Source organism: Ochotona curzoniae, unplaced genomic scaffold (genome assembly GCF_017591425.1).
Source record: "Ochotona curzoniae isolate NIBS_2020 unplaced genomic scaffold, NIBS_Ocur_1.0 contig_3622, whole genome shotgun sequence".
Lineage (NCBI taxonomy): Eukaryota > Metazoa > Chordata > Mammalia > Lagomorpha > Ochotonidae > Ochotona > Ochotona curzoniae.
The window spans coordinates 20,380,590-20,449,395 of NW_024465926.1; the positions used below are offsets into that span (position 1 = coordinate 20,380,590).

Sequence of the window (68,806 nt, forward strand, 5' to 3'; positions counted from 1 at the left end):
AAGCAAGTGAGGAAGGCGGTGCTGGGGAAGGAGAGTAGTCTCAGTTTATGAAGAAGGAAAGGAGATGAGGAGGTGCTTGACCTAGTGGTTAAGATACCTGTGTCCCATCTGCAAATGTTTGGTTTTCCATCCAGCTTTAGCTCTTGACTCTAGCTTCCTGCTTTACAGACACCTGGGAGGCAGTGGTCTCCAGTAACTTGGTTCCTACCACCTCAGCTCCCAGCTCCAACCCCTCAGCCTGTGGCTATTTCAGATGCTTTGGGAGAGAACCAACAGGTTGGGGGCCTCTGTCTCCCTCTCCCAAAATTTTTTTAAAATTTATTTTTATTGGAAATGCAGAGTTACAGAAAGAAGAGACAGAGAGAATGATCTTCCATCCACTGGTTCACTCCCCAAATGGCTGCAACAGCTGGAGTTAAGCTTATGGGAAGCCAGGAGCCAAGAGCCTCCTCCAGGTCTCCCACATGGATGCAGGGTCCCAAGGCTTTTGGCCATCATCTGCTGCTTTTCCAGGCCACAAGCAGGGAGCTGGATGGGAAGCAGAACAGGCAAGACATGAACCAGCACCTATATGGGATGCTGGCACTTGAAGGGGAAGGATTTAATCACTAAGCCATTGTGCTGTGCACCTCCCTTTCCTAAATTAAAAAAAAATAAGTAAGTAAAAGGAAGAGGGGATTAGGGCTGGAGCTGGAACTTGTGAAGACATAAATTAGAAGTGTTTATTTACAGGGAAATCATGAGAAGTAGGACCAAACGGCTGCAGGGGATGGAGTGTGGCAGGGAGGCTGGGTACCTGTATAGATAGACAGGCATTACCTGGGTGTGGGGGGCACAGGGCTGAGCTCTGGGCTTTGGTCCCAGGAGGGCATTACATAAAGACTTTGAGGAACTCCACCAGGCGCGGGTCCTTGTGTAGCTTCTCCTCCAGGGCCAGGTACTTCAGCGGGGCCAGTTCCTTGTGTCTGAAGTTGCAGGGAGGAAATAGCGGGGTGAGCGACCCCATACATCCCCACAGTGCCTCACCAGTTGCATCTCCCAACCTCCCAGGTTTGCCCTGTCCCTCACCGGCTGAGCCGCTGCTCCAGGATGCGGATGCGGAACATGGCCTGAGAGCAGTAACTCAAGTACAAGTCCTCGTCCTCAGGTGTCAAGGTCACCTGATTTTCCTGGTACCACTGCTGCTTCTTCTGCAGCTCCTGGGTCTCCTGTAGCCCAGGGAGAACAGAGAGGGAGAGTTGACCTCGGCCAGCGCTCAGCCAGGTGGCAGGCGGCAGGTGGCAAACCCACTGGTTCCTTGACAGCCCCCTGAGAGTTGATCCTCCTGTCTGCTCCCACAAAAGCCATAATGGCAGAGCAGAGACCCTCAAAGTGTCTTGGGTAGGTGCCCCTGGAGTCCTACTTAGAGGAATAGTATGCCTATGTGGTCAGGGCAAGGACTGAGACAGACGTGTGTCTCTAGACAGGTGGCTGATATTTTCGGAGCCTCCAATTTCTGGTCTGCAGAGCAAGGGTCATTGCACTCTCCCCTCCCACTGCCTGCAGAGCTCCTTGTGGAGATTAAATGATGTAATCACAGGGTGATATCGTCTGTGCCTGATCTACAAAAGTAAGTCAAGAACTAGGAGTTGCTGCAATGCATTGGCCACTCACGCACCACCTCCACTCAACCATCATTCTGCCTCTCCCTCCACCTGCCCATGCATCTGTCCACCCATCTGATGGTTAGCAGACCTTCCTTCCCTCCTTCCCTCCTTCCTTCCCTCCCTCCTTCCTTCCTGCCTGCCTGCCGTTTATCCTTCCTTCCATGTATCTCTCCATCCACAGAACAACAGGAAGAACAGCCCAACCATTTGGAGCACACACACCCTCCCCTGCTGCCAGCACTAACCACATATTCAAGACTGTCTGTGTGGGCAAACAGCCCTGAGACCATCTTCTGGACACGGTTCTCCCACAGGGACCCTGGCGTTACCTTCTCAAAGCGAGCCTGAATGAGGTTGGCCTTGTCGATGAGCCGCTGCTTGAAGTCATTGAGGCAGTCCTCCTTGAGGCGCACAGCCTGCCAGCGGGTCAGCTTCTCACCCGGAGGGAGCTGGGCCAGGAATGGGGCCAGGTAGTCGAGCTGGGTCTCCATTTGCCGCAAGTGTTCCTCATGCATTACCCGCTCCTGTAGTGGTGGGGGTCAGGGGGTACAGAGAGGCTGAGCTGGCTGTGCTCTGCATCAGCAGTGACAGGATGGCACAAGGCCAGGCCTCCAATCCACCTTCTAGTGCCTGGCACCCCTAGGACAGGCTTAAGAGGGGCCAGTGAGGGGGCTGTCTCTTGCACCCATGTTTATTTGTAATGGAAGCTTTTGCTTTTTATGTGAGCCTATGCTTCAATTTTCTTCTTTGTGGATTTAATTAGGATTCTTTACTTTAAAGGCTTTCTTATTTATGTGAAAGTGTGGCAGAGAAAGAGCAAAAGACACAGATTGAGCAAGGGAGGGAAGAGATCTTCCAGCCACAGGTTTTTACCCAGATGGCTGCAACAGCTGCGACTGGACCAGGCTGAAGCAGGAGCCTACGAACTCCATCCAGGGCTCTCACCCTGGGAACAAGTACGTGGGTCATTCTCTGCTGCTGCTTTGGGTACATAAGCAAGGGTGGGGGGCCTGACTCTGGAACAGCCAGGACTCAAACTAGTATGCTCCAATATGGGATGCCACTGACTTTGCAGGCACTGGCTTAACCCTCTACCTTGCTAGTGCAGGATCTCAGATAGGATCTTGTTTCCAAACACACAGCCTGGGGCCTGGTACTCCACAGCAGACACTTGCTCAGGAAATGGCAGGGAACATCCAATGTGAAATGGGAGATTTCTCAGTTGTCTCTTTCCCCTTGGGGCTGCCAAGATGGGAGCCAGTGAAGTTGGAGAGGCAGGGACTCCTCTCCCCTAGGTGCCTGAGGGCCACCATGGTACCCTGGCCTGTCACCAACCCCAAGCTGTTTTAGGAACCTTTTGCTTGGCTCAGGACAGGGATTCAGAATCTGTCCTCAAAAACTAAGTGGAGTATAGCTGAGCTCCACACGTTATGAGGTCTGAGGCCATAGTCCTCTCGCTGGGGGAATGGGCCCAGACCACAGCTCACTGGGAACCCCAGGGAGAGGTGGACACACAACTGTAGTTCCTTCCCAGTACACCGCAGGTGTGAGCCCGGCTGCAAGACCCTGACTTGGATCCTGGGCATTCTCTGGGACTTATCACAAAAATGGCCAGCTCAGGAGGCAGGTGTCTGGTGAGGTGGTTCAGTTTCTATTCAGGGCATCCACTCAGTCAGAATGCCTGGGTTTGAGTCCTGGTCCTTCTACTTGCCATCTAGCTTCCTGTTGATGCAAAACGTGGAGAGACCCAGATCAAATTCCAGGCTCCTGACTGCAGCCTGGACAAGCCCCAGCTGTTGCAGGAATTTGAGAGTGAACCAGCAAACAGAAGATCTCTCTGTCTCTCCTGCCTATCAAATGCATTTTTTTTAATTAAAGAGAAAAGAAAAGGAAAGAAAAGAAAAAAAAAAGCCAACTCAACAATCACAATGACCTGTCCTATTGACAGTTTCATCCCCTAGGAAGAGGAATCCCTGGCAGAGCCCCAGGGACACTCTAGGGGGAGGTGATGCCCAGGCAGGGAGCCAGGCTCACCATGGCCTCCCGGTACTCCTTGCTCTTCCCATTGCGTTTGGTGTCATAGATGGAGATGGTCAGCACGTGTGCCTCCTCCTCTTCCTCTCGAAGTTTCAGGATCTCCAGCACCTGCATGGGGAGGTAGAGGGGCGCAAGGAAGGCTCCGGGAGCCCTGCCGCCCGCCCACCTGCCCACATTCTGGGGAATGCGGGGAGGCACTCACCTCCATCTCCGACTCCCAGGCCTGGTGCCGGGACAGTTTCTCTTCGTTCTTGAGCTGCATCATGGTCTCATACTGGTACAGAAGCTTCTTGGTGTGCTCCATGGGCTCCACCTTGTGGAGAGGTGGAGAAGGACAACCACCATGAGAATCCAGCTGCAAGGTGGTGGGATCCACACCTGCCGCTTTCCAGCTGGATCCGAAGCAGAGTGGCTGGGACTTAACAGTGGCTCCAATATGGGATGCCGGTGTTTCAAGCAGGAATTTAACCCCCTGTGTCACAGATGGGAACTTTTGATTTTCCTAAGGTGGGAGGGAGAGGCATTTCCTGACTGGATTCGAGAGTGTTTCTCCTAGGACCCAGTGCAATGGCTCAGTAGCTAAATCCTTGCTTTGGATATGCTGGAATCCAAATGGGCACCAGTTCATGTCCTGGCTGCTCCACTTCCAATCTAGCTATCTGCTTGTAGCCTGGGAGAGCAGTGGAGGATGACCCACAGTATCCGTGTGGGAGACTAGGAGGAAAGGAAGTTCCTGGCTGCTATCTTCAGATCAGCTTAGCTCTGGCTATTGTGGCCACTTGGGAAGTGAACCAGTGGATGGAGGATCTTTGTCTCTCCTTTTATCTGTAAATCTGCCTTTCCAATAAAAAAAATAATTTTTTAATAATGTCTCTCCCCGAGTTGTGGGACAGGATGCAGTACAAGGGCCCTGCTCCTTCGCCTAGCTCCCCCTGCGCCGCTGCTACGCATCCTGGTCTCGCGCGCACCTCAAAGCTGATGCACATGTCAGGCGTCATGATGATCTTGTTGCCCTTGCTGTCCACCTCGGAGCGCCGCTGGAACTCGCGTGTGGAGGTGGTGATGTAGTCGTCACGGCAGTGGTAGCGCAGCTGGATGCGGTCCTCGCTAATGAGAAACACACGCTCTGCCACGTCCTCGTCAGCAGGCTTGGCAAGGTTGCGGGAGAAACGCTCCGTGATTTTCTGTGAGGCCAGGACATGGGCAGAGTGAGAGGCAGAGTGGGGCAGGCCCAAAGCTCACTCGGGGTCACTGGGGGTCAGGGGCCCAGCAAGGCACAACCCCCTGTGGTTTCTCAAGGCCAAGTAACGGCAGCCCTGCATGCTGGGTGCTGGGCCCCTTCTCCAGCTCCCTTGACAAGTCTCTGCTTGCTTACTGCAAGTAACAGGGAGGTCACCACCTGGCCAAGCAGCCTACTCTGTCCCTAGACATCCCTTTGTGCTAGGCAGAGCTGTTCTGGCAGGCAGCCGTTAAAGTTCCATCACTATGTCATCTGTCATGACACAGCAGTGGCATGCAGAGTTCAGTGAGTGAGAAGTGGATTCTAACCTGCAGGTCTACACCCACCTGTGACCCCAAACCCAGCAATCCACAGCAATACCCAGGATGCCCCTCGGACAGCATTTCACTTTTTTTTCTGCATGCCTTCCTGTATCTAATAAATGTCCAGTCATGGGCATTATACATGTGTGTGTGTGTGTGTGTGTGTGTGTGTGTGTGTGTGTGTGTGTGTGTATAAAACAGTAAGAAACTAATTAGTTATATATTAGTTATAATGTACTTATCACAATAAGGAATTAACACTGCCTTAGCCCAGTGGCTGAAAGCTCAAGTCATTCCCAACAGCCCCGGGATTGTGCATTTGGTAAAATGCGTGGCTCATCTCAGGCTGCTGGAATGTGCAGTCCCTGCCCACCCCAGGTACCTAGGCCCAGCGAGCTCTCACCACTATGGGCCGAGGGTTGGACTCGGAGCTGTTGGTGCCCAGTTTCTTGACCCTGGACCCGAAGTTGATGTGGCGGTAGGAGAGGAAGTCTGCGCGTCCTTGATAGTACTCCGTCATGGTCTTGGGGGTCTCCTCCCGCTTTACCAGGCCATCCACGCGGGCTGTCTCATAAAACTCCATGACGCGCTCCATCTCCGGGAGCATGGACTCATAGGAGTGCACTGGAGTGGGAACAGACGGCCGGGTGAGAACCATACCCGGGGCTTCGGCTGCTGATGTGGCAACTAAACCCCGGGCCGAGAGAGAGGCGGCTCCATAATACGGAGCACCTTTGGTTATACGGCTAATCCCCTCTCCTGGGCGTGGAGGAGGGGTCCAACTTCCTGTTATGATAAACAACACCCCAATGTGTGCATCTGCATTGGGCAAGTCTTTGCTCCTGTCCATTGTTGCTAGGAACCAACGCTTAGCAGCAGAGTCACTGGCATCTTGCTTAGGGATACGGGTTCTCGCCTCTCCCGGTCATATCCTTCCTTACCTTGCCACCCTTGTGGACTCTGGCCACACCCATGCTCTCCATGCTCCCATGTCCTTGTAGGGTGCATTGGTTGGTTTTACTGTTCAATATCCTCCCCCACCTCCCACTGTGTGCCCTCCTGTTTGGGATCTGGTTCAGTCTCAACCACAAAATGGGCACATGGACCTGGCATCAACTTCCCCTGAGCAGGCCATGTTTCCTTGAATAGCTGAGCTTCCTCTGACAGCCCACACACCTGGTTTGCTTAGTGGCTACCTGAGAACTTTGTCAATGCCCAGGTGCCAATGCCCTTCTGCCACCTACCAAACCACCTGCTCTCAGGACAGTGTAAGCTGAACCCCCAGCCCAACCCAGCCTGGCCCCAGGTACCACGCAGAGCCTGGGGGTGGCCCGGCTTGAAGTAGTCGGTGTGCAGGCCCGTGATCTTGTTGATATGCCTTAGCTCCAGCATGTCCTCCCGGTTCTGGTACCACTCCTTGATCTCCACAACCTCCATACCTGTGGGGGTGACACACGGCGGCTGCAGCCGGGACAGCTTCCCCACCTCCACCCATGACACCCAGCATCACAAGGGCCAACAGCAAACATGGAGGGAGAGGAGGAGGAAGAGGGGGAGGAGCCGGGGAAGGGATGTGCAGGGATGTGCGGAGGCTATACAGCAGGGCAGGTGCCCAGCTGTGCTGCTCCCCAGCAACCAGCGCTACACCTTACACTCCAGGTCCCGGTAGGTGGTGAGGCGGCTCACGAGGCCATTGCTGTTGAGGTACGGGGCCCACTTCTCCAGCTTGGCTCTCTTGTACTGGATCACCTTGTTCCCGTTTGGGCAGCGAGTCTCGAATGCTGTGGGTACAGAGAGAGCTGGGCTCAGCCAGACCCCACAGCTCCCACTGCACTGCCCATTGCACTGTCTGCGGGGCTCCGCCTCCAGGCCTCCAGCCCACTCTAGCGAGGCAGAGGTCAGCCATGAGGGCTGCCTGACCCCTGAAGTACCTCAGGCCGGACAGAAGCAGAGACCTACCCCAGACTGGTGTGAGCCTGACCTGAGGGCTCTGTGCCGCAGTCACACCACGTTGTGTCTCATTGCCAGGTCTTTGCCCCTACAGGTCTCTCTCCCAGAAACCTCATCCCTTTCTGCCCTCCCTGTGATGACCCACTACTCCCAGCAGCCTGTTATCCACCCATCATCCCCCAGTACCATCCCCCCAAGGTCAGACTGGATGCTACTGCCTTGCATTTCCATGACAACCACCCCAGCATGCCTCATCCTGGTGCTCCTTGAGGGACCTCAGCAGCCAGCAGACACAGATGTGGGACATGACAGGGCCTGCCCTCTGGTCCTGACACGCTCTGTACCCCCTGGGCACTGACTCCGACCTCTCCTGGACAGAGAGGTATAAAGGAAAACAAGAGGACATGCCCTCCCACACACGCACGCATCCCTGAGCCCTTGCTGTGTGCCAGCTCTGGGACCACATTGCTGAGGGTGTGCAGTGAGAGGGAGGGGTCTGGGTAGTATCTGTAGGGGTCCCTTGCTTCCTGGCCTTTGCTGGGAAGCTCCCCGGACGCCTAGGCACCAGCTCTGAATAGTGCAAGAGTACGCAAGGACCACAGACACCTTCTGGAGAGATCTCGATCTGCTCCACCCATGAGGGTGGCATGTCGAAGCTCTTGTCCTCTTCCTCCTTGCCCTGTGTGGGGAGAAGGGCCATGGGATGGAGAAGTCAGTGCCTTGGAGCTCAGCCCTGGCCACCCTGCCACAGGGAAGCCAAAGGTGGCATGAGTCACTTAGGATACAGAAGGATGGCAGAGCTCTGGTTAGCTCTCACCAGGGCCCTTTCCCTGAACCTGCCAATCTAAGACAACAGCACTTGTCCCCTACACCCTGGCCCTTAGTTAGGGAGAAGCTTCTGGAATCAGGTGAACCCAAGCACTGTCCTCTACCACCAAGGAAGGTCTCCTGTGCAAGTCCTCAAACACTCTGAAGTTTGAGTTTCCCTAACTATAAACTGGCCCTCTTGGAAGATGCAAGTGACATGCAGAGGGCGTGGAGCACAGCCTGGCTGGTGTGATGGTTATTTCTTTTCCTCTTGGAATCTCAGTCCCATCTGCTACATCTGAACAGATGGTCCTGAACAGAGGTGACCACAGCACTGCAGATGCGACTGTCTGCATTTGCAGCGTTTCTCCCCCACATGTGGTCCTGACACTTGCGCATCTGGCTGTCAATTCTGAGTCATCAGTAGGAAGCACCGTGAGACATTTGAGACATGCTGGCAGGGTAGAGGAGTGGTCAGAGGTCTTGGCTTTTCCTGGGGTGGGGGAGCACCCTGAATCCTGGCTCTTAGGGATACTCATCTGTCAATCTCTACAGGATCTTGAGCATGACAGGCTGTGCCAGGCAACTGAGGATGCCACCCTTGGCTCTCCGGGCACTGGCTGCGCCCGGTCTCATGGCCTGCAGGGGGTGCCAGTGTCCCAGGATTGACAGCAACCAACAGAGGTGTCCCTATTGTTTAGCACAGATGAGGAAAGAGCATTCCACGTGATTCTCTGAGCAAGTTGCGAGGTAGAATGAAGTCACCATTGGGAGCTCAGAGTCAGGTTCAAATCCCAGTTGTGCCCTTTAGGGCTGAGGCTTTTCCTGGGATAAGCATCCTAAGCATTCCCTACTCCTCCCACCCTATCACCAAACACCCCTCTACCCACCCTGGGGCAACGTGTGAGTCTTCCCATCTGTCAAATGAGCTGAGGACAGGCAGACCCCTCCTCACTGAGTGACCGGGAGATTTAAACAGGCCAGTTCACACTGGGCACCAAGAACTCAGGCCCCAGGCCCGCCAATGCCTCAAGGATGGGTTCCTAGTTCCCAGGGGGAAAGATCCTTCTGTTGACTTGCTCTGCTGGGCAGGACTTCTTCAAGGCAGTCCCAGATGATGAATAAACTTGTTGTTTCCCTGTGAACTTGACTCTCAGCCCCTCTCCCATTTTGTGTGCTGACATTGACCCTGTGGCTGCCATGGCCACACAGACATGACAAAGGCCTGTGGGTCCCTGCCCTCTGTGTGTAGTCTCCTGCACACCTGTCAGGAAGGCCCATGGGAACTCTGAGAAGGGAGGCTGGGGACGTGGGGGGCTGTGGTCCATGACCTTTAGAAGGCCACATGGGATGAACAAGGAAGGGCTGGTTATGTGTGGCTGCCCAGGAGGGACCTGAGGATTGGACTGGCCCTGGGGCTTGTGGTAAGGGCTTTTTAAGACCCCCATGAAGCAGGATCACCTTGAAATGAATATAAGGTCTGGGCTGCTCACTGTGGGGGGCTCAGTGTGTCCATCTGTGAAATGGGAGCATTGTCCAGGTCTGTCTGTTTGGAGGGATTTCTAATCAGCCTATTGGTTCCTGGTCTATCCCTCCATGCCCACACCCACGGGCAAGGCAGCGGTCAGAGTACCTTCAGGATAGGGGCAAGGCCTCCCCACGTACCCCCCTACCATGGACTGCCACCACTCACCAGATTTTCCACGTCATCGTCATCATTCACCACGGAATCCTCCTCATCGGTCAAGGACAGGTGAGGCTTGTCGGTGCCCAAGACCATGTACTCCCACCTCACCGGGTCTCCCAGGTCAAACACAAGGTCCTGAGGGGGGTGGGGGAGACAAATTGAGTGTACCCCTCGGCTGCCCCATCCCCACTTGCTCTGAGTGGGGATATAGGGATGAGGGCCTGGGACCAGGGGGCCAGAACGTCAGCTCCAGGCCCAATCCCCATTGCAGCAAGAAAACTGAGGCCCCAAGGGGCTGAATCGTCCTAGTCACCAAGTTTCCAATGAAGAAGTTCCCTACTACACCCCACAGGAAACAGGAGGGGAGAGCCTGACAGGTGGGCATGCATAGCAGCTGGCCTTGGAAGCAGGTGGAGAAGCCTCCGCCCCCTTCTCATCCAGCCTACCAGAGGCCAGGGTCCCAGGAGCAGTGGCTCCACCCCCAAGTAACCTGCAGCCCCAGCAGCGCCCCTGAGCAGGTCCCTCCATCAGATACACCCCAGATTACGTTGTCAGGGAGATGCAAGGCTAATAAGGATGTCCTGTGGCCCAGAGGGGCCCCAACCTGCTCTCACGGTTCTCCCCTAGTCCTGGAGTATGATTCTGATCTAGGAAGGGGGAGGGGGACGCAGTCTGACAAGCAGGAGAGAACTCTCAGAGTGGAAGCAGAGCTTGGGCTGGCTGCTGTTCAGTGCCGGGTAGCTGATCTCACAGAGGTTCTGCTTTCTGTCTTGTCCCACATCCGGTCTGGCTGGTAAGTACTAAGTTGTAGCTACATGTTATTCTTTGCACCTTTCATCTAAAGATGTATTGTATGGGGGGAGGGGGGAAGTAGGGATGGAAGTTAAGGTGTAATTGCAAGCTTGTATCTGAGCCTGAAAGAAGACCTGGCTTGTTCCCAATTCCAGCTCCCTGATCATGTGCGCCCTGGGAGGCAGCAGACAACCGCCCAAGTCCTGGGTTCTCTGCCACCCACGTGGGAGACCTATTCCCAGCTCCCACCTGCAGCTTGGCCCAGCTCTGGCTGCTGTGGGATTTGCGGGGAGTAAACCAGCAGATGGAAAATGTCTTTGTTTTCCCTTTAAATAAATAAAAACTAGAAGTCTTTAACAAAAACGGCAGCTGAATCTATAAGGGTTGTATCCAGAACAGGGGGTATCTGCACCAGTCACCACCTTCTCATCCCCTAATTGTGATTTGACTAGGAGGAGGCATTTCCTGCATGTTACCATAAAGGCAATGGCCACTTCAAGTCCCTAGGAGGGCAGTCAATAGCTGCTCCAATCTTGTTCTGTCACTAAACGTGACAGCCAGTGTCCTAATGTCTTCTTCCAGGCCCCTAATTGCTGGCGCAGGATAGTTCTTCAGGCCCTCCACCTTCATCTCACACCCTGTGGCTTCTATCTGTTCTGCCTGGCACAGGGGTGGGCTCTGCCAGGCATGGGAAACCTGCAGGCCGGAGGGAGAACACCAGTGCCAAAAGGGCTGTGGTCTCCAGGGGATGTGGCCACAGCAGACCCAAGCCTGGGCTCTGCGGAGGGCAGTCTCAGCTCCACCCTGACCCCCCAGGGCATGGGAATAATCGTTTCCCTTTCTGGAGCCTCAGTTTGTTCACCTGTAAAATGGTCAACATTTCTTGGACAGCCAGAAACTCTCTGATGCTCTACCCTGGGAGGTGGGTGAGGGGTGAGACCGACTAGAGTCATAAGGGAGAGTACGTCGGGGGTGGGGAAGGGGTCCCTTTTCCTGCAAGCAGAAGTTTCTGTATGGTCTACACAGGCTGTCCCAGAGCAGTCACTCATGCTTCCACCAGAGGGCGCAGTAGTTCCTGGCACAGGGTCATCAGGCAAAGTGGAGCTCAAAGGGTCACCATCTCCCATCAGGAAACCTTGCCTGGCTGGAAACATAATAAAAAAAAAAAAAAAGCATGGGGACTTGGAGCCCCAAGATCTGAGTTCAAATCCAGCTAGCTTCCTAGTTTCTCCTCTGTGAGAACACAGTGTCCTGTGCTTGCTGACAGTCTGCAGGGTTTGTTTGCTGTGCCGTGTACCCTGGCCCCCAGCTCAGGGGCTGGCACACAACAGGTGCGTCATGAAGAAGGCACTTGCCCTTGTGGACCGCATTTCCTGACTGTGAGATGACACAGCTGAAACAAGGGCGACTCAGCCGGCCCGCCTTGACTGCAGTTGCCTTCCAGCCATTTCCTTTACAGCAATTCACACGAAATGCCTCCTTCCTGGAAGCACTGTGCAACGTGCCAGTTAAATTGCATCTATTATGCTGATGGACCGTGTCTGTCGCACTGAAAATGCTGCATTTCTGTCTCCCTTTCGTGGCAGAGGTGTGCACAGGATGTCTATTCTCTCCTGAAGGAATCAGATTCTCAGAGGGCAGACAAGTCATTCTCTGCAGATAACATGATTATTTCTTTACAAAAGCCATCGACATTAGTGGACAATCTACGGCTAGAATAAGAAAGTAAATGTAGCAGGTGCTGTGGCATAGTGAGTTAAGGCTCTTTTTCCCCTCTCCCCTCTCTCTCTCACACACACACGGGATAGCTAGAAAAAGAATGAAAATGTCATTTGTGTCAAAGTGGGTGGGACTGGAAGAATCATGTTAAATGAAACAACCCAAGGACAAAAATATAAATATTCATTTTCTCACTCGTCTTTGTGAACAACAAAAAGCAGAACTCACAGAAAAGAACGGAAAGATATTTGATAACAGACACCAAAACACAATTACATCGGAGGAACTCCTCCCATCTGGGGTGCTCTATACTACACTGCAGTTTACAACAATCTATGAGATTCCTCAAAACAACTGGAAGACTCCACGTGTTCCCACGCTCAAGGAGATGGACATGCTAACAACCTTGATTTGGTCACTACATACAGTGTCATATTGTCACTCTGCACTCCATATACACATACAAGTACTATCTGCATGTCAGTAAAAAAAAAAAAAAGAAATATTTTGCCTATAATGTCATTAATACTGATGTTTAGATAATGGTACTTATTTTCACAAGTTCTCAGGCCTTATTTTATAAAAACCAAAGCAAGAGTTGTTGTACTTGTTTAACCTTCTTTGATATTCAGTCTTAATATCAGATTATCAGTCTAAATTGTAAATTCTAAATTATCAGCCATATTGTAGTACAGTGGGTTAAGCTGCCATAGAGGCGCTGGTGCAAGCCTGGCTGTTCCACTCGCCATCCAGCTCACTGCTCATGCACCTGGGGAAAGAGTGAAAAATGACTTAAGTACTTGGGTCCTAGCACTGCATGAATCTTGGCTTCTGGTGTCAGTCTGGCTGAGTCCTTGCGACCAATTGGTGAATGAACCAGTGGATGGAAGCTCAATGATTTCCCTCTTTCTATCTGCTCTCATTCTCTCTGTAACTCTGTCTTTCAAATCAATAAATGAATCTCTTCAAAAAGTTTAAGCTGTGACATAACTAAATTTAAAAAAAATAAAATCCTTATTCTTTTTTAAAAAGTGAAAAAGTAGGATAGCTAATACTTAATACTCAAGGAAAGAAAAATTAGGCAATGTTTAGGCGAAGAAGGCCAGATGGGTTAATTTGCAGCACCCATTGGCAAGTGCCAGAACCTGCTGTGAGTCATATCAGACTAGACCATGATACTCCCTGGCCAGCAGAAGATCCGGGTCTGGGAGAAGGCCTGGGAGAGGAACTGTGGGCCCTCTCCTGCCAGGTTGCAGCTCCATAAGATCTAGGGTTGAGGACAGCCTGGGCTGGCCAAGGCAGCAGAACCTGTCAGCACACATGGGGATTGAGTTTGGGGGCAGGGCAGGGCAGGCTGAGCTAAGCGGCAACACTCAATGAGCTTGCATGAGAGCTAGATGGGATGTGGGATAGGCTGGGTTAAGCTACAGCACATGTCACCACACACAAAAATCAAGGCTGGGGACAGGCCTAAGAGAGGGCATTGTTGGTGGTTGGTTGCTAGGCTGTGGTATGCATGAGGACTGGGTCTGTGGTGGGCTGAACTAAACCACAGTACCCATCAGTTTGCATGAGATGAGGCTGGGAGTGATACTGACCAGGCAGCTGCATCTACCAGTAGGTGCGTTGGCTGGTGCAGGTGACGGATAGAAGTTGACCCTGCATAAGCTGAGAATTATAAAGAATAGAGAAAACCCTGGTGCCAGCACCATGACATAGTGGGCTAAACCCCTGTCTCTAGCACCAGCACCTATATGGGTCCAATTTGGGTCCCAGCTGCTTCACTTCTGATCCAGCTCTCTGTTTCTGGCCTGGGAAAGCAGCAGAGGACGGCTCAAGTATTTGGGCACCTGCACCCACACGGGAGGCCTGAGAATGTGCCTGGTTTCTGCCTTTGGCTCAGCTTTGGATCAACTCAGCTCCAGCCACTGCAGCCATTTGGGAAGTGAACCAATGGATAGAAGATATTTCACTGTGTGTCTCTCCTCTCTGTAACTCTGCCTTCCAAATAAAAATAAGTAAATCTTTAAGAGAAACCCCCAAATTGTAGTTCAATATTTCAGTAACATTGTCAATAACTCTTAAAAACAGTAACTCTTAAAAAAAGAAAAAGAAGTTGTTGACCATAAATCAGCAAAACTGTGGGAGGCCAGAACACCAGCACTAATACCTTGCACTCCCAGAACACTCCCCTCAGCAACAGAACATGCACGCAGGCAATTCCAGGAAGCTCACCAAAACAGACCACACTCTGGACCTCCAAGCAAGCTGGTAACAAGTTTAAGATAATGGAAACCATATAATTATATTCTCTAATCACTGCAGAATTAAATGAGATATCAACATTAGGAAGATCTCTGGAAATCTTCCGAACATTTGAAAACTCAGTAAACACATTTCAAGATAGCCTGTGAATCAAAGGAGAAATTATAAGAGAAATTAGAGAGCATGTTGAATAGAAAGAAAATGAAGACAATATAATTGTGTGACCTGGCGCTACAGCAGTCCTTTTGGAGGAACTAAAGGCTTCTACTAAAGAGAGAGAGGTAGCATGCCACAAGCACTTCTGTCATTTTTTTTTTCACTCCCCCCAGTGCCTGCAACAGTGAGGGCTAGGCCAGGCTGACACCAGGAACCAGAACTGCATCCAAGTCTCCCACATAGGGCCGGGGACCCAAGACCTTGAGCCATCACATGCTGCCTCCCAGGGTGCTCACCAGCAGGTAGCTGGATTGGAAAGAGAGGCAGGCCCCAGTCTGAGATGAGGCACTTGGACATGAGATGAGGGTTCCCCAAGCAACAGCTTTAATCCACTGGGCCACAGCACTCCGCCTTCATTGACTGTATTTAAAACTGAAAGCATGGTGCAATGCCATTTATCAAAATAAAAAGGACTAAGTATTCAGTAACGGTGAGGCCACGGGCATACCGCTGGTGGCAGGGTTGACCAAGGCGGTGGTTTTGGCAAAGGGGCAGTATCCATTCCAACTGAATGTCATGCGTATCGTGAGGCCCGGCAATTCCACTGCTAAACACCCTCGCAAAAGCAAGGCGCATGTGTACACAAACATGTTTATGTAGTGCTGTTCAGAGCAGTCCAAACTGCAAACAATCTCAGTGTGCCACTGTGGGGTGGGACAGTGAGCTCTGAGGGATCCAGGTGATGGAAAACTATGAAAGCAAACAAGATCCAGGCATGAAAGAGTAGCCATTGTCTGACTCAAGGGCTAGGAAGTCCCCACACATGGGAAGGTCACTGATACAGATGAAAGTCAGGCTAGTGCTTAACTCTGGGGAATGGGACGGGCCAGGGGCTGGGTGGGCACCTGAGGGGCTGGTGCTGGCTTGTACAGGTGACTCAGTATGTGGCCGTTCAAGGCAGTGTACACTGAGGGTTGGGTACCTCCCTGTATGCTTTGAGTGAGTGTGCACATATGTGTACCACTGCCATCCACCCAAGTGAAAACATATAAGGGGGCTTCAGAAAGTTCCTAGAAAAGTAGAACTAGGAACAGCGTTTCTGGGGGACAGCGTTTAGTGCAGCAGTTAGCTGCCAGCATACACAGAGTGGCTGGTTCGAGTCTGCTGCTGACCCAGTTTCCAGCTAATGTGCACCCTGGGAGGCAGCAGCTGATGACCCAAGTACTTGGGCCCCCCTCTCCCATGGGGGAGACCCAGGAGGAGTTCCCGGCTGCTGCTGTTGCCCTGGATCAGCTGGGGAATGAACCAGGGATGGAAGATCTCTCTTGGCCTTTCGAATAAAAGTAATTTTTCTAAAAGGTGTTTCCCTTACTGCAAAAATGTTTGTGAAATCTGTACTTCGCTTTTTCATCATAAACATTTTTCACAAACCTTTTGAAATCACAGACATGCATTGGAGGGGAGGCAGTAACTGAAGGTGATGGGTCACTCTGGGGGTGTGAGTCACATTCTACATCCAGATGAGGTGTGGGCAACTGGGCATCACCAGCTCATACCAGTCCCCTGGGTTATTTGCTTAGGTTGATGGTACCCTCCGCATGGATGTTACACTTCAGCTCCAAGTTTTTAACAATGAACCAAACTAACAATCCAGACTTCCAAAGGACACATAAGTCAAAAGGGAGGCCATAGTCACAGCAGGATGGGGATTTATGGGCAGGTGCATGGACTGTGGGGACCCAGTGACAGAGAAATTAAAACAAACCTCGCCTGGCCTGGCCTGGCCTGGCATCTAGCTCCACCTAAGCTCTGGCCACAGTCCCTTGCTCCCATACCCCCTGCCATGGTCCCACCTGTGCCTGTCATGTCCCACTTCCCCCACCCCAGGCACCTTGCAGAAGTTCCAGCAGTCCTGCATGTTGATCCAGTAGTTTTTGTGGTTCCAGATGCTTTCGATGCCCAGGAAGTGCTCATCCTGGGTGCTGTAGCTGCAGCCCGTGAACGGGTCGATGAAGAAGCTCTCAGGGACCTCACGCTTGCCCGACAGCACCAGCACCCACGCATGCACCCGCAGGCCGTACAAGGGGTCAGGCTTCGCCTTCTCTGCCTCCTGTGTGGGAGAGGTGGGTATCTCCCATCAGATGGGCAGAGAAAAGAGGCCTGAGGACCTAGGGATCTCTACAGGGCTAGGGGCCGGAGGGAGAGTGGGGTCTGAACTGATGGCACTTCTGGTCTCCCACCACGGCCTCTAAGAGCCCATCTGGTGGATGGAAGCGTGAGACTGGATCTGCGGCTTGCAAACTGAAATCTGTGCAACTCCAGGTAGCTGAGATTTCCTGGCTTTAAAAGTTGTGCATCCAGGACTCACTTCAGCAACATATACTAAAAGTTGTGCACCTGGGTGAGGTTGCACCCAAGAAAAGTCGTTTTTCCTTTGGTGAAGCCAGAGAAAGGAGCTTTCAGGCTTCCGTTATTCACTCTCCTGAGAGTTCTGTGACAGGGTCAAGTTCATGATGGTAGCCCTAGGACCTGGCCCACAGGAGCAGCTCAGCAAATACTCCAGAGAGACAGGGGGGTGAGAGGAGGGAGGATGTTGGAAGGAGAGAAACAGGATGGATGGAAGAATGGATGAGAAAGTTTTGGCAGGATGAAGGTATGTGTGGGAGGGGGATGCTGGGAGGAGGATGTGCATCACAGGGGATGTTGGCAGGAGAGAGTGGGTGTGCCTGAGAGGAGGGGTGTTAGCAGGAGTTGTTTACATGGAAGGGGAAGTTGGCAGGAGAGCGAGGATGTGCGGTGGCAGGGAGGTCAGCTCGCAGGTATGCATCCAGTGAAAGAGTGTGAAGTGAGAGCACCCGGGCTGCCCCACACTGCAGGGAGTCTGCTCCCTGCTGAGCATCCATTGCAGAGGCCCCCAGGCTGGCCAGAGGTGAGAGGTTGGGACTGTGGAGGTGCAGCAATGCCTGCCTTCCCACCCCTAGCAGTTCTGCCTCCAGCAGAGTCCCCGCCCCTCAGCTTCCCCCACCTCCCCCACCCTGAGCCAGGGACCCACCAGGATGCGCTCCTCCTCCTCCCTCCGCAGCCTCTCCTCCTCCGCCATCCTCTCCTCCTGCCTCTTGATCTCCTGCTCCTGCTCAAAGCGGCTGCTCAGATCTCTGGGCGGCTTGACGGTGTACTTCTTAGGCGGCGGCTTTTCCTCCTTCTTGATCCTCTGTGGCCCAAGAGGGGAAAAAGGGTCAGCTCTGAGGGTGGGTGAGTGTGTGTGAGTGTGTGAGAGTGTGTGTGTGTGTGTGAGTGTGTGTGTGTGTGTGAGTGTGTGTGAGAGTGTGTGTGTGTGTGTGTGTGTAAGGTACCTGAAACATCTGTGGAAAGAGAACTCAAAGATGTATTCATGGGGCTGGTGTGGTAGCACAGCAAGCTAATCCTCCACCTTGTGGTGCCAGCATCCCATATGAGCACTGGTTCATGTTCCCCAGCTCCACTGCTGATCCAGCTCTCTGCTTATGGTCTGGGAAAGCAACAGAGGATGGCCCAACTTGTTGGGACCTTGCACTCATGTGGGAGACCCAGAAGAGCTCCTGGCTTTGAATCAGCTCAGCTCTGGCTGTTACAGCCACTTAGGGAGTGAATCAAAGGATGGAAGATCTTTCTCTGTCTCTCCTTCTTGCTCTGTAAAAATATGCCTTTCAAATAAAAATAAATCTCTAAAAAATGTTAAATTCATTTTGGTACAAAAATGTTTGAAATCCGGGTCTATAAAATCATACATGGAGCCCCCAGTGCAATGGCTCAACGGCTAAAGGTTTGTCTTGCAAGTGCTGGGATCCCATATGGACGTCGGTTCATGTCCAAACCACTCCACTTCCCATCTAGCTCCCTGCTTATGGCATGGGAAAGCAATGGAGGATGGCCTAAAGCCTTAGGATCCTGCACCCACATGGGAAACCTGGAAGAAGCCCCTGAATCCTGGATCCTGGCTTTGGATTGGCTCAACTCCAGCCATTATAGCCACTTGAGGAGTGAATCAGCAGATCAAAGCTCTTTCTATCTCTCTCCGTAAAATCTGTCTTTCCAATTACAATAATTTTTAAAAAATCATGCATGTTACATGAACATTTTTTTTAAAGATTTATTTATTTATTGGAAAGTCAGATACACAGAGAGGAGGAGAGACAGAGAGGAAGATCTTCTGTCCAATGAGTCACTCTCCAAGTGAGCACAACAGCTGGTGCTGTACCGATCTGGAGCCAGGAACTTCTTCCAGGTCTCCCACATGGGTGCAGGGTCCCAAAGCTTTGGGCCGTCCTCGACTGCTTTCCCAGGCCACAGGCAGGGAGCTGGATGGGAAGTGGAGCTGCCGGGATTAGAACCGGCGCCCATATGGAATCCCAGGGCGTTCAAGGTGAGGACTTTAGCCGCTAGGTCACGCTGCCAGGCCCAACATGAACATTTTTTTTAAAAAGACTTTTTTTTAATTGGAAAGTTAGATTTACAGGAGGAAAGAAAGATCTTCCATCCACTGGTTCACTCCTCAAGTGACTGCAATGGCTAGAGCTGAGACAATCCGGATCCAGGAACTTCCTCTCGTCCCCTCAGCAGGTACAGGGTCCCAAGGTTTTGGGCCATCCTCGATTGCCTTCCACAAGCAGGGAGCTGGATGGGAAGTCGAGCAGCTGGGATGTGAACTGGCACCCACAGGGGATCCTGTCACATGCAAGGCGAGGAGTTAGCCACTATGCTACCATACCAGGCCCACATGAACTTTTCTTTTTAAGGTTTATTTATTTTTATTTGAGAGCTACAGGGAGAAGGAGAGACAGAGACCTTCTATCCACGGTTCACTCCCCAAATGGCTACAACAGCTGGAGCTGAGCCAATACAAAGCCAGGCGCTTCTTATAGATCTCACATATGGGTACACGGTCCCATTGACGAGCTAACCTTTGCTGCTTTCCTAGGCCATAAGTAGGGAGCAGGATCAAAAACATTGCCACTAGGATATGAACAGATGCCCATATGGAATGCTTGTGCCACAAGTAAAGGCTTAGCTGGCTATACCACCATGTTGGACCCTACATGAACCTCATGTGCCTGGTTGCAAGAAGCCTTGCTGAACACCACAGAGGCCGTAGAAGTGGGCCTACCCCAGTCGGGAGGAACTGGACCATCGGGGCTTAGAGTCGGTCCCAGTGTCTGCCCTCACCAGCAGCACAGCTTTAGCCATCTCATTCTGCCTCACTGACTTATCTCCACACGCTCATCTGTGAAGCAACAGTGAGACGTCCCACTCACTGAGTCACTTCAAGGATGTGAAGGTGGTTTAGAAACCAGAAAGTTCTCTGTGAGTGTTGATATCATTTTCATTATTAAAACTTCGGGGGATTGGTGCTGCGGCACAGGCTAAGCTGCCGCTTGCAATGCCAGGATTCAAGTTCAAGGCCTCATTACTTCACTTCTGACATAGCTTCTAGTTAACGCACCTGGGAAAGTGGTTAGAGATGACCCGAGTGCCTGGACCCCTGCACCCACATGGAAGACCTGGATGGAGTTCTGGACTCCTGGCTTTGGCCTTGGCCCAGCCTTGGCCATGGCAGCCATTTGGGGGAGTGAGACAGTGTGTCTCTCCTTCTAACTTTGCTTTTAACATAAAGAAACCTTTGCAGCAAGAGCAAAACCAACTCCAATTGGGCTCAGAGACCTATGAAGCTATAGGCCAGCCAGGAGGGGACTTTTGCTCTGTCTTGGGCAGCAGGGCCTGAGCAAGCAAGGCTCTTCTGGTATCTCCACCCTCATCTTCAGTGCTCACCCAGGGAGCCCCAAGGTGCTTACTCAGGGGAAAGCCAGGAGCACCCAGACCCTGCTGCTGTATGCCTCAGTTTCCCCTGAGTTACTATTCCCGGGCTATAAGTCCTTGCTCAAAGTCCTGGAACTCATCAGCTCGTGAAAGGCACTGTCATTTGTCCCCATACAGGGAAGAAACGGGGACAGAGGTGTCACCAGAATGGTTCAGAATGAACTTCCAGATGCAGTGGGGTCACACCCACCAGCACCGGTGGCTGCAGCCTGGAGTGTGGCCATACCTGCCTCGGCTTGATGGTGAGCGGGCATACCTCCCGCGTGAGGTCCATCTGGCACAGGTCCTGCGAGCCGTAGCCGTTGACACAGTAGGCATCATAGCCAGAACCAATGAGCATGGAGCAGAGCAGTGTGCTGAAGTCGAAGCAGTTCCCCTGCTGCTGTCTGAGGACCGTGGTCGAGGAGTACAGGTGCGAGGGCTGTCCATGGCAGGTGCCCAGTCAGCAGGTGCCCGGTCAGCACCTGCCACCCTGCTTTCTTTGCCACCATCACAGCCCCCATCTGCTCAGGGCCAGGATCAAGGACCAGTAAGCAGGCTAGACTCACGCCCGTGGCCCTAGAGAGCAGGCCAAATACGAGGAGGGCCCCATGTGAAGCACAGGTACCTATCATATTAGGGGCTCACGGACTTCCTGAGTGGAGGAGCTACAGCCTGGGTCTGGCCAAGCCTCCTTCTTGCAGGCCCTACCTGGCTTGACATGAGCCCGCCTGTGAATGACACTCACCGGCTTGAGGGGGTCGGGCAGGGGCACCATAGTGAGGAAGTCGGAGACAAACTGGGCACAGCTGTCCCAGTTGTAGAGTTCAGAGTAGGGCATGAGCGTGGGCCGGATGGTGGTGCTCACGAACTTCTGCAAGGGAAGGCTTAGCCAGTGAGGCCCCTTGCAGCCCGGAGCTGCCAGAGCCCGTGAGCTGTGGGGCCCTGTGGGACCTGGAACAGGGGTGGGCACAGAGCAGCCCCCTTCCTAGCAAGAACATGGCACAGCTGAGGCAATGGCTGAAGGACCCCATCATTGGTTGGGAGGGGACTTAGGCTCTCACAACTCCAATGAGCTGCAGGGCCACAAGGGGCCAGAGAGTCAGGAGCTGAGCCAGAGGATCAGGGTTCCTGTCCCCTAGGCTTCCTGGCAGTGTTGGCCCCCTCCCAGAAGTTCTTGGCCAGGGTACACCTGATGTCCAGGGCCAGCTCTAAATCTGTGGGCCAGCCCTTTCAGAAAATAGCAAAAAAACAAAAGACAAACACAAATTACAATCAACCAACCAACCAACCAGACCAAAGCCCCAGGACTTGTTCCTCCCACCTGTGACCCAGAGCACCTGTGACTTCCCCCAAGTCTTTCTGGGACTCAGTTTCCCTATATGTAGCGGAGGCAACATGGGGCTCACCCAGATAACATGACACTGGTTCATGAGCTACAGAGCTGTGGATCCACAGCCTTCAGTACCCTTGGTAATTTTTAACATCTGTGTCAGCCACCAGCATTCCAAGCCCAGCTCTTCCTGCACAAACCCTGACCTCACTGTCCTCCCCTGACCTGGCAAGCCCAAGGCAGCCCAAGCCAGTTTCCTCACAGCGATCAGCACTGCCTCTCGTGGAGGTTGAGGAGGCTCATTTACTGGAGCCTGCCAGGGCTTCTGGATGGTTGAGTTGTGCCACTCCAGGTTCCCACACCTGGCAGAGCCTATCCCGTCTCCCCATCCCTACCCTATCCCCTCCATATCTCAGTCTTACAGGCACTCCACACTCGTTCAGCGGGTGCAAGAACAAGGGCACGCGGTCCGGACACAGGTGGCTGTACTGGCGAGAGAAGTTGTCTGCCACCTGCAGCAGGTGCTCCTCTCTGGGCGTGTTGGTTTTGTAGGAAATGGGCAGCTTGGAGATGTCAATGGTGTCCTTGGTCAAGGATCTGTCAGGGTACAACAGGGCAGGCTGTTGGTGCTCAGAGAAAGCTGTGCCTGGCATGCTGCGGACCCTTGAGTCACCTTGGCTGCTACTGCTTCGGCCCCTCCCTCATGGCATCCTTTTGACTACCCACTTGACAGGTATCAGCATGAACATCTGAGCCTTCAGAGTGGTTCAGCTGACTGAAGCACAGAGAGGTTGAGTAACTCTCCCAAGGTCCCACAGCAAAGGCAAAAAAAAAAAAAAAAAAAAAAAAAAAAAAAAGTGGAGACGTAGCCCCAGCAGGCTGAGAGCAGGGTTTTCCCTCAACAGCCTGGGCCCAACCCAGGGACTTGGTACTTCTTGTGCCCAGCCCTGGCCCACTCTCACCCCAGTTCACTCACGGCTGCTTTGTTGGGCTGGGGACTGGGATCTCTGAGAGCTTCCTCTCCAAGTCCCGGAGCATCTCCGGCGTGAATGTGGCGGTCTCTTTGTGCATCTCCATGGGCCTCACTGTCATCTTCTCTGGCCTGTCTGCCCGTTCTGCCCGCTCGGCCGCCTCCTCCCTCTCGGCCGCCTCCTCCTCCTCTACCTTCTCCCTCAGGACTTCCATTCTGGTACGCCCCTGGCTGCCTGGAGTAGGGGGTGTCTCTGCTGGGAGGGACAAAGGCTCTCAGAAAGAGGAAGAGCTCCAAATGGTTTCCATGGGTGGGTGGACTGCATCACAAAGCCCGGAAGTGAGTCCCTCTTCAATGTCCTTTCAGACCAGGAGAAGGTTCCTTTTGCTGCTAGCACCTGTCTAAGTTATATGACCTTCTCGTGCCTCAGTCCTTTTATCTACCCCATGACATCACCCAGAGCCCCAGGAGCAGCACCTGTTGTGGTACCCAGAGGGCCTCCCACCAGCACAGCCACCTTTCCACATTGCCAGGCCCTGCCCCACAGGAGTGTGTGTTATGGGGTGGGGAAGAGAGGCCTTGCACCTGATCTTAAAAATTCAGTTTCCAAAACCTCCTACAGGTGGCCAGTTGGCCTATGATGGAACCCAGTGCTGGCCAAGGAGGTGTACATGCAACATCCCAGGAGGCATGGCTGTCCTTTCCCCTTTTTCTGCTGGATTACAGACACAACACTGGGATGCAATGGCCTCGGCACGAACGGTACAGTCACTGTAGGTGGTGGCTGCTGACACAGGGGCCCAGGTCCCTGGGGATACCACAGACACCCACATGCCAACTCCAGACCTCCATGGATGCAAAAGCTCAGCCTCAACTGTAGGCTGCCCAACAAATGCCCTCCCAGCAGATCCCTGGCAACCCAGCTCTGCTTTCCCCATCACCCCATCTCAAATGCCTGCTTCCTTCACAGAGAACAAGGGCACAAGTCCAGCAAGGAGGAAATTGGACCCAACCAACATGATGCCTGGGGGAGACCAGGTGTCCCAGGTTTCTTATCACCCTGCAGAGTAGAGCCAGGCCTGAGTGCTGGGACCCAGGGAGGTATGTCACTGGCCTCCAGCCAGGTGAGGGACAAAACTTGGCTTGGCCACCTGCTCCTGCTGTGCTCCTGGGCCATGCCCTGCCCCTCTCTGGGCCTCAGTCACTCGTTCTTCCACAGGAAGAGAGAAACAGGTGTACTGGTCCAGCTATGATAGCCTGTGCTCCAGGCTCAGGACGTGCTGTATGGTCCTGTCGCTGGAAGCTCATGAGTCACAGTGGAGGCCCACCAATGAGGCCCACCCAGGACCCTGGTTCCTGAGGGACAAGCCTCCAGCCAAACAGCATGATTGGGTCATCAGTCCACTTGGCACAAAGAGGGCTAGAACCCTAACGGTTCAGTCAGCACCTTCTATGGGACAGACCCTGTGCTGTGGGGTCCTAACATGAGGAACCTCACCTATCCTCAAACAACTCTGTGTGGCAGATACTTGAACAAACCCACTTCACAGAAGAGGATACTGAGGTCTAGATAGATAAAGTGCCCCATATAAGGTCACAGCTAGCAGATCTGTGATTCAAACGCATAGACTCCTGGCTGTGTATGCTGTGTATATATATGTGTGTGTGTGTGTGTATGTATGTATGTTTTGTGTATATGATGGGTTAGGGCAGTCCAAGAAGGGGTGGTGGGAGATGAGGAAGTGATGTCAGAGCACACAGGGGTTACCTTAGAGCAGGGGGTGGAATGGGCCTGAGCCAAGGTCATGGGGCACCGCCTCACGGGAGCAAAGGGGGCCAGAACTGCAACATCTGACTCTCCCAGCTGTCTCTGCAGCCACCGCTGTTTCAGCGGGGCAGTGAGGACTCCCTAGGCCCTCCCCGATCCACAGACCCCCCCACCCCCCCACCCCCGTCACATCCCCTTTCTAGCAGCAAGCTCCTCTTCCCTGCTACACACACACACACACCCCAAAACTTCCCCAGAAAGATCAAGATTAGAGTGCCCCCACCCTGCCCAGGCAGAAAGAGCTCCCTCATCCCACAGCTCCTCCATCCCCCAATTCCAGCCCCTTTTTCCTTCCTCACCCCTCCAAGGACAGCCTGTGCTGTTAGCTGTCTCCAAGGTAACAGTGTGTGGAAGCTGTGGGCTGGGCCTGAGAGACGAGGCTTCTGGGAAATGTAGTCTTTGAGATGTCCCAGGTTCTCTGGGCCAGAGGTGTGTGTGGGTACAGCACGGTCTGCCCAGGTAGTTAAACTTACAGTTGTCAAACACAGCCTGCGAATCAATGGTTATGGAAGTAACAGAGGCTCGCCACTCATCACTTCCCAATGACTAGGCCCTTCCTTGAGGTGGTTTGAGCCTTCTGGGAGAGGCCGTCACTCAGAGTGGGAACCTGCGGCTTGGGGTGAGGGAGCCAAGACCTTCAGCACAGGAATCACATCTGGAGATGAGCCCCTCACCCCAACCCCAGTTCCCCGAGCTCACCTATAAAAACAGATCACATGGCTCAACCAAAGTGCCGTCCAAACTTGGGACTTGCTTCCTAGGAATGCACTGATCCTGCATGAGGCAAGGGAGGACTCCCAGTCTCTCATCGTTCAGTTGCTTTGCTGAGGTGGGGAAGTGAAGAGTCCCTCCTGCCAGGAACACCAGCCAGCCCCAGCCTACAGAGGGGCAGTGGCCCCAGCCTCCGGTGCAGGGGGCAGATTTAATCTTAACCAAGGCTTCTCACCACAGGCACCTGACAGTCCACAAGGCACCCTGGTAGTCATGGGATAGGGAGTAGGTACCTGGTCAGGAGGCCGAGGCTGGAACCTGGGCTTGGACTTGGACTCCAGTGGGAGGCCAGAGCCCAGGCCCATTGCTCTCAGCCATCTCTCTGCCTCGATTTTCTCTGGGTCAACTCCTCGGTTCAGTCTCTCTCTCCCCACAGCTACTGCAAACAACAAACCTGGGTCTGGTCAGAGATATTTCCTTGGCCAGGGCCCTGCCAGGTGGAGTCAAACTCAACCATCTACTCAGCCAATGCATATTTATTGAAACATTTTTGTGTTTGTTTGGCCTGAAGTATTCCAGGCCTTGTGCTGGGGGTGGGCAGATGAATAAGGCATCAGGGTGGGTTCCTGCCCTATGTACAGGCTGTGGTGATGGTGCCCACTATCTGCCAGGGAGTCCTCACCCTGCTTAGATGCACACATGAGGCAGGTGCACAATGAGGCAGGTGCACAGAGCCCTGGACCAATTGCCTCCCACCCTGACAGTGACAGCAGGTCCAGGGTCAGCCACATGCCTGACCTTGGGGTGGATGATGGGTAGGGGATCAGGTGAATGTGGCACAGCTATCCTGGGTACCCTGTGAGACTCAGTGTCCTGCCAGGCACCTGGTGGGCTAGCAGCCTGTGAATGCTTGGGTCACTTCCATGAAGATAGGTGCTGGAACAAAAGGCAAAGACCCCAGGGCAGCTCCATGGGAGGAGTTCCAAATAAACGTCCAGTTCACAACTCTCTCCGGGCTGAGGAGTGGCAACCTCCTGACTATCCTTGGGTATGGCTGCAGGGGACATTGGGAAATGCGTAGGAAGAACCAAGGCTCCTTAGGGGCTCAGCCAACTACATGCTCCCCTCTTTGGTTCAGACCCCTACTGTGCTCAGCTGGTGGGCATTGGCCAAAAGAAGCTGCCTGGTGACACAGACAGTGGTACTCTGTGCTGGTAGGAGTCTCAGGATGACAGGAACTTGGCCTCCTGCAGTCTGGGTCCTTGGCCTTGTGGGCCCATGGACATGTCTGAATGGGATTCAACAGGCCACCACATGCCAGCTGTCTCCTGGCCCCTCCCTCTGCATGGCACCAAGGAAGAGACTGCAGCCTGGAGGAAGGTGGGGAGCCACCCAAGATGACCCAAACAGCCAGTCACATCTCCAAAGCAAGGCCGAGGGCTCCTATTCAGGTGATGAGAACTGGGCCTGGTCCACCCGGGCAGTGCCAGAGGAGGAGGAGTTGGTGCTCTGACGTGGCAGGTAGAGCATGGAGAACCAGCAAAAGATGAAGACACCTACAAACAAGGAGAAGGCCTGGCTGAAGTCGGGCTGCGGCTGACACAGTGACATAGCAAGCTAATCTTCCACTTTAGATCAGCTCAGTTTCGGCCATTGAAGCTACCTGGGGAGTGAACCAGGAACTAGAGAATCTTCTATTTCTTTGTCCTCTCTGTAAACTCTGCCTTTACAGTAAAAATAAATAAAATCTTAAAAAAGAAATGCCACGGTCCTTGCTGAAGCTGTCACATGTAGTCTGTCATTTCAGGGCACAGCTCTCCCCAACTGTGAATGTCTGGGGTTTTCCAGACATGAACTCAGGGTTTGTCACAGGCAGGGACAGCTGCAAACGGCTTCCTGGCAGTCATTTCTGCTGGTGCCGACATTTCTCCTGAACCTGGGCTCCCCGATCTCATCCCAGGGACTCCTAGTGAGTAGCCCAGGGCTTGATGACCATCACAGGAATTGAGGGACCCACTGGAGCATGGGCGGAGCTTGGATTCTAGTCCCAGCCACTATACACACAGCCTCATGGGTCCCTGGGAGCCAACCCTGGTCTTGAAGGCTCACACGTGCCACAGCAAGGAAGCCTTGGCTCCTGGTGACAGCCCAGAACAGGTGAGCTATTTCCCTCATTAACAGGCGCATGAGATATCTCTGTGAGGAGCAAGGGCAGCAGGTGCAAGAAGGGAACAGTGACTTCTATTCTCGGCTCGGGCCCTCTGCCGGGGTCTCAGTCGTTTCCTTGCTCTTGAAAGACACAAAGTCACAAGACCTTGACTCCTGCTCCTAGCTGATTGGACCAGAGGTGGCCATCTGAATTGGAAGGTCACTAGGGTGGAGGCTGCCACCTGGAAGCCATGGGTGGAAAGGGCCATCAGGGAGAGAAGGAAGGAAGGAGAGACAGAGGTCTGGGGATCCAGATGCAGAGAGCAGCAGCTTTGGTTTGGGTGGTATCCCTGAATGTAGGCTAGTCTGGCTGCTGGGTATTTAAAATCTCCCACTTGACATGAGCAGCCCAAGGGAACTCCTGCCTCTTGACAACCATACCCTCTTTCCCCGCTGCCTTCTTGGATGCACCTGACCTGCAAGGCTCACCTTGCAGTGAGTTGAGAAGTGCGAAGACATAGATGGTGGAGAGACCCAGGGGTGTGAGGATGGCCAGCCCCCACGTCACGCCCACAAGGCTTGAGAGCCCCAGCACTGTGAAGACCGCCTTCCAGCTCTGCCCCTCCTGCTTGCCCGCCATGGCACTTGAAAGAGTACAGATCTTCCATGCCACCAAGGCCAGGACCACAGCGCCGAATAGGAAGGTGACCAGGAAGTAGCCATGGACAGTGACATGGAGGGCGGTTTCTTCATGGAACCAGCACCTGCAGGAGGGAATGGCCATGATGCCTAAGCGAGGATGTGTTCTCCCACAGCAAGCTCCAGAAAGTCCCCTCCAGGGGGACCTTTGCCCTCCCCTATCTCCACCCCCATTCCCCACACTCCTGTTAGGCATGGGGTTGCCTGTAGGCACCCTGCCCCAGTGATACCCAAGGACCACATTAACCCCAAAACTTGCTCTGTGTGTCCTGCTGTCAAAGACCTTTGGAAGGTTGGATACAGGCATCCAGAATTCTGCTTCTCTTACAAAATCAGCCTCCTGGCTACTCCATGGACACACTCTGCAGCCCCTTAGACATGCAAGTGACCCCTAACCCACTGCCCTCCTGGCCACTGCAGGCATCTCTGTGACTCAGTCTGTCCTGGGGACCCTGTTTTCCCAGGTCCTGGGGACAGAGTCTAGCCATTTCTGGTTCACAGCCACAGGCCCAGAAGCAGGTGCCACAGAAGCAAGTGAGGGCAGGCTTGTCCTTGGTCACACACATAGTCAGGGTCAGAACCTGGACTAGACTCAGGCTGCTACAAAGGGATAGGCCAGCTGCACAAGGGCACCTGGCCGAGAGGCAGCCAGGAGCTGAGGTCTGCATTTGCTTCTATCACCAGGCTGAGCAGCTGGCATGGGAGAGGTGCCACCTGGGCAAGAGGTGACTCAGGCAAGAGCAAGTCATCCTAACCCTGCTTCAGTCCCCTCTTGACAGCACCCCCCTTTCTCTCTGCAGCCTCAGTTTACCACCCCTATGCTATGCACCAGCTGGATCTCAGGATCCCTCTGGTCTGACTGTAGCTGGACTACCTCCCTTGCATTCCTGTCTTTCCCCCTCCTCCCTGCAGCCCCTGACATCACCCCTGCTCCTCCACAGCATCACTCACAGCTCCAGCGAGGTACGGTTGTCCTGGTCACGGATGTTGTAGAGGCCATAGCTGTTGGCACTCCCTGTGCCAATGACCACGAGGGCAGGCAGGCCTAGGGGCAAGGGGAGAGACGTGGCCTTGCTAGAGCTCCCTCAGTGCCAACCTCCGTCAAACTCTGTGGGATCCCCTAGAACCAGCCATCACTGATCAGCCAAAACCTACCCCAGCCCACCAAGCTTAGCTTTAGGAAATAGTGCCTAAAGTAGGTGTTGAAGACCCGAATGGCAAGCAGGTAGAGATGGAAGGCTTCCAGGCACATCCAGGTGAAGGTAGTAAGCAGGAAGTAATGGAACATGGCACCCCGGGCCCAGCAGGTAGCACTGGAGCCTCCAGAGCCACTGCCCACATTGACCAAGAAGGTCAGATTCAGCAGAAGCAGGCTACTGCTCAGGGACGCGTGGATCTTGGGGGGATCTTCTGACTTGAACCTCTGCCGGGAGAGCCTGCAGAGAGAGGAGTTTGGCTGAGATTCCAAGAGCTACCATGCCTGGGAGGTGCTCTTGCCCATCCATCACATTGTCCAACAGCTGTGATTCCACCTCCTGTGCCTGCTCCTGCAGGATCACCCATATCTGCAGTCCAGTTGAGAGTCCCACCCCCAAGTTCAATCCCAAACTGCTCTGCAGGTGCCAGACCTACAGCCTCAGCCCTGACCTTGATGGCCCTCTGTCTGTGTAGCTTGCAGACTGCTGCTGCCTCCTCACCTCTTCCAAGTTGAGTCCACACTCTTCCCTCTGATTCCTGGGCTCCTCCCTGCACCCCAACTCCTCCAAGCTTCCTGCCTGACCCCCGACTCTGCCTTCAAAACTCCCCTACCACCTGCCTGCTGTGGACACTGGCTCTGAATGCCCTGAGCACAGGTTGGGCTACAAGGTTCCCAAGAGCACTATGCAATCCTGACCCTGATTGTGAACTCAGGGGCCCGCACAGGTGATGAGAGGCAGCCAGAGATGGATAGATGGAAGGACGTAGGAAGCCTAGAGTATGTCAGGGGATGGAGTCTCTGAGAGGGACAGGGATTTTCAGAGTTATGTGCAGAATCTCTGCCCAGTGCTTCTCAGCCAGACTTACTTCCCTCTCCATTGAGCTCCCTCTCCACATTCTTAACCCATCATGTCCCTAAGGGCTTGCACCTGACAGACAGGCTCTTTCCTAGGGTTGCCTAGAGAAGCTGGTGGGCTCCCATGAGGTGTCAGGTCCTACACCCTTGGGAGCTGGTGGCAGTTCTTCCCTGCACTCCCAGCCCAGTTCCTGCCCAGGCATACAGATAGCTGACCAGCCTTGCTCAGCTTATTGGGGTTGGAGATGATGTCCTAGGCCAGGCTCTGCAGGGCATGAAGGTGGTGGCATGACTTACATTGAGGGAGTTGGTCTGGGACTATAGCCCAGGACTGATGACCAAGAAAGGCAGTGGAGGGCCCCAACATGGGAAACGGGGACCTCCAAGGGCTGCTCCGTGTTGGTTACGGCTGAGCTTGGGTAATGCAGGTGGGAGTAACATGGGCTGCTCCCACAGGCTCCTGCAAGCTGGTAGATCTTTAACGTTCCCTAGCCTGGGCTCTGGGCAAGTGAGATCTGCCCCTTCTTCTGAAAGCAGCACCGGACATCCCAAAGGAATATCCTGCCCCCATCAGCCAGGATCCAATGTACAGGGAGTGGTGGTGGTCAGTCCTTTGTTAGCTCAAATCTAGAGTAGCCACTGGACCTGGCCTGACCAATCCACCTGTTCCTTCCTTTAACCACAGAATCCCCTGAGACCAGCATGAAGCTCAACTCCAAGAGTACACAAGGGGTACAACTGCATAGGCACACACATGCACGAATTCAAGTTTCAACTGAGGAAATGGAGCAACACGTCTCTTCCGGCCTGCAGAACCCTCTTGCATTCAACTTCCTGGTTTTGGTATCATGCTATAGTTCCAGAGGGCAGCACTGCTGGGCAGGTGACACCAGAGGACTCAATGCTATTTTTGCAGTTTCCAGTCAGTCTGTAATTACTTTGCAGTAAATCATTCCATTCCGGGATTGAGTTCTGAATATTCAGAAAGAGGAGAGAGGGCTTTCATGTTGGCCTGAGCTGTCACAGCCATGATGTAGCCTGTGGCCGGGAAAGACTCTGGAGGTGGGGAAGCTGCCTGGCCAGGCCCACAAGGCTGTGAGAGGTGAAGGGAGGTCAAGGCCCTGCTGCGGACGCTTTGGAATACCTGGACCAAACCGCCTCAAGTCCACGGGCTTTGGGGTTTTCCCTGACCTGAATCACACAGGCCCTATTTCACTTAAGCCAACTGACTTGAGTTTCTGCACCTGTCACTGAAGTTGTCCTGACCCTCCCTGATCTCTAATCCCATTTGCAATTGAGGGGGAGCAAGGTATGGACACACTACACAACCAGGAAGCTTTCTACCCTGTCCCTGGAAGACAGAAGGGAAATGGCAGCAGGGAGTATTGCATGGGGGTGTCACCCACCTCAAGGCAGCGTAGAGGACAATGGTAAAGGCCAGGAAGATGGAGGAGACAGCGCAGGCCGCCTGGGAGATGCGTGTGAGGATGTGTGCGGTGGTCTGGTCCAAGATAGGCCTCTGTGGATGACCCCACAAACCAGTGTGGTCAGCGCGAGGTCAGGCCCATGCACCCCAGAGGCCTCAGCTTCAGTGGGCAGTCCCCTCCCAGGGGTAGGCATGGGTAGGCACTAGCAGTGCTGCAGGGATCTGGGAAGAGTGAGCTGTTACCAGCAGCAAGGCAAAAAAAGTCAGGTGATCGCAGCGGCAGACAGTCTTCTCGGCTTGGCACTCCGTGGAGCAGCCCTTGGAATCCCAGTCTCCTGGGGAGGCCGGGAGGGGAGAAGCTTCATCTCCTTCCCCTAGGGAGCCCAACCCCTCCCTGCCCATCTGACCCCAGGTCAGCTGGACCCTACCTTTGTCCGTGTCCCAGAACACGCAGGTGAAGGTCATGTTCTGGAATCAGGGCACAGAGTCAAGAGAGAAGAAGGAGGAAGGTTGGGAGAGGAGGGAGGGGTGGGGAAGTAGCATGCTCCAGAGGGCCTGGCTTGTGTGCATGTGCATTAGGCAGAAAGCAAGGTTCACCCCTGTGGGTCACACAGGAACATGAATTTGCATCATCTGACATAGGTTGGACCAGTGGGTAAGGTGCATAGACCGTGGGGCTGGGGTGGCAGGGCTTGGGAGCATGTTACGCACATGTGTGAGCATGTGTGTGTGCACGGTGCCTGTAGGGAACAGATTTGTGGGCAGGAGTGGGAGTGGTCCAGGGCACATGTGTATAGGACAATTGTGTGTCTCGGAGCACAGTAGTGTGTTCAGCCACAGTAGCTTCTCCTGGGGATGCCTGCTCAAAACTCATGTGCCCTCGCATGCTCGTCCATCCTGCCTTCCCAGTGATGGCCAGTAGAGAGAGGGGACTCACGGGGGGCTGGCGCTGGTGGGAGAAAGTGATTTCCACAGGCTCGGCCAGCCTGGTGACAGGTGTTTTGTTCATACTCAAGCTCACCAGGCAGTTGTTCAATACGCGGCTGCCATCCTCCAGGCTGAGCTGGGGACCCTACAAGGGCAGAGGGGAGGCAGGCTATGGAAGGAACTGTTCCAACCCTCCCCAGCAAGGCACTGCCTGCTGCTGCCTGTGGTCTGTGGCTTGGGATGGTCTCATCCATATACTTCAGGTCAGCCGGCTACAAAGCTGTGCACCTGATAGCTCTCTATGGTCAGCCTCTGGGACTTCTCTGTCCTCAGAACAAGCAGGCATGGGGCCAAGATCAGCCAAGAAACTGGAGAGCAGAGGGGCCTTATGGACAGGCAACTGTACAGAACTGCTACAGGTGCACACACACCTCTGGGTGAACACAGCCAACACAGAGATTTACCAGGGTCAGGGGACACTTGCTTATGTGGACGAGGTCCCACAAGATCACATCAGATAACATTTGCAAGGGCACAGCAAAGGACACACATGTGTGGGCATGCACAAGGGCACATGAGCATGCTTGGAATGCATGCAAGGTGAAGGGTGCTGGTGTGTGGGTTGGCTTCAAGTCCAAACACTCCAGAGATGGATGGCTGCCCTGACCCATTGGAGCCCTCTCAGTGGTCAATGCAGGTAGGCTAGAACGTGGGGCCCTAGTAAAGCCTGGAATACCCCTATGTCCCCAACAGGCTTCTCCTCACCTTGAAGAGAGTCCCCAGACCTACATCCAGAACCATCAAAGCCAGCTGGACTGCGGACCTGTTGCCTGGCAGGTTTCTGAAAAGGCTCTTGGGAAATCGGACTCCAACAAGGGGTTTGTTCTCGCCCTTCATTACTCGCCTTGGAACCTGCAACCACAAGCCCAGAAGCTCCAATCTTTACCCAAAAATTATCCCCACCACCCCAAGAGTCCCCACCTCTATCAGTACAGTTGGGAGGGAAACCGAGGCACGCAGGGTGGACAGGCAGCACCTGAAGCCTTTCAGCTCAGAAATAGGACCTCCCAACATACTCTGAGTTTGCCCTGCATAGCTGGTGAACCCTAGGTCAAATTGTAGCATTTGTGTAGACTCAGTTTTCCTAAACTGGAGAATGGAGCTGAGCAGGTGCCTGTGTAACCACCAGTATGGCACAAGTGGCAGAAACAGAAGAAAGCTGGGCCATCTCAGTTTGCTAATGTGAAGAAGGTCCTAATCACCACTATGTATAACTCGGGATAGTAACCCAGTTCAAAAACTCGGAATCATTTAAACGACCATAAACCCCACTGGTAACTATGGGCATGCTCAGTCTCTGATTTCCCTGGTTTTCCTAAGACTGCAACCCCATCCCACCTGGCACATCCTCTGCGCTAGAAACTCAGACTTGGAGCTGCAGCCCCACCCTCCATTTCCTTCTCTGCCCAGACCTTGCCCAGAAGACATGTGGGTGATTTCCGGGATCAGCGAAGACCCTGTGCAAAGGGTTTAGCTGCTTGTGCAACAGAATAAAGGGACCAAGAAAAGACCATGGGGTCCTTGTCTCAGGAGGCTGAGCTCCCACTGTACCTGCCATTCTCTGTGCACCTGCCATCTCACGGCTCCTCCCATCGTCTTGACAATAAGGAGAAACTGAGACTCAAAAAAAAATCAGTTGTTCATAATTACACTTGCTGTTAAGGGGGCAATGTTGGGATTTGAACCCAGACTGATATAAATCCAGAGTCTGCTCACTGAGCCCATTGGTAGCCAGAGTGCCAACCCGCCATACCCTCCTTCCCCATGTCTCTTAGATGGAAGTGCTCATAGGAGTCTCAGACTTGGAGGAGATATGCAGCCCGCTTTACAGATGAGGACTCCAGAGCTCCTGGAAGGAAATGGATTTCCTGAAGGACAGGTAATATAATGGAGAATGCAGGACTAGAATCCGAGTCTCCTGACTCTTCTTCAGGGATCTCCCCTGCTGAATAACTGGGACCACTCATCCAATGACCTACCAGGAACTTTGTGGGTGGATGGGGGAACGCCTCACCTCAGAGGGCTTTAGAGAAAAGTTCAGGTCCTCCGTGGTGTTGGTGCTGAAGCTCTGGACCACAGCTTTGACGAAAGGCAAGTCCACCCTGTGCTCCGAATTCTGCACCAGGTACTTCTCATAGTTGAGCCAGTAGCTGCAAGGGCCAGGGGTCAGGGGGAGGCCAGGATTTTGCCATCTGAGTCATCTACCCATTAGGCTCCTGGGGTGACAGGACTGACCCAGAACACGCAAAAAGCACACCCTAGAGTTGCTGTGGGAGGGAGGACAGCCTGGTCCCAGCGGGTTCCCAGCTGGAGGTCTCTGAGTACATGAGGGGATTGTCCTTTTGTCATAAAATAGTTACAACCATTCTGAAGTGTATAATTCATTGGTGTCGACATACTCCCCACAGTGTGCAATGGTTACCACTATCTAGTTTGTCATCATCCCAAATGCAAACCACGTACCCATTCAGTAGTCCCTCCCTGGCTACTTCCTCCAGCCCGTGGCAACACTAATCAAATCAGCTTGCAGCCTTTGAGAATTGCCTGTTCAAGCCATTTCATACACATGGAAACCCTACTTCTTGTACTTAGCACAACATTTTCAAGCTTTATCTGTTATAGTGTGCATCTGGGCTCTGCTCGTTTTCCTGCATGAATGCTATTTCGTTGTATGAATAGTCCACATTCCAGGTACTCATCCTTTGATGGGCAGCAGTGCCATTTCTATTTTTTGGCTATTGTGAATAATCCTGCTATGAATATCCATGCACAAACTTCGATTAGAAAGACTTGCTTTAAATTCTCTTGGGCATCAACGTTGGAATGGAATTGCTGGGTCTTAGGGTAATCCTAACTTCATGAAAAATTACCATTTTGCACGGTGGTTGCACCAGATTACAGTCACACCAGCACTGTACGAGGGATACAGTTTATCCATCTCCTTACCTGCACTTGGGGTTTTTGTTTATATGTATTTTATTTTATTCAATGTTTTCTGCTCTGTTTTTAATTACAGTCATCTTCCTGGGTATGAGACGGTATCTTTGGGGAAGGTTTTTTCTTTTTGTATTTTCAGAGAGATCTTCCAACTGCTGGTTCACTCTCCTGATTGAGGGCAGCAGCCAGGTCTTCCACATGGGTGGCAGGGGCTCAAACACTTGGGCCATCTTCTGCTGCTTCTCCCAGGCCATAAGCAGGGAGCTGGATCAGAAGTGCAGCAGCCAGGACTCTAACTGGCACTGATAAAGGATGCTGGCATCACAGCCATCACAGGTTTTCCCTGCTACCCCACAATGCTAGCTTTTGTTATTGTGGTTTTACAATTTGTTTGGGGCCAGCATGATGACTCAACTGACTAATCCTCTGCCTGCAGGTGCTGGCATCCCATATAGGCTCCATCTAGTTTGTGTCTTAGCTGCTCCACTTATGATCCAGCTCTCTGCTTATGGCCTGGGAAAGAGGCCTTGGAACACTGTACTTGCGTGGAGACCTAGAAGAGGCTCCTTATTCTGCCTTCAGACCAGCTTGGTTCCAGCCACAGCAGCCATTTGAGGCACGAACCAGCATAGAGATCTTTCTCTGTTTCTCCTCTCTGTAAATCTGCCTTTCCTATAAAAATAAATCTTTAAAAAAAAATAAGACTATTTATTTGAGCAACACAGAGACAGGCAAAGAGAGCTCCCATTTGCTGGTTCACTCTCCAGATGCCCACAATGGCTGGGCTGGGCCAGGCTGAAGCCAGGTGCCAGAAACTCAACCCCAATCTCCCACATTTGTGACAGGGCCCACCTACTTGAGTCATTACCACTGCCTTCCAAGACCTGCATTCGCAGAAGGCTGGTGTCAAGAGCTGGAATCAGGGATCAAGCCCAAACACTTTTTTTAAAAAAAAAAAAAAAAACATTTATTTTTATTGCAAAGTCAAACATATACAGAGAGGAGGAGAGACAAAGAGGAAGATCCTTCTTCTGATGGTTCACTCCCTAAGTGACTGCAATGGCCGGTGCTATGCCAATCCAAAGCCAGGAACCAGGAGATTCTTCCAGGTCTCCCACATGGGTGCAGGGTCCCAAGGCTTTGGGTCGTCCTCGACTGCTTTCCCAGGCCACAAGCAGGGAGATGGATGGGAAGCAGGGCTGCTGGGACCAGAACTGGTGCCCATATAGGATCCAGGTGCGTTCAAGGCAGGGACTTCAGCCGCTAGGCCACGGCGCCAGGTCCTATCCCAAACACACTTAACCACCTCAGCCATGCCCTGTCTCCCATTGAGCTTTCATTGGCATTTCCCTAGAAGCTACTGATGCTAAGTATCTCTTTGTATGCTTGTTGGTCTTTGCATGATTTATTTGGAGGAATCTGAGTATTTTTAACTGGGGGATTATTGTGTGCTTGAGCAAGTACTGTAAGCACATGTATTGAGTGCTAATTGGATATTGGACATCCAGCCTTTGAATCAGCTATATGGAGAAAGATCATCTCTCCCCTCCCCACTCCCTATCACACTAGCTAGCCTTTGCTTTACCACTGTTCCAGCTACCTGAAACTAGCAGTTGACGCTCTATGGTGCTGAAACCTTTTGTGTATCAGAAGCATCTGGGGTGATGAGAGAGAATGCCCACTTCTCACAGCAATTTACACACTCAGAAAATCATTTAGAGGGCCTGGTACAGTAGCCTAGCGACTGAAGTTCTCACTTTGCACACGTCTGTTCATGTCCCAGCAGCCCCATTTCCTATCCAGCTCCCTGCTTGTGGCCTGAGAAAGCAGTCAAGGATGGTCCAAAGCCTTGGGACTCTGCACCCATGCAGGAGACCTGGAGGACACTCCTGGCTCCTGGCTCCGGATGGGTACAGCTTTGGCTGTTGAGGCCATTTGGGGAGTGAATCAGTGGAGGAAGATCTTCCTCCATTTTTCCTCCTCTCTATATATATGATTTTCCAATAAAATAAATAAATCTTTTTTAAAAATATCACTAAGAAAAATTCAAACAAATCACAAAACAATGAAGGAAAGAGTTAAAATGATACTTACAAAGAGGATCTTAAAACTGCACATAAAGACATACAGGGTGTTAAGCTTCAGAGTTATCAGGGAATTTAAGTCACGAGCAGATACACAACCAACCTGCCAGAATGACTAATATGAAAAAAGTAGATTACATCAAGGGCTTCCAAGGCTGTGGGGAAGTTAGAGCTATTTCAACTTGCTGGTGAGCACGGGGCTCGCGTCAACCTCTTTGGAAAACTACTTGGCAGTTGCTATCACATGCCTTTACCTAATGCAGCAAATTGTGCCTAGAAAAACACCACACAAAATTATGCATGTTCATGCAACTATCAAGAAGAAACATAGGGCCCAGCGCCGTGGCCTAGCGGCTAAAGTCCTTGCCTTGAACGCGCCGGCATCCCATATGGGCACCTGTTCTAATCCCAACAGCCCTGCTTCCCATCCAGTCCCTGCTTGTAGCCTGGGAAGGCAGTGGAGGATGGCCCAAAGCCTTGGGACCCTGCACCTGCTTGGGAGACCTAGAAGAAGCTCCTGGCTTCAGATTGGCTCAGACCAAGCGGACAGAAGATCTGTTTCTCCTTCTCTTTAAAATCTGACTTTGCAGTGAAAATAAATCAATCTTAAAGAAAAAAAAAAGTAGAGTCCATTCAAATATTCATCAACAAAAGAGATGACTGGATACAGATTACTGATTTCTGTGAAAGTACAACCAAAAATTCAGGAAGAGTGAAGTTAAAAGATAAATTTAGGGGCCAGCACAGCCAAGCCTCATCCTGTGGCATTGGCATATCGCATGGGTACTGGTTCTGGTCCCAGCTGCTCGCCTTATGATTCAGCTGCTTGCTAATAGCCTAGGAAAGCAGCAGAGGATGGCTCAAAACCTTGGGCCTCTGAACCCATGTGAATGACCCAGAGGAAACTTGTGGCTCCTGGCTTTGGATCAGCTCAATCATAGCCACTACAGCCATTAGGGAAGTGAAACAGCAGATAAAAGATCTGTTTCCTTTGTAGCTCTAACTTTCAAATAATTTTTAAAATATATTTAAAGGTTAAATTTATGTATTTTGTTGAAGATTTATTTATTTTTATTGCAAAGTCAGATATACAGAGAGGAGGACAGAGAGATCTTCCATCTGATCATTCACTCCCCAAGTGACTGCAATGGCTGGTGCTGTGCCAATCTGAAGCCAGAAGCCAGGAACTTCCTCCAGGTCTTCTACGTGGCTACAGGGTCCCAAGACTTTGGCCTGTTCTCGACTGCTTTCCCAGGCCACAAGCAGGGGGCTGGATGGGAAGTGGGGCTTCCAGGACACAAACTGTCACCCATACGGGATCCTGGCACATGCAAGGCAAGGACTTTAACCACCAGGCTACCACAACAAATATGTAATACTTTGTCATAAGAAACTTATTCAAATAGTAGCATATATTGAGCTCCTACTGTTTGCTAACAACTCTTAACATGTGTTGTTGCATTCAGTGTTAACAACCACCTAGGGGGAAGGCATTAGAAATCAGGAACAATGGCTTTAGAAGACAAAGTAACAATGCTGTTAATTAAACAGGTAAAACTGCTAATGTGTGTGAATTACAGATTTGGTGGAGTTTAGTGATATTTTTGTCCCATTATACAGATGTGCAAATTGAAAGACAACCTATCTGGAATCCAATGCCTCTTTTAAGCAATGGCTGTCTGATCCTGCAAGTCTCTGTCACAGCCTTCCAGATCTAGGCTTGCACTTGATTTTGCTACTTGCCTGCTGTGTAACTCTAGATAAATTACTTAACCTTGAGTGCCTTGGATATATGGGGTTGCTAGGCAGGGTTTGGAAGTGCTGGTTGGGGACCGAAGCCGGAAAGCTTGTCTGGTCCCAAAGAGTAAGACAGCCCAAAGCAAAGCCCCTGAATAGCTCTGGGGTCGGGTGGGTGGAGCCACGAAGCTGCCAGAGCAGCTGAGGACAAGGATGGGAGCATTTTCAGTCCACGGAGATCACGGAGGCCGGTCCATTTACGTTCCCGCCCTCTCTTGGGTTCATGGGGGTACTTCCTTCCTTCCACAGATATCTGCTGAGCACTGGCCCACAAGTCAGGTGCTTTTCTGTGTCCCCAGAAGTTTCTGGCAGCTTTGATCAGATTAGATTAGAGCAGGTGAACTAGTTTGGGAGATGACTTCACAATGTCATCTAAACTTCTCCTCAGTCTCAACCCACACCTCCTCAGGTTCTTGGGCTCCTGGCTCCACATCATCTGACCTCCTGGACCCCTCATCCCTTGCCAGGTGCACCTGTCAGTTTGCCAGGCCAGCCCCTCACTCGTTCCCAGGCCACTGCAGTGGCACTGACCTATTTCACCCTGCTGCCTCCTGCATCCCCACCCCTGGGTTCTCTACTAAAGCCTGAATAGTCTTGTAAAATATAAAGTGGACCCTGTTCTTCTGCACTTAAAAACATCATTTCCAGGCCCAAGGTGGTAGCCTAGCGGTTGAAGTCCTTTCATTGAATGCACCGGGATCCCATATGGGCTCCAGTTCTAATCTCGGCAGTCCCACTCACTTCCCATCCATCTCCCTGCTTGTGGCCTGGGAAAGCAGTCGAGGATGGCCCATAGCCTTGGAACCCTTCACCCATGTGGGAGACCTGGAAGAAGTTCCTGGCTCCTAGATTCAGATAAGCTCAGCACCAGGCATTGCAGTCACTTGGGGAGTGAATCATTAGATGGAAGATCTTCCTCTCGGACTCTCCTCCTCTCTGTATATCTGACTTTGCAATAAAAATAAATCTTTATTTTTTAAAAAAAATCATTTCCAGGGAGGGCAGGAAGGTGTCTGGAACAATAGCAAAGCCTGGGTTTGGATCCAGCTCCACTTCAGATCCCAGCTCACTGGTACTGTGCACCCTCAGAGGCAGGCTCCTGGCTTCAGCCTGGGCCAGCCTAGATGTTGTGGACATTTGAGGAACCAGTGGATAGAAAATCTCTCCTCTTTCTCTCTGCCTTTTAAGTAAAAAAAATATATATTAATAAAAATGTTAAAAACCAGTGCCTGCTTCCCTGTCCCCCCCACATTGTTGCAGCTCCCACAACTCGTGCCACCTTAGCCCCGGTCTAGATGCGGCTGCTTTAAAAGAGTTCATGGGAAATGTGGATTTATGAAAGAACTAAACACAAACTTCAGCACTTTTAATTCCACTCCCATAAACTTTAAGTCATGCTGCACTCCCGTGCTCAGTTCTGTATCCCTGCCTCCTCTTCACAGCAGCGAGCTCCACCCTAGTCCCATATGCTCCCCTGGCACTTACAAGTTCTGCTGCCTGGGCTCAACTGGAAAACTCCTATACACTCCTCAAAACCTTTCCATGGGTTGCCTCTGTGGGAGCCTCGGCAGCCTTCTCTCCTCCAGGCTAAACTGGCACCCTGCCCATCGTTCTGTTTGCTAGCACCTGGGATTACCACCGCTTGGATTTGTATAGGGCAGAATGAGTGCCACCCCGGGGGTCAGCTGGGTGTCCTGATTCCTGGGCAGGAGGGAGATGTGAGAACCAAACAGCAAGCAGGGAAAAGTGAGTGGGAGCAGCAGCATTCTCCAGGGCCATGGGGGCGCCTGCCCCCTCACCCCACCCTCTTCCCAGGAGCTACAGGCTCCCCCACCCCACCAGCTGTGGCACCTCACCTGTGCAGTTTCCCCTCGTTGCATGACTCCTGGTGCCTCCGTCGACATTTTGCAAAGCACTGGGCGGTCTCCTCCAAGGAGAAGGAGTCATACTGGCCTGCATTCAGGATCCCCAGGCAGACGTTTCTTGGCTTTTCATTGGGCCTCTGACCTGGGGTTGCACAGTGTGAGTGGTGGGCTGCACGGGGTGGAGGGATGGTCATGATGAGAGGAAATTCAAGCTCCAGAGCCTGGTGGTGTGTACAGGCTGGAGCCAGCTCTGTTTCCCTGGGTTCTGGTTTGTCCCTGGACCACGATGGATACCACTCCCTGACCTTGACACCTCCCAGGGCTGTGTGATGTTCTGGGCCAAGTATGGGCAAAGGACTTGGCATCTGGCTTTGCGGACACAAAGTCCCCCTATTAGGTGCGATGGTTCCTTTCCTTTCCCGCCTGCTCCAGGAAGCTGTGCTGTCACACCTCATGAAACCTTTGCAACAGGAGCTCCCAGCTTAACGCTTGGCCCTATACAGCCCGGTTTGCCACATTCTCTCACATCAATGTTACAACTCTCACAGCCACCTCCTACATGCTGTCAGCAGAGGATGTAGCCAGCAAAGGCCCCTGGTTCCCAGTGTGGTCACCAGCTAATCAGAGGCTGCCCCAGGATTACAGTTCTGCCATGGTGACTTCTAGATCAGTTTCCTTTGACTTAATACCGGGATAGATGCAAGCCTCAGGCCACCTGATGGCTGTGTGTTCTCAGGCAAGTTACTTAAACTCTCTAAGCTATGGTAATCTCATCAGCAAAATGGGAGCTTATGTACCTTCCTTGCGAGTTCTGGGGGGGAAGATGGGACATAATATACATAAAGCATGTAGCGTGGTGGTTCTAAGAGTTTACTATTTATTCCGGCAGATGGTTCATTCTAGACTGTTCATTCTAAGACTGTTTATATGCTGAAGCACCTGCTGTGGAAGCCTGGATGTGTCTCCTTGTATTCACTGATCTTTCAACAAAGGTAACATGGGCCTCGAGTTTACCACCTAAGCCACGCATGAAGACATGGAATGAGAATTGTAAGCTCCTCTCCCTGCAGGTCCCAGGCCACATGCTGGAGTTCACCTCCTTCAAACTGCATCACTTCCCAGAAATAACCCAGGTACACAGCACCATTTACATGCAGATCTTTTCCATGTACCTCACAGGGTCCTTAGGGGTACATCTTGAGGAATCTTCCCATTCTTCATACAGAGAACATGCTTCGCTCTCTACGCAGCTGAAATACATCACAGCCCCCAGAGAAGGCAGCTCTACTAGACCCCTGGGTTTCTTAGGGGCAGGGGCCACTTAGTGCCTATGTAGGGCCTGGCACAGAACAGAGTGGCACTACTGATGTCATGAATGCATGAGTGAATGAGTAAGTAGGCAGACAAATGGCAACTAACACAGGCAGGTCCACTGATGGAGATATCTCCTCTCCCCATACAAACCTCCCCCAAGGCTGTAGCCTGTCCACCACTGGGGTCCCCACCTGGCCAGAGGGGAAAGGTCACTGCTCCGGGAAGCATAGAGGGTCCAGCCAACAAATGATACAATGTTTGCAACCAGAGGAGGGACTTGTGGCCCTGTAGTGTCAGTTGACACCTGCTAAGAGCCACTATCCACCAGTTGGTGAGCCCCACAAATGTCACTGACCCTCTCTATGCCAAGGCCTTCCCAGCCAATGGTGCTGCCATTTTCCACCTGTCTGGAGGCAGAGACTGACCTTGGCTTGGAGCTGCAATCCCCAGTTCTGGAAGACCAGAGGAGTTTAAGCCCAAAGAGGCTGATGAGTGTGGCCAGGGTCACAGGCCCACACACACGAATGGATGCACTGAGGCATTCAGAGCTAAGCACCCAAGGAGCTAAAACATGGAGTCGCCATGGCACACTCTTGGGCATTGTGGGAGGGAGCAGGAGAGCCCAGCCCCTAGCAAAATTGATAGGGACTGCTGGGCTCACCCAAAGAGCTAAGCAGTCAGGGCAGGCTCCTCGGAGGACACGTTCAGACTTTTCTAATTATCCCCTCTCCTGCCCCATCCCCGGCTCCCCCTTTATCTGCTGCAAAGGCTACTGCCCACAGCAAGGTCTCCCAGGCTTGGCAAGAGGGGACTGGGAGCAAGTCACTCACCTGAGGCCAGGAGCAGGAATAGGAGCAAGACACCTAAGAGTCGGGGAGCCACCATCATGGCTGAGCTGGCCCACTGTGGCTAGAGTTCTGCAGCTATCTGGCTGCAGGTCCCAGGCTCCCTCCAACTGGCCGCAAGCCCCACCTCCCACCCACAGCTGCTTCCTGTGGCCTCCTGGGCTGGCCTTTCTGCACAGTGATGCCACTACTTAGATTGTGAAAGGTAAGCAGGGGTGAGGGGGTATTGGGGGGAAGAGATAGGCTCTCTGCACCCCCACTGTGGGAGCCACCAGGGGACTACTGAAGAGGAACACAGGCTTTGGAATCAGGCTCTCCTATGCCAACCCTCCCTTCAGGAACTTAGGGCCTTTCTGATACAGAGTTTCTATCTCCATAAAGCAGACATGCGCGAAGCTGCCTACTGAACTGGATGATGGTACTGGACTCAGCCTAGTGCCTGGCTGCACAGATGATGGAGGAGGGTATAAGTGACACCTGCTGGTGCCTGGAGGAGAGGAGAAGCCAAACCTAGGAATGGGAGCCTTCCCCGTCAGACTAGTAATAGGAAGGAGGGAAAGGCAGGATGGTGGGCAGACAGGAGCCTGGGCCCCACCCAGGCCATGCTCAGTCCCCCAACCCCAGCAGGGTATCTGTCCTGGTCACTTCCTGGCTGAAGGACTTGATGAGCACCAGACACCTGGAGCCTGTCCAAGTCCATGAAGCCCTTGTGACCATTAACAATGATTTTGTGATAACCAGGACTAGGCTACCACAACCACCGGATATCCCCCAAATGGACAGAGCAGGAAGAGGGGACAGCCCACAGTCTGATGCGACCATTGAGATGTCAGCAGGTCAAGTGCACACTGGTGGGATGGGGAGGCAACTTTGGCCTGGGCCTGTTTCCTTCCTCTTGTAGTGTCCAGACAGGACTCGATCCCAATCAGGCTGGAAAGCTTGGTCAGGGAGAGGATGGACACTCCTGGGCTGAAGAGGGGCGAGCAGGTAGGCATCTGGCATGGAGCAGCAGGTCAGGACTGAAGGGCTCTGACCCCCAGAATTTCCTTTGGCAGGAAGGTGACAGGCCTGGCTCCCCTCTCTACCCTGGGAAGGGATGCTGTACAGGACAGTGAACTTGGCATACAGGGTCCTCACACAGTTTCCCAGAGATGGGAGCTTCAATGACTGTACACACAGAGACCAGCCCACACTGGCAGCTGAGCAGTGGGAGGGAAGACCAGCCCTCTCTACAGCTCCTTTCTGAAAGAACCCCATGCTGTCCCCACCAACTCACCCATTAGTGGCTAGGGCCACTCACACAGCCCTGGAACCCTCACATCCTAGGGCAATGGAACGCAGTGCCCCTTCCTGTCTACAGCCTGTTGGGTGCCCCTGTCCAGGGCTTGGCAGAGAAGAAAGGGCCCAACCCACAGACCACCTCTCCCCACCACAGCTGAGCCAGCTCCAAGGCCAGACCAGGAGATTCCGCAGGTGGGAGGGCTGGGTTTGTGAGTGATGCTCTCTGCCTGTGGATAGGTTGGAGAAAAGGCAGGAGCTGCCTCATGGCCTCCCCCAGCATCTCAGAGCTGAGGCCTATGAGGAGGGGAGCTGCCTCTGACCCAAACCCCCAACACACACACACACACACACACACACACACACACACACACACACACACACACGCCACATCAGCACATGGGTGGATTTGGGCAATGACACGTTTGGCCTCTGTCTTTAGGAGTGGGATGTGTAAAAGGCAGCTCCCCTCAAACTGGAAAAGAGGGGAGAAAAGGAAGGTTTGGGAAGGGGAGAGGCACCGGGGGTTCCCATCTCTGAGGTCCCTGGAGACCCCACATTCACAATCTGCCAGGGAATGGCAAGATTGCCCTGGCCACCAAAGAGGCCTCGCTCCCTCCCTGTCCAACTCTGGCTTCCCCTGCATCAGCCAGGAGAGGCAGGAGCCAGAGGCTCAGGGGAGAAAGTGCACACAGGCTGAGCCTGATTTCCATGGCCCCAGCATCTTATTCCTAGATGCAAATGGCAAGACTCAAATGCATGTCAACTAGGAGATCTGCTGCACCCTGCGGCATTGAGCAGGAAAGGGCAGGGCAGTGGGGAAGAGGGGCAGGGAGCTGACATATCAAGACCAAAGGCTGGGCTAGGAGGAAGTGTCCCCACGTGTCCCCACCGCCTATTAGCCTCACGTCTTCATGTGAGCAGCCAAGGGCTGAAGTTGGCCTCGTAGGTGAGCTCCTTGGCTGCAGAATGATGCAGTAACCAACAATGGAACGTCGCGGGATTTCACAGCGTGGCCTGGACTTCTTACAGAAGACAGTCTGGCCTGGTGGGGGTGGGGGGTGGGGTCTCATCCCTAATGCTGCCCTGGGAGCAGAGTGTGTAAGCTCCAGTTTGTCACAGACCCCACCACTCTCCGTTGCCTCTTCAGTGCACGCACCACATTCTTGCCTTTGCCCTGGCAGCTGGGGTATCTGGTGGTTTCTTTTTCATATACCATCTTCCTCTCCCATGCACGTTTCCTGATCCCCCCCCCCCCCGGTCTAGGGGATGTGTTCACAACCCTTTTACCAGAAACACCAGGAAAAAAGTCTGAGAAAAATTTCCTGACATGCTCACCCAGGATGTTAGCCAACAGTGACAGCTGATTTATTTTGGTTCTTCATACTCTTCTACAGTTTCCAAATCCTCTACAACAAACACATACTTTTCTCATATCAAAAGACAAAAGAATTCAAAAGAATTAGTACTTTTAAAAAGAACACCCTCTCCATCCCTAAGGCTGAGAGCAAGATCAAACACCACCTCCTGCAGGAAGCCTTCCTGGGATTCCCAGTCAAGAATGATGGCTTCCCAATCCCACACGTAAGAGTTGCCTGGGGCAGTGGCCAAGTCCCCGCTGACCAGTGCAGCTCGTCGGACAGAACAAACCAGGACAGAAGCCAAGGGTGCCCGGGACAAGGACTCCAAGGTGACCACTCAGGAGAGCAGCAAGCTCTAGCCCAGCACGCTCAGAGGAAGAGGAGGAGGAGGAAGAGGAATCTCATGTTAGTCTTCACAGTGCTGGAACTGAAGCCAGACTGGATAGCAACACCCACGGTTCTAGCCACTACAGGGCTTGGAGAGAGGCTGAGGGATCCCCAAGGTGAGCACAAGGGTGAGGTGGCTGGCATGGGGGCCGGGTGGGGCAGTTACAGCTGCCCAGCCCCTGTGTCTGCACCCCAACGTGGCTGCAGCAGGCTCAGGCTGTGCAACAAATATGAGTGTGCAGCAGGCACTAGGAGGCTCATGTGAGCACTACCCGGTAGGCAGCACTGGAACTACGGGTCCCAGGCTGGACAGCGAGGCCTGGGGAGCCCAGAGGAGCAACAGGGAGGACCCAGGGAGAAGATGGAGGGCCGGGAAGGCTGCTGGAGGGGGAGGGCCTGGGGTCCGAGGCAGGCGAGCCAAAGCTCTCCTCTGGGCTGGGGCCTCTTCTTTCAGGGCCCCATGCTTGTGGTGATGCAACGCTCAGATTAAAACATGACAGGGCTGGAGTGGTTGTCTGGTGACCTCTGGAGCCGGTGCCAAGGCCTGAACCCCAGCTGTAGGGCTGGGCCCACACTGGTGGCCAGATCCGGGTTCTTGCCAAGGTCAGCACAGCTGTAAGAACAGACCCAGGGGCCTCTGGAGCCCTCCAGCAGCCAGGACCCACAACAGAGCATCCCCCAAGTTCCCACTGGGGTGACAGTCCTAGCCTCCAAGATCCTGGGGACCTCCTTGAGTCCCCAGCTAAGCAGCCAAGGAGCGAACCTGGCTGCAGAAGGCATAGGCAGCATGAGGCATGGCTGCGGTCGAGCAGGTGGATTGACACCTTAGATGCGGCTGGACGAGGTACTGCCTGAGCTGATGGGAAGCCGGACGCTGTCCGAATTGCTCTTCAAGGGGGACGGCCCGCCCCGGGCCTGCAGCCGCATGGACCAGTACCAGAGGAAGATGAGGAAACCTGTGGACAGCCAGAAGCATGTGGCTCAGTGGGGAAGCAAACCCAGGTTCTGCCCTCCAGAGCCACCCGGGCTCAGGCCCTTCTCACACCTACCTCCTCCTTGGCCCTCTCCTCACTTGTGTGATCGGTACCCACGGGACCCAGGAGCACCCACTCTGGACATAGCATCTCCACTGTGTTCCCTCCAGGCTCGTCCAAGGCCAGTCCTGCGCATTACCCTTCTGTTTGATGCACAGAGAGACTGAGGCCCAGGTGAGGGGCCAACCTGTGGTGAGCAGGCTCCAGGGTCACCAGTCCAGATGACCGGACTCCCCTGACCAGTGCTACTGCTCTGGCAGACAACATAAATGCCAATGCATGAGTCCTGAGTATATTCCACAGAGCCCTCACCATTGCACCCATGAGAAAAGAAGAACTCCAGAGCCTTGTAACTAGGGCCAGGGCTGAGGCACAGCATGCTAAGCCACTGCCTGTGGTGCCAACATACCAGATCAAAATACCCACTCAAGTCCTGGCTGCTCTACTTCCAATCCAGCTCCTGCTAATGTGCCCAGGAAAGCAATGGAGAATGGCCCAAGTGCTAGGGCCTCTGCCACTAAAATGGGAGACTTGATTGGACTTCCAGGTCTGTGGCTTTTAGTCTTGCCCTCAACCCTGGCCCTTGTGATCATTTGGGGAATGAACCAGCAAATGGGAGATTGATCTGTCTCTCTACCCCTGAACTCTCTGCATCTTTCAAGTAAATAAATAAAATAAATGCTTAAAATGCAGTTTAATAACTCGGCCAACATTTTCCTGCCTCCCTCCCTCTCTCATCCGCAGTCCTGTTCCTTGGCAAGCCTGTGTGAGAGGTTGGGGCCCTGCATATGTGCGCATGTGCAAGCATGTGCACCTGTGTGCCTCTGTGGGTGTCTGAATGGTGCAGGAGAGGTGGGGGTGGGGGCAGGTGGAACAGGAGGGGGGCCTTTCAGCATCAGGCTGGATCCTCCAGGTCCTGACCCACTTCTGTTCTTCCCAGTCTCCCACCCTGGGCTTCTGCACCCTCCCCAGGGCCAGCTCTTTCCCGTGAGAATGTGAAGCTTGTTATAGCGCAGGTTCTGAGGCCCAGGCCTGGGATGCAGCACCCCTTTGTATTTCTACCCTGTGCCAAGGCTGCTTGGCCATGGAGCCCAATTGGATAGGGAGCCCTGGACCCCTCCATGGCTCACCTTTCCTCTGTGTCCTCAGATGTTGCAGAGAGAGGCCTCCCAGCCCAGCCCAGACCTCCCTGTACCTACCATGGCCCCTAGATGTCTGCATGTTTGCCTATTTGCCCTGTCTCCCCGAAGAGAGCTGATACCCCCAGACTTCTCCCAGCTGTAGCTTAGCATCATGCACACACATAGACGGTACTCAATGAAAACTTGTCCACTGAGGCCAGCATGTTCCCATTTTATAGTGGGAATATTGAGCACCAGCCCCCTGGGCCAACGTGTGAGTTCTGCTCCATACACCTACCTTGGAAGGAGGTGATGATGCTGAAGAGGTAGAGAACGACCAGCTGGAAGGTTCCAGAAGCAAAGGAGAAGAAAACCAAAGCCCAGGGCAGGCCAAGGACCAGGCTGAGACCGAGCAGCGTGAGCACATGGGGCCACTTCTGGTTGTGGGAACGCAGCCTCAGGATCTGTACCACCATGGTGCCCAACATGGCCATGTTAAAGAGAAACACCAGGCTGAAGAGGCCCAGGTTGGTGACGTAGCCGACTAGCGAGTCCTGGATCCAGCACCTGCAGGACAAGATGAAAGACTGAGTGTGTGTTGGGCACGGGGCTGGGGGTGGGTGGTATGTCTGTGGCCGCCACCAGCGTTGCTTCTAGCAAGCACTGCTTGGTTCCACTGAGCACACTGGTATAATTTTTAAAATATATTTAAGCCAGAAGATATAAATAAAAACATTTTATAAAGAATGAAACAGACAGTACGAAGACAGGGATGTGAAGAGAAGGGCTGAAGATATTGTGAACCAGAGCCCAAGGGAGAGATTCCTGTCCAGTGCAGAGCTCAGGAACTCTAGCTTCTAATCATGTTCAGGGTACCAACAGTTGTGGTCCCCGGCAGCCTGCATACATCAGGAGCTGATGAGACAGACGGACTTCTGTCCTACTCATGTCCCTGCTGGTTGCCTTTGGGCAGCGTACTGGCTCTGAGTGTGGCTCAGAGTAGATCCCTGTCCTGCCCCTGGGGCTCTGACTCCCATATGCAGAGCAGCAAAGGAATGTAATGGGGGCACACCTGCCACAGCCCCTGAGCCTCTGCAGGTGAGGCCAGGGAGGCTGTGAGGAAGCTGGGGCCCACGCCAGGCCACCCAGCCAGGGCATGGCAGATCTGACCTTCCTTGCCTGGTAGCCTGTCCACTGCCCAGGCACCACTTCCAATGTTGCAGTGGGGAGGTCTCTGGCCAGCAGGGTCCAGGTCTCGGCCCTCAGCAGCCCATTGCCTAGAGAGCCACTCACATGGAGGGGTAGATGGTATTCTCCGGGGTCCTGTGCACAGCCAGGATGATGGAGCCATAGTTGTTCACGTCCACCAGTGCCACCAACGTGACCAGGAAGATGGGGAAGCCTGAGGGAGAAAAGGCAAAGGGTTCCAACTCCTCCCACTGCCACGACTCCAGGCACCCATTGCCCACCTCCCAGGGACCCCCTCTGGGGCTGGTGCCTCCAGAGCCCACCCAACCTCAAGTGAGAGTCCCCAGCTGTGATCTGTTGAGCAGTGCACAACCTACACCCTTGTAGGTGGCGGCTCTCTCCACAAGTCCTCCTTTGTGGACAAAAGTGGGTCTTAAGGACAGGGATGGCCACTTCTTCCAACAGGGACCTTGCCTCAGTCCAGGTGAAGAACTCCGGAGGACACGTGCATGAATGAAGCAGTGAGAGAACTCAAAGAGGAGAATGGAGAGGTTGAACTAGGGGTTAACATTTTTCCTGAAGCCTTGTGCGGTACCACTCACCCCAGCCCACAAGGCTGAGCTTGAACAGGTAGCCAGGGACGTAGGTGCCGAAGACTTCGACCACCAGGCGGTAGAGATTGTAGCCCTCGAGGCCCATCCAGGACAGGCAGGCGAGCAGGGAGAAGTGTAGGAAGATGGCGCTAGCACGGCAGGCAGCCTTGGAGCCCGTCAGGGCCACAGGCTCGCTGAGCAGGAAGCTCACGTTCAGCAGGAAGACGGCCAGCAGCAGGTTCATGTGCACCTTGATGGTATAGTCCCGGGGCTTCCTCCTGTGCAGGAGCAGAGGCAGTTGTGGTGCAGGAAGGAGGCAAGCGAGCCCACTGTTCCACCTCCAGGGAACCTTCCTGGGCTATATTCATGGGTCCGTAGAATGGGGCGATCTCCCCGGGACCCCCCCCAGGCCCTACCTGGAGAAGAGGTAGGTGGTGATGGTGAAGATGCAGGCCAGGGCGGAGATGACACAGCCCACATAAGACAGGAGGCTCAGGTAGTGCTTGTGCACAGCATCTACCTCCACGGATACCTGCCCCCAGGGGACACGACAAAGTTGGCCTCAGCATCCCCTAGGGGCCGCCTGGCACTGCCAGCGCATTCCAAAACGCACCCCTGATCCCCGGAGGCCAAACCCCCTCACAGAGAATAGCCCTTTTCTGCCCAGGCATCTGTCACAGGCTGGGTCCTGCCCTACAATGTGCTCTACTTGGGATTTTCCAGCATTCCATGGGGCCAAACCCGCGGCAGTCAGCAGCAACAATGCTTCTGGTTTGGAGTTATAATCTTTCCTGGGGTTTGCAATTAGAGACCCCACATCCTCTTGTGATGCCAGGCAGTGGCCAGCTGGCCTGGGCATGACAAAAGGAGATGCCAGGCTGCATGTGGGCTACTGTGAATTTCTCTGTAGTGTGCAACAGCAAGACAGGTGTTTTGTGAGGGAATGAGCTCCCCACACCCTTGAGGGATTCAACCCACAGCTGGATACACGTTTCTGGGGGATCCCAGGGTCATAAACTAGGGGACATAAAGCCTCGGACAGCTGGCCACCTGGATGCCACCTCCACGGGCCTGGGTGCTCAGCAGCCCCTTGGGGACCCACTGGAAGCCCAGGGCTTGTGGAGCGCCAGGACAAAGCATTTTCCTCCCACAGACCAAGGAGCTGGGTACCCTTGCTGTGCCCGAAGGCCTCATCTGTGCAGTGGGATGGCCACAGGAGCCAGGGCGGGATGAGCAGCTCACACTACAGGGTGGGCACCAGGCTGGGCCTCACTCACCATCAGCACGGCGAAGTAGGTCAGGTGGTCGCACAGACATGATGTCTGGGTCTCTCGGCGGACGGTCTCGCATCCAGCCTGGCTCCAACTGCCTGGGCTACTCACTGAGGAGGTATGTGTGTGTGGGTGGGACAGGCAGCGGGAGGCTCAATGCAGCCCAGCATGGCACCCCGGGGTGGCTCCCAACTCCCTCCAGCTTCTGCTATACTGGGCCAACCCCCAGCTAGCATCACACCTCCTCTGGCAGCCTCCACCCCTGGCCAACTCCCAGGGTCGCCCCCAGATCCTTGTCTGGCATAAACCCCCTCACTGCACCCCCTGTCCCATCCCCTGGTCCAGCCACTCACATGTCGGGTCTTCAACCCAGAACACACACTGCAGAGACACATTCTTCTGTAAGGGACAGAGAGGGGACAGAACAGGTCCCTAACAGCCCAGCCTTTGCAGTGTCCAGCCAAGCCAATCCCACCCCACCCCCAACCCAAGGCCCTCCACCTGGCAGTCTTCTTATTAGACAGACAAGCAGGAGGAAGGTGGCAGAGAGGAAAGCTGGCCCCATAGGACTCCTCAGTGTTCCTCAGCGCATGCTTACCGGCTGCGGCTGGTGCTGGAACGTGAGCACCACAGGCTCCGACAGGTTGGCCACTTTGGTGTTCTGCACCACGATTCCCAGGACCTTCTCGCCCAAGACTTGGCTGGAATTCTTGTCCTGCAAGAGGGGTGTAAGGGAAAGGGCTCAGAGCCAGGGACAAAGGCCCCACAGTGCCCTAGCCTCTCTCAACTCCCACCTCTTCCAGCTCTGCCATGCAAGGTTGAGTCTCTCCCGAGGACCAATTCTTACACATGCAGCCATGTACATTGTAGTGAGAACAAGGTTCCACAGACACCCTCTCTTCTCCCCGCAGGGAGAACCACACAATGCATTTCTGTCTGTTTACTGGAGAAGCAGAGAGCATGCTTCTCAGCTGGCTCAGCCTGCACCCTCGGCCATAGCTGGGAGCTGTGAACGCAACCCATATGAGCAGCAGAAGCCCGGCTATAGAACCTTCCCTATGCTTCCCAGGGCTTGCAGGGGTGAGTTGGGAGACAGAGTCGGGACATGGACAATGGGCTGAATGCCCACTCACACAGCGGCATGTCTGAGCTCACACAGGCAAGCACCGACCCCCGAGGTGCAAGTGTGTCTGTCGCTTCCCTTCTGTATCTGGGGTGGGAAGGGTGCGAGGGGCTGCACCTGGAACAACGCCTGGCTGCTGAAGTCCACCAGCAGGAGTCGCTTCTCGGCCTCGTTCCGCCGGCCCTTGGTCTGCTGGAAGAGTGCACGTGGCAGCAGCACCGAGTACTCCAGCACCTCACTCTGTTCCGCCTGCAGGATGCGGTTCCCTGGGGCTCAGCTGGGGCCAACCCCAGGCCACCTCCCGCCCCATCAATCCACACAAAGGTATGTAGAAACACACATGTGTACACAGGTGCGCACATGCATAAACATATAGGTACACACGTATGTGAACACAGAAACAGTCACATACATATGCATAAACACACATGCAAGGCACACATAGAAACAATCTGCACAAAGCAACAAATATACAGATACACATGTACATGTGCGTGCAGAAACACATCCATACATATGCAGACTCAAGGACACACGGATGCACATATATCCACCCATACATGTACCCCCACTCACACACACACACATGAACATGAGCCCTAGCTGGGGCGCCTTGTCATTAGGGCCCAGGGCAGGCTGGCCTGCAAGCACACATGGTGTTTACTGATCTTGGTTGTCAGACACCAGCTGTGGCGGTCACAGGGATATGGTGGGAACTCCCACATACCCAGGACCCCCCACAATCTCAAGGCGGGGTGCACAGACAGGGATTGGGGGTTGAACTTTTAGATACCCAGGAGTGCCCAGGAGCCCCATGCAGGGAATGGGGCCCCCACTGGCACCTCTGTTCCCAGTAGGTGACTCCTGGGTCTGTAGCCTTGATAGATGACTCGAGGAAGAGGTCAAGATGGGGGTGCCACACTGTGTTTCCCAGTAGCTCCCCACCGCCCCCAGCCCTACATCTGCCACCTGTGCTGACCCAGCTGCTGACCTCAGGCCGGGAATGGATGTGCAAGTCCTGGAGGGTAGCCGTGGGCTGCAGCTTCCACACGGTGGCATTGATCCGGTCCTCCTCGAAAGACACGACATTCCCTGGGAACCTCACTGAGGTCAGCTTTGACTCCAGGCTCTGCAACTGCCTGACAGGATGAGAGTGGGTGGTCACTGCAGGGGCAGAGTAGGGGCAGGGTAGTTGCAAGACCCACAGAGAAATGGAGGAGAGAACCAGGAGGCTAGAGTGGAACAGAGCCTGCACTGTGCATGGAGAGCCTGGGACCCCGGCTTCATGTCCGAGTCCAGCTTCCTGTTGCTGTGCACCGTGGGAGGAAGCAAATGAGGGTCCAAGGACTGGGGTCCCCACCACCTATCAGGGAGACCCATTCTCAGCTCCTAGCTTCAGCCTGGCCTAGCAGTGGTATTTGGGAATGAACCAGAGGAAGGAAATTCTCTCTCATGCACACACACATATTTCAAATTTTTCTTAAGTGGGGAAGGGGGTCAGAGAGAGCAGAGGGGGTCAGAAGAGGCAGGTGCATCAGGTAGCTGAGTGCATTAGAGAAGGTGGGATCTGGATGACAAGAGAGGGAGGCAAGGTGGACAGTGGTTAGGGCAGGCCCAGGCAGCCAGGGTCTTGCAGCTATGAGGAAGTGGGGAGACAGGGTAGGGTGGCGTCCCAGTCCCAGCTGGGCTGTAGCTGTGGATCAGCCCCACACCTGTCTGAGCCTCAGTCTGATGAGCTAAAAGTGTGCAAACAGCTTCATGTGGCAAAGGAAGGTGCAGCCGATGGGTGAGACCACACCTGCACTTGAGGCCCCACACAGTCACATGGCCTGGGGACTCAGTGGCCACATGAGTGTGCAGAAGGCTGCCTTGCTCAAGAAGGTGAGAGTCAGGGTCCAAGGGCCAGATCTGCACTCACTCCTGTGGGAGGAAGTGGTGAGGGGAGCATGTGGGGCAGTCCCCCCAAACCCCAACCTTCCATGCAGGCACTGGGCTCACCTGTGAGCAATGCTGGATGAGGGTCTCCTGGCTGCCTTGTGGGGCTGCTGCATGAACTGACTGAGCAGCTGCAAGTCACGCTTCACCTCACACATGTCCCCCAAGGTGTTGTGGTGCACTTTGTGGGGAGGGTCTGGGGAGAGGGCACATACACACCTGAGCCTGGGACCATATCGCTACTCTTCACCCCCTTCACTTCCACTTGGTCCTCATCCTGACGCCCAGGGCTAGTCCCACTCTATACTGGCATGTGCTGGGGCATGCAGACTGACCCCCAAGAGGGACCTGGGGGATGGAAGTCTCCAGCCTCACCAGCCCCAGCAGGGTACATGGGCCTCCTGCAGCTCCCAGGAGTCTTGAACCCACACTTACCTCATTGATCTGGGGCTGAGTCCAGGATGCAGGCTCAAGGGCTAGCAAAGTGTACAGGTGCCTCCCCCCAGCCAAAACCCAGGGCAATAGCAAAGCCCTGGTCGGCCCATGTTCCCAGAGTCCCCTGCGGGCCCAGGAAGGGCTAGCCAACGTGTGTTCAGGATGCCCTCTTGGTTCGGGAATAATTTCAGCCTTGGGAGGCAGTCCTGTCTGGTGGCTGTGGGCCCTGTTGGCTGCACTGGACACACTTAGGCCAGAAGCCAGCCTCCCATTCTCCTCCCCATGTGTCCCAGTACTGTCACAGGATGGGACCGGCTAGCAGTCACAGAGCCATGACCTCACACCAACCACCTCCTAGGCCTCGGTCTTTTCTATGCAATGGCAACTAACAGCCCACGCTGATGCTGCGAAGGCCACTGCAAGCTAGGCCTGGCTTCTGTCCACCCTGCCTTGTCCTGGAGCAGTCTTCTTCATCCCTCATGGAGATCTCCTCCCACCAACGCACTCTGTAGCCTCTGGGTAGGGTCACAGCCCCTCTACCCTCATCACTCCCTTCTTCTGCAAGACTTACAGAAGCACACCTGCAACCCAAGTCCTCTCCTCACACACCTTCCATGGCTCCTCACTGCTATTCAAGTTCAAGCTACCCCTTCTGCCCGGACCCCAACTCACCATGGAACCTGAAGGTAAAAGCAGCGGCACTGGGCAAGGTGGCGTTCTGGTGGTCCCACCAGGAGCTGATGGAGGTGGCAAGCAGTGGGGGGCCTGGTCCCGGGCTACTCTCCTGGTGCCGGAAGCAGAGGAGGTCTGAGGCTTCCTGGCTTAGCAGGTAGTCCGTCCGGCCGTAGCGCAGGTGCAGCTTGCCAGCATGGCGGTTCCAGTAGAGACAGAAGTGGTAGAGGCCCCTGGGCTCAGAAAAGGTCAGGGGTTTGGAAGCATTGGGAGAGGCAGGGAAAGGGGCATGGATGGTCAGAGCATCCTCTGAATTCGTGATGGAGATGTGCTGTTCCCGGGCCTGTTCATAGCGGAGGAAGCTAGTCTTCGTCTGGTTCCGCTGGCCACAAAAGCGGAAGTCTTCCTGGGGGCCACCGCCGTGGGCACCTGAGGAGGCAGAAGCAGCAGGTGGGGCTTTGCTAGGGGAGCACAGGCCTGGGACTCATAAACTCCAAGGACCTACACCTCAAAGGATCTACAAAACTGCATCAGTCTATCCTGAAATGAAAATGCACAACCTTAAAGGCAGAAGTCCTTTTAACAGCAATAAAGCACTTAACCAGGCCATAGCCATCCTGGACAGCAGAGTGTGCAACCAGGCTCATCATAAAGGCAAGCATGGCTGAAACCCAATTCACATCCCCCACCCCAAACTGGGACCTGTGGGACTACACCTGCCAGAAAGAAGAGGTATCTTTTTCTTCCCTCCTAGATGCTGCCTACTGGCTAAGCTGTGCTTGCATAAGGGGTCAGCTTATGTGCTTGCCACTAAACTAGACACACGGGGGGTTAGGGGCCGTATCCTAACCTAAGACCCAAGGGCAGACCCAGGGCATCATGGGAAGGCTGACCTTGAACCAGACAGAGCACACTCAGCAAGAGCAGCGCCTTCTGCAGCAGCACCTGGGCAGTCATCTTCCTACCTGGAAGTCCCAGCCAACAGTCAGGGCCTGGAACAGAGCATGCACATTAGCCGAGCCTGCAGAAAGTGTTGGGGCGGGGGGCGGGGGGTGAGGATTGGTGACAGGTAGGGCAGGACGGGCGTGAGTGTGCAAGCAGCCCCCAGAGCAGCCAGATGCCAAATGCACTGACAGGTGAGGGCTGTCTGGGTCGTGGCGTCCCCTGTGGGTTTTGTTTTGTTTTGTTGTCACCTGTTTTAAGTCACTTGAAGCGGAGCAAGAAGTGACAGGTGACTTCATCCAGCACTGGGGGTGGGGTGCTCACCTAGAACCATCCCCTCGCCCTTGCTGGGTATGAAGGAGGCCCTGCATCCCCATGGAAAGCCCACCCAGCTCAGGGTGGGACCCCTCCTTCAGGAAGCTGCTCGGACACCCTCAAATTCTCCCCAATTCTCTTGAGTTCCCCCACTGGCCAGAACCCGTAGAGAGCTCCCCTTCTCAGGCAGCAGGAAAGCTCCTGGATCAGCTGTGCAAATACAGGCCAGAGGGGTGGACAGGGGTAGGCAATGGAGGACAACAAGCATGTAGCGCCCAGTGGCAAAAGTCGCTTCCAGTCATGGCCACTAGGGGGAGATAGCTGCCAGAGCTGAGAGCAGCAACACACTAGGGCTTGCTGGGGCCAGAAACTCAAGATTCCACAGGGTCCTGACAGCCCTCTCATCACTCCTCCCACTCCTGCCAGCCGCAGCCTTGGGAGACCCCACCAGCCCACAGGTCTCCATCAGCCAAGCTTCCCCTGCCAGCTCTCAGCCCCCATACCAGTTTTCAAGTAGATGCAACTGTGGGGCCATTTTACAGATGGAGAGAACCTGAAGCCCAAGTGACTCACCCAAGGATGTGCCAGAGGCCACCCTGCTAGGTCAGGACTGTACCACCTGACACTCCCAGAGAGATGTGGGTGGAGTGGCCCTCCCTCCCTGCCAGCTGGCCCAGGGACCCAGGGAGTTGTACTGATAGGCTCAGCCAGCCAACCTCAACCTGCATTGGACCACAGCAACAGGTGCATCTGCTCTCAAACCAGATGAAGAGACACCTTGCAACCCCGTGACACATGAGACTGGGAGAAACCAAGGGGAGCCTCTCAGAAGAAGTGACCTCCGAGGTACCTATCAGAGGGCACTTTTAAAGGGAAAGGTGTTCTGTTCCCGGCAGGGACTCACGACCCGCTTTCCTGAACCAGGCCTCCCCTGAACCAACCTGGCCTCTTCAAGTCACCACAGCCAGTGTCCCTCCCTAAGGAAGGGGACCCCAATTTCTAGGACTTCATCATCAGTGTGATGAGCAAGCAAATGGGCTCACCAGGGTGATTTCATGAACCCTTAGCAGGGAGGATGTAGGGGGAAGGGCCTCTCCCTCCTCAGCTGTGATTTCTAAGGTTTTGCTTTGTGTCTCCCTGAAGCATTTAGTTCCTTTTGCAACTGCCCCCACCCCAGATCCTCTCAGACCAGCGGAAGGAAACCCAGTGTCTGGGGCCATAGGACAAGCCCCTACCAGCCCCTGTTGCCATCCCCTTCTAACCATCAGGGCAATGCCACTTCTTCCAGGCAGTCCCCCTGCCCTGACCACAACTCACCCCTGTGAACAGGAGGCACACAGACTGCTGGGAGATTCTGGACTCGACGGCTCAGAGAGGACCAGCGATAGCTTCCAGAGGCCCTACAGCAACCAGGGGAGCGGTGGGGGGGGGGAGGTGGTTAGGAGGGTTGGATGGACTATCTGTGACTCCCTGACCCACTGCCCTTCAACAGGAGCCTCTACCCTAGAAGACAAGCTCCCAAGATGGGACAGAACAATGGTCTGGCATCAGCCCTCCCAGGCTGGCACACAGAGCAAGGAAGAGGAGAACAAGGAGTGAGCTCCCTGTCACCTGGGAGATCCAAGGGAGGAAGCACCGACTGGAAGATGCTACTCCCCCAGCTGCTGAGCTGCCACTCCGAGGTGGGCAGCTCCAATCCTGTCAGCATTCGAGGGGGCAGGGGGAGGATGGTTCCCCTGACCACTCCTGTAGTTGTTGGCATGTATGCACTCTGGAGCCAGTTGGCTTGAGTTCAAATCCAGGCTCTCTTATTCTCAGGCTGTGTGTCCTCAAGCCAGTAACTCACCCTCTCTGGTCCTCCATTGTGCAAAGGAATAGGAAAGTCAAGCCCACTTCAAGGCTTCTCAGGGGCACTGGATAAAGTGAAACCCTTAAGGGCAGGTGTGGCAGGCTGTAGCCACCTTGCTCCCCTCCCTGCCCCCCTCCCAACCTCCCCATCCTACGGCCAGCTCACCCTCCCAGACACCTTAAGGGGAAATTCCTCTAGCACACAGTGTCCTTTGGTCCTTTCCAGGCATGCAACCGGAAGGTCCAGCCCCAGCCGGAATAGGGCCTGGCCATGAAGCCCGCTGTGGAATCCCCTGGGGCAGGAGGGCTGGGCAAGGGACAGGGAGCCATTCCAACCCAGACTAGGCAAGGGGATGCCGGGGTGGGCACTGCCTTGCTTCTTCCCTTAGCATCTCCTTCATCCCCTGCTGCTCCCCAGGTCTGCTGCTCCCAACCCTCCCATCCCCGCCCCCCCCCACAAGCTGCCACCCAGCCCAGCCAGCCGGTAGGAGCAGTGACCATGATGGAGGCCGTGTCAGGCCCCAACACCTCCTCCCAGGCTTTGCAAAGAAGGCACCCCACGGTCTGCGATTCAGAGCTTCCTACAGGCTCAAGATCTGCAGTGGAAGTGGTGCCAAGCTCAGTACCCAGCACAACCTGTGTCTCCTCTATAGTAGGGACAAGAAGACCAGTGGGCACCTGGGGTAGCAAGAGCAGGGGCAGCGCCAATAACTCCAGGCTGAGCCAGGGGGTGCAGAGGCCAGGCCCCATCCTTAAGGAGCCCCCCATGACCTCCATTGCACTCCCCATCCAGCTCCCCTTCCGTTACAGCTGCCCTGACCTCAGAGCTTCCGTAAACACACAGAAAACAGAATAGGTCAGCCCAGGCTGACACAATGGGGGGCTCCCCCATCATGGGGCCTCCAAGGATTCTCTGAGCCCCTAGCAGCTCTCCTCAGACTGTACAGTTCAGGAGTAGTGGGGCCCCTGCTCCAGGCCAGCCTCAGCCCTGTGTGCCCAGTACGAGTTGGACAGGGGACCCATGCCTCACTTTCTCCCCAGGGCCTGAGTCACTTCCTCTGCCATCCTGTGTGGAGCCACGACTCACCACTGGCTCCTGGAAAAACCATTTCCTCCAAGGATGGAGATGGAAGTTGAGTGAACAGGACCTGGCCTGTGGGGTTAACCCTTCCATGGGCAGGAATCTTTTGGACACCCAGCTCCCCTCCCACCTCCCCCTTGATTCTTCTACACAGGCACCTGGCCCCAGAACCTGCCACATCCCAACTCCATAGCCTCTCTAGGAAGCATGGCCAGAGGGCACATCCCCGACCCCATCAGAACCCACCCTGCGCTCCTGCCCACTCCCCGCCCACCCCACTGCTCCTGTAAGGTGTTCACAGCCAAGGTGCTCAACCTGCGCACTCACTTGGGACCCTCTGCACCCCCTCCCCCGGCTTGCTGAAATGCAGATTCCCAGGCCCAGCATAAGGAATGGGCAGGGCTCAGGAGCCCAGTCTCAGAGAGGGCAGGGTCTTAATCCCCAGGATACCTCTTGCCTGCCCCAGCTCCTCCGCTGCTCCCTCTGCCTGAGCAGGGTACAAGGTACCTGGAAAGAGCCTGGCACAGACAGCCAGGAGAAGCATGCGTGCGTGCGCAGGTGTGCATGCAGCAGTGTGTGTGTGTGCGTGCGTGCAAGTCTGTGCCTGTGCAGGTATGCAGAGACAAAGGAGCTGTGAGCTGGGGGCGTGGGCAGGTTAACACGTCAAAGGGCAGTGGGGGAGCGGCATGGGTGACAACCCAGAGCCGACCTGCAGATGTTTCCTGGGGGGTGGATGAGAACGCCCTCCTAGCAGTTTCTTAGAAACTGACATAGAAATACTATGTACCCGGCAGTTTTATCAGATCCAGGTGGGACCTGGAGCCACAGCCCCTCCCATCCAGCGCCCCCCAGCCCCAGGAGCCCAGCTTGCAGCTACAGAGCCATCTCTCGCTTTACATTGGGAGGCCTGAAGCCCCTCAAGGTGACCAAGGTGACCACAGAGAGTGCCACTACCCGGAGAGGAGGGAGCTGCAGGATGCTGGACATGTGGGCAAGCAGAGTGACCTCAAGCTGCAGGAATTTTTCAACCATAAAAAAAAAAAAAAAAAAAAAAAAAAACAGAAATAACATCAAGCTAATGGGAGGCTGTCTGGGAGGCTGGCCAACAGCCAGGCCTAGCTTGGCCTGCTTACTGCCCAGGGCGAGACTCATGTCCTCGCCCTAGACCTGTTCATGCCAGTACAGCCCCCACCTGCCGGGGTTTTTGGGGTTTTTTTGTTTGTTTGTTTGTTTGGCCCAGCCAAGTCTATAGCCACAAAACTCTGCACACCCAGTCCTGAGGAGATAGGAGGACAGGGAGCAGCAGGGGCTCCCTGCCAGCCTGAGAAGGAGGCCTGGCCCTATGCAGGGGTCATCACTACAAGGCAAAATCCAGCCTGCTTTAGCAGGGAGACCAACAGCAACCCCAGCCAGGGCTACCCTAAGCTGACACACACTGCTGTCCCCTTTCCCCAAAGCCAACCTGCAACATCCCCAAAGATCCCGGGACCTCAGGCCCCGATACCTATGGCCGCACCACAAAAAAAAAAGGGGGGGGGGGGCAGTCCAAGGGGCCCTTTCACCAGGACTCAGGGGTGCTTGGCACCATGCAATGCCCTTCCCGCCCTTTGGTGATTCAGCCTTCACCATCACCTCGCCAAGCGGAAGCTCCATCGTGGCCCCTTTATAATCTCTCTACCAAGCACGTGCTGCCAATGTCCTTACTTGAAAGAAAAGGAAATTCAAGTCCAAAGCAGTTAAGTGCCGTGTGAGATCACCCAACAGGAACGAGGCCGAGCATGCACTCCAATCCAACTCTGAGCAACCTCAGAGCCCACGCTCCTGGCTGTTAGTCTGCCAAGTCTGCTCCTTTCTCTGAGACTCAGTCTCTCCACCTTTATGCAAGGCAACTTTCCTAAGCAAGCCACGGTCCCCAAATGAGAGAAACCCTAGGGGTCCTGCTTTGTCTTGTATTAAGTTCTGTTAAGTCCCACAGGGAGGAACCCTGGAGCCTTGGTTGGGCAGGTGCCCAGTTCCCCATTTGGAGGAGCCCGTTTAGTGGGAGACACCTGTGATCAGAGTGGAACGCAAGTTCCCAGACACGAGCCTGCCTCCACCTGGCCTCTGGTCCACGTCTCTTCACCTCTGAGTGGTCCCAGAGGCCATTAGGCGCACGCAAGATGTGCTGTGGCAACCATTTAGGCTGCAGCTTCCCCAGGGTAGTTCATCTCCATCCCTGACACTTCCAGGCAGCAGGTTCATGAGCCTACCCTATCTCTCTCTTCCAATGGCTGCAGCTTAGACAGTGAGGAGGGGAAAGAGGGGCTCTGCCAGGCTCTGGTGGCTGTTTCATTTTAATCAGCCTCGGCCAGCTGCACCCCTGGCTTGCCTTAAGCAGCCAAGACGCTTGGGATGTTGGAGTTGAAAAAGAGACAATAACAATGCAAGATTTGGGCAGGTGAGAATAAAGCCTGCAAGGACGTGAAAGTGGTTGAATGATCAAAGAAATTTCGAACCCAAAAAAGGAGCAGGGATGAGATCAGGGCCCCAGGGGTGGCTGCCCCAGAAGTGGGAAGGGGGGCACTCGGACATGAATGGTTTCTATGACCCATCTAGATGACCAGCTAGTGCTGGTCAGCTCTGTGCTCCTGGGCCACTCTCCAGCCAGGCTCAGGCTCATGGCAAAGTCTCCAGGATCTAGCCCTGTCCGTGGAATGGCTGAGTCCAGCCCTAGGTAGCAGGCCTGTGGTTGTCAGCACTTGCCCTGAGAACATGCACTCTCCTGCCACACACACACTCCTAGGGTGCAGGAGTTAGGGATGCAAGGTGCAGCCCAGCTCTGCCTTCAAGTGGCCTGCAGCTTTGGGATCTGTCCTTTCTCTCGTCTGGGTTTCCTCCTGCCCAGGAGGAGGGGGAACAGCTCTGTCCTCAAACCCACCACCCTACCTCCACCTTCCACTGGAGTCTGGCACCCCATCAAATGCCAATGCACAAGGTCCACAGGTTAGGGTTGGGCTTACCTCTAAGCTCCAGCGAGGGGCAAGCAGGAGGCCAGGCCGTCCCTTCCACCATGGCACTGTCTGTCCGCAAACCGCAGCTGTCTAGCTCAAGTTCCCTTCCCTATCTGCACTCCCACGCTGCCCAAGGCCAGGCCCACAAGGTCAGCCCGGTCCCCTTGCCCCCACTTGCCACTTGGTTTGTAGGGGGGTTGCAGTTCTGTCTGCCCCAGCCTGGCAGGCAGCCTGGCTTTGAATGGGGGATCTTCCACCTGTCCACGGATGGCTACCAACTCTCCCTTTCTTTTATCCTAGATCTTTGGCTCTGAGGCTGACAGAACACAAAGCAACCACTCTGCCCTCCCTACCGGGCATGTGTTGGAGGATCCCACCCTAGTTCACTGAACACACACAGCACAGCACGTCGAGGACCTCCAGCCACTATAAGCTGGCCCCGTGGCTGGGACACCCATCACTTCGAGGGGCAGATTCTTTGTGAGGCAGGATTCTGAGCTTGGCACCTGAGTTAGCACCTTTGTGCTTCCCCACACCACTGAGACAGATGGTGTCATGCCCACTGAACAGAGCAGGACAGAGATGGGACAAGGACTTTTTTGCTGGGGGGGTCCCCCACCTTTGCCAAGTCACAATGGCAAAAAAAAATGCAAAAAGCTTTTGGTGGGACAAAGCGGATGCCATGCTCAATGGCTGAAGCAACCCCAAATTCCAGCCCCACTCAGTGGCTCTTCCTGAGCTTCTGCCCCTGCCTCCCCCCCCCCCCCCCCCCACACACAGAGTGTCAGCCCCTGCCCTGGATGCTTCCTCCCAGTCCTTGACAGGGAGCTTATCTTCAACCCAGGGCTGCAGCCCAAGACTGCCCCAGGATCCCCAGACCTGCGCCAGCTCCACCCCCCACCCCATGTTGGGGAAAAAGGGCAGGAGGAGGGAAGTGAACAGGGAAGGAGAGAGGAGGCAAGGATGGAAAGGGATGGGGGTAATTGGGGTGTGGGTCATACCTCGACACCTGCGCAGCCTCTGCTCCTATTGCCCCCAGCCCAGATGACAAATGCAGAAGGCGAGGGTGGTAGATTGCAAGCCCCGCCAAGCACTTTCTTTATTCACAGAGCAGCCTGCTGGCGAGGGGAGCCAGCTCAACCCCTCCCTCCCTGGATTTGAAGGGGCCAGAGGAGACTTTGAGGCTGAGCCACTGGCCTCTTACTGGCGCTTCAAACAAAGGGGGCAGCCAGGGAAGAGGGGCCGAGAAGCCCCAGCCACCAGCAGGAGAGGGGGGCCGCAGGTGACAGCAGCCCCTGGCAACTGTTGCCCTGGCAACGGCTGGCAGCTGCTGGGAGACGTCACTGGCGGCTCCAATCCAGCGCAAAGCCACAGCCGCACGCTTGCTGCCACCTAATCTGTCTTATACTCAGGCCCTCCGACTTGGTCACTGCCTGCCCAGCCCAGGCAGGCAGCTAGCAAGGGGCAGTGGACAGCAAGTTAAAGATGCACCCGGGATGTCTGCCTGTCTGGGAGGGTACCTCAGGGAGCCAGTACTTCTGATTTCTCAAGAGAAGCTGAGGCTGGAGGTTCATGTGCGAGTTTGTCCACACTGCAAAATCAAACACAACATGCGCCCCAATCCTCCGTTCCCCACCCCCACTGTGACCGGATCTGGCTCCTGCCCACCATGGCTTTGCACTGACCACTACTATTGCCTTAGGTGAGCCAAGATTATGCACCATCCCTTCCTGGAAACTTGTCAGGCTCCACTCCTCCAGGAAGCCTTCCCACATGGCTACAGTCCAGCAAGATTCCCCCTTCCACCTCAGTCCTGGAAATGGGGGGTTCCTCTGGGCTTTTTTCTAGAGGCTCCTGGGGGCAGAGGGGCAGGAGTGAGTCATCTCTTCTTCAACCTGGTGAGGGCAGAGGACAGAAACAAAAGCTCCCGAGACTGGTCCTGTGTGCCCGGCAGTCACTAGCCCTGGCCACTTGCATGATTAGCCTGCTTCTTATATGTTGAACTTTACAGATGGGCTAAGAGGCTCAGGAAGGTGAGGTAGGAGAGAAGTGGGGAATTCAAGCAACAATCTCAGAGCCAGCACGACTAACTCCCTAGCGCCCAACTCCTACTTGGTCACCTCCAGCTACAGGGAGCTCACTTTCTCTTAACAGGGTTGCTTTAACTAACCCCCTAAAGGCCATAGGGAGGAGCATACAGACCACAGAAGAGATCAGACCCCTGGATACGGACAGTGTGGGGCTGCCTCAGGGTGCCCAGAGGCTTGGGGACTAAGCTGAGCACCTGCCAGCCGGTGCTCCTTCTTGGCCGGGGGGACTGGCAGCAGCCATGGGAAAGGCAGCAGGCTAGGGGCTCTGGCAATGGGGCGCCTCCTGCGGCCCCTCCTCCATAGTGGAGCAACGCCAGGCGGCGGTTCTATTGTCTTGCTGAGTTCTATTCAGGCGCTATTTTTGGTCCCCAAAGGAAGAGGAAAAGAAAGCTAAGAAAGGGGCTGCTGTTCTCTGGTAGAACCTGCTCCCGGAAAAGGGTTCCAGGGTCTGTGGGGCCAGAGATGGCAGCCACCATGGCACCGGGGTGGAGGGATCCTGCACCCAACAGGAGCTGCCAGGGGCCCACAGAGCACACAAACTCCAAGGAGGGAAAGATGGGGGGCCCCCAGCACCAGCCTTTGGCCCTCACTGCTGCTCTCCTGCTGCTGTGGTGATGCCAAGAGTAGGCAGCCCTGACACCACGTATACTTCCTCAATAGCCCACCACCCACCTGCCACACACAGCCAAGAAACCAACTGTCCACCTGCTCCCTGAGCCCCCACAGCCTTCCTGGCCAGGCTGCAGTTGGGGAAACCCCAGCAAGGAAGCTCATTTTAGAAGTCAGAAAACGGAGGCTGAATGAGCTGCCTGTCCCCCACCTCACAGCACCCCATCCTGTCCTTGCATGTGATGTAAGCCTCTGTAGACACCATCTATCCTCCAACATACCCCAGGGCCTTAGCACATGCTTTTCCTGCAACTAAGTACATTCCTTCCAGGACGGGGCCTTTCTCAGTCCTTCATGTAAATGTCCCCTCTCGCTGACAACCTTTCCATGATTTCACTAATCAAATCTATTCTTTGCATCCATGACTGATTTCTCCATCTCTTTCTGGCACCCCAACCCTATAAGGAACTTGAGATTTGCATCCTCATCATCCATTTCTCTGCACCTGTTCCATCTCTGCCATCTTGCTCAAGCACTTATGTCTCCAGGACTTAGGTCAGTGCTGGAGTTACAGGTAGGTGACCACAGGCTGAATGAGTGAGACAGAGTTGGGGTCAGGCAGCCTCTGAGTCTTTCCCCAGTGGAAGTTAATCCTTGATCCTTTCACTCTTGGCAGGTGCACTAGCAGGTCCAGCCTCACTGATCCAACCTCACTCCCCAGCCCCTAACTGGACTGGCGCACACACTCCTGTGACAGGTTCCTGGCCAGAGAGGGGCTCCATGAGGTGCCCCATCTGAGAGCAAGGATGCGATCCAGGCCTACTCCTCTCCCACACACAGCTCTCCATTGAAGGCCCTGAGAAGTTCTGCAGAACCCAACCTTCTCCAAGCCATGGCACACATTTCCAATCTCTACATGACAAGGAGTCGGGGGCCACAGATGAATATGTGAGCCACAAACCTTGTGTTTTATCTCAACAACAAAGCTACCACTCCCCCAGCCACTTTGTTTTTTTGATTAAAGAGGGCTCAGGAAGATCTGCCCATGAACCTGACCTTGCCACTGCAGCAAATACAAAGGGTCCACCATGGGCTCCCCGAGGTGGGGCTGGGAGGGGATAGAGCAGGTATCTGCAGTGGGAAGAAGTAGGGATATTCCAGGAACACAGAAGGGCAGGGATACCCCAAGGACTCACCTTTAGGGACTCACAAGGGAGCTAAAGCAAGAAGAGGACCACATAGGGGTGTAACCCTGACCTCCTATAACCCATGCCATTTATGAAACACTACTATTCCATTTTACAGCTGTGGAAACTGAGGCTAGGAGAACAGAAACCATGTCCCAAGGACACAGAGCTGGTTCCACAGGCTTCAAGTCCAGTTCTGGGGGTGAGGGGAGGGTTCCTCCCCAGGGGCTGCCCCCGTTGGCCTGCATAGCCAGCCCCTTCTCCTGCCCTGGGGACACCAGGTAGGTGGGGATGAAAGTCCTGAGAGCAGAACCAAGGTGCAGACAGTCCCCTTCCTTGCCCTACACTCACGTGACCTGGGTCGCTGCTGCTTCTTGCCCTGTCTCTCCACGTCCCCATGGGGGACAGAGTTGCTACTCCTGGGGCCTGCTGCCCTCCACTGGCCATCCTCCCACCTCCATGGCTAGCCTTGGGCACTGTCCCTGGACTAGATTCTCCTGAGCTCATGCCTAGGGGGGTCCTTCTGGCCTGGCCCATGGTCCCTGCAGGGAATACTCTGACCCCACCCTGACCCACTGGAAGGACCCATTAAAGAGGAGCCTCCCATAGTACCCAAGTTTCCTGCTACTCCTTGAACCCCAGCAGGGATGGGGAGCTCACTATCTCCCAGGGATGCAGCCCTCCGCAGACTCAGGAGCAGGTGGCCTGGGTTCAGATCCCCACTACCACTGAATACCAGTGGCAGCTCCCCATCTATGACATGAAGACAAAGCTTCTGATCTTAGAGGACCAGTGGCATCCCACTTTGAACAGGGGCCTTTGTAGACATGAGGTACAGACAACCAAGGTCAGGGACTGGGTTATGAGCTGCTCTCCCACCCCACCCCACCATTTGGCGCATGCCCAGGTGGTGACATAGCCGAGCAGCAGTGGGTAGGGGCATGACTCAGTGCCCAGGCCAGCCCCTGGCACTCACCCCCAAAATTTGTCATCACCCAGGCAGGAGGGTCTGGGCAGCAGCATCTCCACCACCACCACCACAAGTCAGGGACCCAGACACAGAGCCACATTCTGAGGGTGCATACTCTAGTGATGCAGACTGGCTCATGGCTCAGCCAGCCTTCCAGGGGGCACAGGGAGCTCTAGTCAGCAGAGAGGCAACTAGAGAAGACAGCCCAGCTTGAACAACCCAGATCTCTTGCAGAGGCCCAGCACAGTGGCTGCATGAATAAGGCCTCACTTTGTGGGAGCAGGAAGGTGCCCCAGGGCAAACAACTCCACAGGTTGAAGATCCTGGCCCCACTGGCTGGAAGTATGCACTGGTGGCTCTACAGAAGTGGGCCTTGCCTGGTGCACACTGGGAGGACCAGGGAGCAGCTCTAGGCTGGCTGCTCCAAGACAAAAGGGGTGGGGAGTGGCCTGGAACATCAATTAAAAAAAAAAAAAACACTACTTTTGTCAGATACTGCACTTGGCATTTGAACTCTGCTTACTGCATCCTCCCATGGTATCACTACCATCTTCAGTTCTGAGATTAGGGAAACAAGGCCCAGAGAGATGAATATACCTGCCCAAGGTCACACAGTGGATAGGGCTGGGACAGAATCAAGCAGCCCAGAGCCTATACCCTTGACCATGTCCTTGTGGCAATAAGTGACAAAGGAAGGGTCTAGGCAGGTTGGTGCTGGGGTCTGGTCCCACATAAGTTCCCCTGGCATGTGGCTGTTCACTCTCACAGGGACCCACTCGTGGTTCAGAACTTTGGGGATCTTCATCACATTTGACAACCTCAATCACAAAAGCTTAGAGAAATGAAGCCACTATCTTAAGGGTCCGCATCCAGTTTCTAACTGAGCTACCCCACAGCTCAGAAGACACAACCTGATCAAAGACTCCAAGCAGGCTGCGCCACGGCT

At 54.2% G+C, this 68,806-nt stretch overlaps 3 protein-coding genes across 5 annotated transcripts in view; all 3 read right to left on the bottom strand.

Annotated features, from left to right (window-relative positions):
- Nucleotides 1-684: 684 nt before the first annotated feature.
- On the bottom strand, nt 685-22,951 carry DRC7 (dynein regulatory complex subunit 7). Of its 2 annotated transcripts, XM_040982637.1 has the most exons (17): nt 22,743-22,951; nt 22,189-22,363; nt 21,182-21,307; nt 20,681-20,875; nt 17,654-17,812; nt 16,493-16,711; nt 9,676-9,804; nt 7,782-7,854; nt 6,878-7,006; nt 6,536-6,664; nt 5,629-5,849; nt 4,652-4,867; nt 3,886-3,996; nt 3,681-3,791; nt 1,976-2,170; nt 1,069-1,208; nt 685-965 (listed from the first exon to the last, which is right to left on the bottom strand). In XM_040982637.1, exons 1-17 carry the CDS (start codon nt 22,949-22,951, stop codon nt 872-874), a joined length of 2,631 nt encoding a protein of 876 aa, XP_040838571.1. In that variant the 3' UTR covers nt 685-871. The 2 variants fall into 2 exon arrangements, with proteins under 2 accessions (XP_040838571.1, XP_040838572.1); XM_040982638.1 differs by lacking the exon at nt 20,681-20,875.
- A 2,849-nt stretch (nt 22,952-25,800) lies between these two features.
- Nucleotides 25,801-43,521, bottom strand: ADGRG3 (adhesion G protein-coupled receptor G3). 2 transcript variants are annotated; one of them, XM_040982640.1, is made up of 12 exons: nt 43,416-43,521; nt 41,263-41,440; nt 34,603-34,738; nt 33,294-33,440; nt 32,539-32,673; nt 32,030-32,069; nt 31,845-31,936; nt 31,582-31,694; nt 29,278-29,558; nt 29,074-29,167; nt 27,913-28,187; nt 25,801-26,831 (listed from the first exon to the last, which is right to left on the bottom strand). In XM_040982640.1, the coding sequence occupies exons 1-12, from the start codon at nt 43,471-43,473 to the stop codon at nt 26,719-26,721; spliced, it is 1,662 nt and encodes a 553-aa protein (XP_040838574.1). In that variant the 5' UTR covers nt 43,474-43,521; the 3' UTR covers nt 25,801-26,718. The 2 variants fall into 2 exon arrangements, with proteins under 2 accessions (XP_040838574.1, XP_040838573.1); XM_040982639.1 differs by lacking the exon at nt 43,416-43,521 and having other exon boundaries at nt 41,263-42,712.
- Nucleotides 43,522-46,052: 2,531 nt separating this feature from the next.
- The window catches only part of ADGRG1 (adhesion G protein-coupled receptor G1), a 26,359-nt gene continuing 3,605 nt past the window's right edge, over nt 46,053-68,806 (bottom strand). The window contains exons 2-16 of the mRNA XM_040982641.1: nt 58,403-58,485; nt 56,722-56,820; nt 55,829-56,257; nt 54,785-54,917; nt 53,778-53,925; nt 52,904-53,035; nt 52,262-52,378; nt 52,017-52,062; nt 51,670-51,773; nt 50,809-50,924; nt 50,731-50,745; nt 50,402-50,670; nt 49,905-50,013; nt 48,910-49,178; nt 46,053-47,412 (exon numbers count right to left, since the gene is read on the bottom strand). Coding sequence (XP_040838575.1) covers nt 47,282-47,412; nt 48,910-49,178; nt 49,905-50,013; nt 50,402-50,670; nt 50,731-50,745; nt 50,809-50,924; nt 51,670-51,773; nt 52,017-52,062; nt 52,262-52,378; nt 52,904-53,035; nt 53,778-53,925; nt 54,785-54,917; nt 55,829-56,257; nt 56,722-56,785 — 2,082 coding nt within the window. The 5' untranslated portion in view covers nt 56,786-56,820; nt 58,403-58,485 and the 3' untranslated portion in view covers nt 46,053-47,281. The remainder of the gene's footprint in view (nt 47,413-48,909; nt 49,179-49,904; nt 50,014-50,401; nt 50,671-50,730; nt 50,746-50,808; nt 50,925-51,669; nt 51,774-52,016; nt 52,063-52,261; nt 52,379-52,903; nt 53,036-53,777; nt 53,926-54,784; nt 54,918-55,828; nt 56,258-56,721; nt 56,821-58,402; nt 58,486-68,806) is intronic.

Bases quoted from the DNA above. Each gene is read 5' to 3' on its own strand.
- DRC7 (XM_040982637.1), bottom strand. From the start codon at position 22,951: ATGGAAGTCCTGAGGGAGAAGGTAGAGGAGGAGGAGGCGGCCGAGAGG. The intron at 17,813-20,680 runs GTATGGCCACAC...CTTGGGCCACAG, and splicing joins TCACCATCAAGCCGAGGCAG to AGGATCAAGAAGGAGGAAAA. The intron at 3,997-4,651 runs GTGCGCGCGAGA...CCTCTCCACAAG, and splicing joins ACATGTGCATCAGCTTTGAG to GTGGAGCCCATGGAGCACAC.
- ADGRG3 (XM_040982639.1), bottom strand. From the start codon at position 41,726: ATGAGGTGTGACAGCACAGCTTCCTGGAGCAGGCGGGAAAGGAAAGGA. The intron at 34,739-41,262 runs GTGAGGTGCCAC...TGGCCCTTGCAG, and splicing joins AACGAGGGGAAACTGCACAG to CTACTGGCTCAACTATGAGA. The intron at 28,188-29,073 runs GTGAGTGATGCT...TCCCTCCTGCAG, and splicing joins AACCGTACCTCGCTGGAGCT to GTGCTGGTTCCATGAAGAAA.